Genomic DNA, 51789 nt, shown 5'->3' on the forward strand with positions numbered 1-51789 from the left:
ACAAACTCACAAACCCCAACAAGTGAAACAAATACACGAAACTACAACAAAACAAACAACATTCAAGACAAACCCATGCTCTTCTTCATCTTCTCTAACCAAAATCATATTTTCACACTCTGATTTCAAAACCCTAACTTTTGAACCAAGTGAAATAAAAAGTTTACCTGAGAATGAATAGAGAAGCAACAGCAATGGAGAGAGAGAGAGAAACGAGCAGCAGCAACAACGAGAAAGAACAGTGATGTTGAAGAGGAACGAGCAGCAGCAGCAATGGTGGGGGTGGTCGCCGGTTTTTCTGCCTGAGGAACCGTCCTTTTTTTAAAAAAAAAAATGTAGAAGTAGTTGGGGTCGTGGGGGGGAGGGGGGAGTGGGTTGGAAGAAGTTTTTGTATAATGTGTGTGGGGTTTTGTGTATTTTGTAAAAGATTATAAGTTTTAAAAATTATAATTTAGTCCCAACTTAAGTTAATCACATTTTTAAGACAAGTTTGACCTTTGGCTGGTCAAACTTGTCACCATTTCTAATTAGGAGACTTTTTTGTCACCATAAGTTTATTCTTCCCCTATTTTGTCTGCTCTTTCTAGTACTTTTAGTATTTAGTCAACGCTATTAAATAAAATAACCTGCAATTACAGTTCTGCTTGGGTACTTGGGTATGAGATACGTCAAATATAGTTAATCATCTAATGTAATTTAATTTATAATAAAATAACTGGTTAGTTGTCTTTTATTATAAATCATTAATCAATATTGTTAATAAATTACTTGCAACAAGTGACATGCTTGGGTACGAGATACGCCAAATATGGTACATTAGTAGTGTAATTTAATTTATTACATTCGGTTAGTTATCATTAAGTTAATCAACAATATTGAGTCAAATATAGTTAATCATCAGGGTAATATAATTAATTATAACCGATTAATCATCAATTACTATAAATTATATCACTCAATGCTATTAAATAAAATTGTCTATAGTTATCTTTTAAATAACTTGCTTATGTACCAGATACATCAAATCCAATTGTAGTAGGAAAGTCACGCGAAAATTTTAAAATAATTCAATCACAGTTTGAGAAGACATTAAATTAATTCCTAATAATGTTTATTTTGGTGTACAATTGTACACAAAGAAAGAATCATAACCAACCTTATTTATGTAATTCTATACACACAAAAAATGGGAAACCAAGCTTTACAAGGAAAATAATTTATAGTATCATAAAACTTTCCAAATGTAATACTAAACACATCCCTATAAAATCCTACACACTTTTGCTCAACATTACAAAATTTCATCAGACATTTTGTTATATTACTGTTATACTATGAAGAAGATTTTCTTGTATAACTTCATCCCATCAAAAGCAGAAGAAGAGGTATGCAAGAACAGTAACACCCCATGGTTAGTGACTCGTCGCTTAATAGAAGTACGGGACACCTACTCTGCCCCAGTCATAGACCCACAGAACCCATGGCAGATCAAGAAGACGCTCACACATTACGAGGCCATCGTCGGGAAGCTAGTGCTTCCGTTCAGTGAGGTTTTCGAGCATGTTTTTCGATACTGGACGCTGGATACGGCCAAATTTGTAACGTCAGGGCACAAGAAGAATGTTGATTTATGGGATGTTACTGAAGAGAATAACCCCAAGAACTATCATAACGAAGGGACTTATATTGTGATGCTTCCTAATGAGGACTATGCACTCGTGTGTGTAGATTTGTTTAAGGAACGTGGATTGGGTGTTGATGACGAGATTGGACTATACTGGGACCCTAGGTCTTCGAATTTTAAATTCAAGTTAATTCACAAGGGTCATGTTTGATGAAATCTTGTGATGATTTTTGTAAGACATTGAAAGATTTTATATTTATATTTAAAAATGAAGACTTGAAATTTCTTCTTTTAAAAAAGAAATCTTCAAAATAGTTAAAACTTTATTCAGCAAGGGAAAACGGGTCAAGTTTGCCTCTGTGAACAACTTGGCCCTCCGTTTAACTTTGGGGTTATTTGGTATGAAAACAAGTTATGAAGGGATTAGTTATGTTAGGATTAGTTATCATGGTATTATTGCTTAATAATTATTTAGTTTGCTGCATTAAAAATAACATGCATTGCATAATTTCTACTAAAAAAATGTTTTGATTACAAAATACCCTTTACCTTATTTAGTAGAAAAAAGGTTCGAGGGACCTCACGATTATTTTTGTCATTTTGATTGTTTTATCTTGGGATAACTAATCCTGGGATTGTTCTCCACCCTCTGCCAGGGATAACTTATCCAAATACTATTTTTAATCATCGGATAACTTATTATAGGATTAATAACCAAACAAAGGATATGATGGTACTAAAATTTTGTCCCTGGACTATTTTTCCTTATCCGCCATTCCAAACGACCCCTTAATCTAATGTTACCCAGCTATTAGGAAAAAGTCTGCCCTTAACCCCAAATGGAGCTCATACACTAAAAGTAATTTTAAACCATAATCAAAAGTTAAAGAGTTAAAGAGGTAAATGTGAACTATTAACCGTTTTTATCAAAAACTTGAACACGTGAAGTTAATAGGTACATGTGAATTGTTAACCGTTTTTACCAAAGAACTTGAACACGTGAAGTCCATTTATTTCACGCTGGATCTTAGTTAGCGGAAAATGCAAATACGAGACGGTCTATTAACGACATGGGCATGAATAGACCAAAGGGGTAACGGAAGACAAAATTGCACCATTATGAATACTACCAGGATAAGTTTGGACTGTTTGCCTTCACACAATTATTTTTGTTAAGAACCCGAAAACTGCAAGCTCCAAATTTCAATATTCAAAACAAAGGGAATAATATAGAGAACCAGCAACATTTTTAACTGGTGAGCTGAAATTTCTATGGATGTCCTCATATCCCCCCTGTTCTCTTTATTTTATTTCCTTGTCATTGTCCTCCCCGTCCTTGTTCCCTCATAAGCACATGGTATTTGGGGTGCAGCTCTGATATCTTTAAAATTAAATAAAGGGTGAAAAGCACTAATCAGACAACAGTATGTTCTGTTCTGTTCTGTTCTTAGCTTAAACCAAAAGACAATTATAATATAGAAAATTATAAGGGAAAACTGTCCAACATGCCAACCATGATACTCCCAACCTTGCCTTGTCTCTGTGATATATACCATTACTTGTCTTTAAAGAAAAGCGCAGCAACCTTTCTTCAGAGAAGGGTTATTACTTTCAAATTCTCCAGTTATATTTATTGTTTTTGGACTACGAGAAGTATTCCCTAAAAAATTGCTTTTTTTTTTTTTTTGGCTGACCGAGAAATTTGTCCTGGGCAACCCTTAGGACCAACCACAGCCTTCGAAACTCGGGGATAATGGCCTTCTCCCTCTACCCTTCTTCAGTTAAATGCCAGGCTTCGTTCGCATGGCACAAGGCTCGAACCTATAACTTAAGTCACAAGCAGGGATGGAGCTAAAAGCGAACTTACGAGTTCGGTCGAACCCACTAGCTTTAGTTCAAATACTGCATTTGTATTAAGAAATTCACTAAGTAAATAAAAAAATCAAATTCAAATCCGAGTTACTAACGTCTGACGTCGCTATCCTAGAATTTAGATCCTGGCTCCGCCTCTGGTAACAAGTCCCTCAACCTCTGGCACTTGAACTAAGCCCTGGGCAGTATTTCCTAAAGATACTTAAGTCATGAATCCTTATGACATTAAAAGTAATTAACCGTTAACTTTAGGCTTTGAAGCATGGTAATGCAGCAAGTACAGTATGTCTTTAAATCAGAAAATAAATGATCTGAAACAAAAGCATATTCGATTCCATGAAAATGCAAATAACTCCGATGTTAAGCGCATCTCAAGCACAGTTCTAGGCAATTAATATGTAGTTAGTGCGAGCAAGCAAGTCAAAAAGATACGGTTAGTAAACAAGTCAAAATAGTTGTTCAGCAATTACGGAGCCCTGGAATTCTTGCTCTGATTGTACTATGCACTATGTAACTAGTCCAAATATCATAACATTTGTCTACTCAGAACGCTCATGGAAATTAGACTTAGTCGGCTTCAAAAGCTATTTTTTTATTTGAGGCTAGCTACTGAATTGGCAATTCTATGCCAGTGGTTATTCATCTCAATCAACCAGTATCAATCACTGTACAGGGTATACAAATTAGCCAGGTCTTGAGCTGAGTCACTTACGTGCAACTCCTTCAGGAAGGCGCAGTGTATACCAGAAACGTAGTGTCAATCTGTATTCATATTTGAATAGTTTGATGCATGTCACTAAATTTCAGCTTCCGACACTTTTCGGACTATTCCCGTGAGTTAAACCAGAAGCCTGCTCCACATTACTACAAAATAACAAGCAAATGAAAACTTAGCCAACTAGTATCATCTATAAGTATACAATGGAAAGTACCATTATCAGATGATTATAGATTTATAGGGTAGTACATACTCAGAAGATCCAGACCCCGCAACAATGGCAGTACTGGTGGATAAACTAGAGTTGTCCTGTACAATTATGAACCTATTCTCCCTTACCAGGCCGGGTTGGACTGAATCATAAAAGCTCATAGTTGAACTTCTATAAGACATCCCTGCATACAATATTGCAAACACCAAATCATCAGAAATTTTGCACCTTGAAAGAAAATCTTGGTTCACCAGTACGAAGAAACGGGGGAAGGAACTAAGGGGTCGTTTGGTAGGGGCCATTAGGTAGAATAATGTTGGTACTGAATTTTAGTACAATGTTTGGTTGCAAATTTAAGTCTAGCACCGCTAATACCAGTATTTCTTATACACCCTATTCAGTACTATTTGGGCGAAAGCCTGATAGAGCAACGCCGCGTGGAAGTAGGAGGACGGGATCCGAACTAACAAATCAAGATCTTTACCTTGAAACAATAGCACAAAAAAGAAGAAAACCGTAAATAGCAAGGCAAGGGAACTGCCATTCAACGCTGATGATGTTGACGATGCCTTGGCTGCTTTCATTTTCTTCAAAGCCTTCATTCGCTCAATCCGTGCTCGTTTGATCATAGCGAGTTCCGCAATCTCTTTGATCAATTTCTGGTCAGCAGCATCCAATGAAAATCCTCTAGGAGGTCTAGGAGGTTTGGGAGCCTTCTGAGCACTCGTGGATTTACGTTTTTCTTTGCTTGTTTTCTTCTCTACTAAACTTCCCTTGTCTATAAATACTCTAACACTCCCCCGAGCAAGCTCATCCCCGTCCTTCATATTGCTGTTCATATTCAATCCATTTTCAGCTTTAGAAAGTTCTTCGCCATCACCATTACTGAGACTAGTGGAAAATACATCCCCTACTTTGGCATCCAAAGGAGAATTAGTGCTTCCTGCTTCTCCGCTCGCACTCCTACAGCTCTCAACATCAACCACAAAATTACTATGATCCATCAAAACTTCAGTCAACAAATCTCAATCTCAATCTCGTTACACTTAAACTAAACCAAACTCATAAATTGTGGGATGCAGCCAGCAAATGTCCGCTTTCTGCTTCAAAATATCATCTGAAGGGAAAAACATTTTTTTACAAACGGTTTTAAATTCCGAAGGTTAGTAACAAATGCTACACATATACGATTTTATCAATTTCCTATGAGCTTCCATTACTAAACTGGGGGAAGTGACTATCAATTCTCTAACACTATTCTTTTTTATTGAAGTGCAATCTACTCAATCTAGGTACTAGATGTGTAGCTTTAGTTCAAACTCTGTATTTATATAATGAAATTCACCAAATACGTGCAAAAATTAAGTTTCCGAATCCAGTTACTAACACATGATGTCGCTATTCTAGAATTTAAAACTAACAAAGTTCAAATCCCGGCTCCTGATTCGGGTACTAGTACTTCAGAATTCAATACAATTAACAACTCATAATACTCATAGATTCACTACTATAGGTAAAGAAGTAGTGAATTGCTAAAGAAACAGGTAAAGACTTAAATTTTAGACACAAATGAGTCCTAGTAACTCAATGAAACCAACAAAAGTAGCTCAATATAAACAAATCATGAACATAAAAGAAACTCCAACAGTAAAAGAATGAACAAAACAATCTTATATATCAAATCAAAATCATCATCATTCTTCAACTATATGTTAAGACTTTACAAACTCTTAATTGGGTTAGCTTAAATTACATGTATCTGAAATGAGAAGCACAAATTCAAAATTCAAGAATGCCACTGTATTAGAATCAATAAATAAACAAGTAGTGCTAAATTTCAGATAAGTGAATAAATCAAGAAAAAGAAGAATTTCCCATGTGGAAAAACTGACTGAATATATGTGTTAAAAGAGAGTACCTTAAAGAGAGAGTACTGAAAAAAAAAGAAACAAGACCAAGATAGAACAAAGGGAAGGGGCACATGGAAGTATATATACTTTACTAAGTGGAGGAGCCTATGTTTGAGTACTGAATAATATGAGATCTAAAATAGTACTAGTATAAGTTTCATTACAGTGGGTGCCTGTACTTTTTTAATACTTTAATGAATGATAGCTGACATTTCCAGAACTTGTTTTTGGATTGAATTATGACAGAGAGAGAGAAATAGAAGGCGACAGATAAGGCAAGTGCACGAGGGGCTATATTTTTGGGGAATAGTGTTAATCTGTGGGAATTAACCTAGAAACTACTAATCATCGTACCATAATATTTTAAGTCAAGTTATTACTATTTGAATTTGAAATTCAACAGCAATAGATGAGGAAAAGAAGAAGAATAAGGTGCAGGAACAAAGGGTGTGTTTGGTATGGCAGAAAATATTTTCCTTACCTATTTATTATGTTTTATAAAATAAATAATCTTTTGTTTACTTATTGTATTTGATGGGTAAATAAATAATATTATTTCAAAAATATTTTATATTGTGTATTTTAAAAATACTATGAGGATGAGGTTGTGGTCGGGGATGGAAATTAGGGGCATTGAAGTGGAGAGGAAACATCTGAGTGTCATTTATGAAATTTGTTTTCCTGCTCCTTCGAAGAAAGTTACCATTTTTAATTTTTCTAAGAAATTATTTTCTTAAAAACACTATTTTAACCAAGGTTTTTCACTCTTGTATTTTTCAGAATCTTGGTTAAAACTTATTCATCAAAGCTTCTTTCGTTTTTGTATTTTTCAAACCTGTTTTGACAATGCTTTTCTTGAGCTAAGAGGCTATCAAAGAACCGTCTTTCTACCTCACACAAGGTAGGGATAACGTTTGCTTTCACGCTACCCTCCCTAGATCCCATATGAAATCACACCGGATATATTGTTATTATTGCTCCTATTTTAACCAACCAACATATAAAATATTAAAAAATATTTTGGAAAATCTCAAAATTATTTTCCTCCTTACCTAACAACCCAAAAAATATAAGATTGGGTCCATATAGACGTTTGGCATTGAATACTAATGTCCACCGACGCTCACTCCTTAACACAGTCCAGATGACTTCCACTTTCATCACATTGGGCCCAATCCTGATTCTTGGGGCCCTTCTTTGATCTTTTCCCCCCCTTTTTTTTTTTTTAATTTGGAAAGGGGCCAAAAATATTCCTTAATTATGAAAATATAATAAATTTACTATTTATTTGAATTTAGTTCAAATATATATGTCTTTATTGTTAGTAAATTCACATAAAATTGTCTTTAATTATGAAAAATAATAAATTTGCCATCCGTTTGAATAGCTCTCACCCTTATTGTTAATGGAATAACTTAAATTCGCCCGTAGATATTGACGGAATTTACTCATCTAAAACATAATTTAAGAGTTCCTTATCTTGCAAGTCAATAATCTTAACCACAAAATAAAATTTACACCAAATAAACTACACATATCAAAATGGTTAAAAGAGCCGAATTACATCTAATTGCCTATTATATTTCTATTTTTTTCCATTAAAAAAATCTATACTCTTTTGAAGTTTAACAGCAATTAGACAGAATCTACGATTCAGAAACCAAACATTTCTCAAGAGAAACAAAATAATTTTTCATTTATTTAAAGACAGTACTCAGATATTCATTATGAAATGGAGAGAGTAAACATATTCAGATTTTCAGTATTTAAATATGTTTTAAATTATATTCCGCGTAGTTCAGTCAGTCAGTTGGTTCGTTCGGTCCAGTTTCACGCACTGGGTGCCGGTTCACCCAGGCCCTGATTCTGGACGTGATAATAAATTTACAAAATGAAAGAATCCTCGACCTTGATTATAATGTAGGGAAAACTATATGACATAACAAACATATAGTGGTTATTGGCATTTAGTAGCTATAGTTTAACTTAATTACTTCTCATAGCAAACATTTGTATATTAATGGCATTTAGTAACTATATTTATATATATACACACACAAAATAGAATACTCATCACATTAGTTACTTCCAACCCAAACCAACCCTTCCATCTCTCTCTCCCCTCTTCCCCATTGTTCCGCCACCGGCCACCACTGCCGGAGCTTCGGCGAAATGGATTTGGGCTTTAATCACAGAGCTAATGAGAATATTAACGCCGCCATGGATGCGCAGCCTAACCACCACCGCCTCCTTCACGTCTTCCACCGTATCCACCGCCGCCACCTTCACGTCTTCCACCACCGTAGCCTCCACCGCCACCGCCTTAGCCGACTGATCTAAGCATTGTTGGAAGCAAAAAGAAAAAAAAACTCAAATTTACGCTGGAAAAAGCTCAGATCTACGCCGGAAAAAAGCTTAGTCCGGATGTTTCGCTGTATTTTTGTTGTATTTACCTTGTATACAACGTTTTTTTCACTTGTTTTTGTTGTAGACGTACCAGAATTCTTCAGATCTGATCGGAAATTTTTCCAGATCTGTGTATACATACAATGATACACTGGTATACAATATTTTTTGCGTTTTTCAAAGATCTTTTGTTGTATACAAATTAATACAGTGAATTTTGAAGTGTATACAAATGAATACAGTCAATTTTATTTTCTTGTATTCAATATTTGAGTGTATTCATTAATTTTTTGGTGTACCTATGTTATATACAATGTTAATTTTTTGGTGTATCTATGTTGTAAGCCTTGTATTTGTTGTATACAATACCGAAAAATATGATTTTGTTAATTTTTTGTGTATATATGTTTTTATGTATTCATTTGTTACTCGTTGTATTTATGAATAAAACAAGTCAATTTATGAATACATATAGTCATTTTTCATGAATACAGTGAAAAAACAGAAAAAGATTATTGTATACAAATCAGAATTTGTATACTCGCGCATGGATCCTGGTTGTTGCTATAAAATGTAATTAGTGAAACATATGCTACGTGGCTTGAGTTAAGCCCAAATCTTTGTCATTTATGTAGTTTGCCCTATAATGTAACCAGTGTCATTTGGCTTGTGCTAAGCCCGGGCCCAAACCGGCATAAAAACTATTTGTAGATAAGTTTTTTAAAAAATTCTGCTCTTACTCCTTTCGTTACGTCCGATCACTTAAAATGGAGAATTGACGTGGGAATACCCATTCGTCTCACATGAATATGGTAAAAAATATATCTTAAAATATTGGTCAAAGCTTATGTAGTTTGACTCTTAAGAAGTGAAACATGCCAAGCATTTTGAGATGGAGGGAGTAAATGCTTAAACCTCTTATATTGAATTTTCATCTTATCCTAATGAGGTGGTCAAGTTAATAAAACATTGAATTTTTCCGTTATGACTTATGCGCTTCCGACTAAAAGAGTTTTTCTATACTTTCTTCCCAAAATACTTGTCACGTACTCTTTTTGAGAGTCAAATTATATGAACTTTGACCAATATTATAGAATATATTCTTCACCATATTAATGTGAAGAGAACTGCAACTTACGTAATTAAATTTTACTTTCAAATATTAAATTAATCTAGTCTAATTTAGCTCCAACAATTAGTTAAATTAAAATGCGAGAAAATAAAACGTGATAACTATTTTGAAACAAAGAGAGTAAAAAGCTTCTGCATGACCCTTATAAGTTTTAAGATTTTCTTGTTTTGTTGACAAAAGGTTAAAAAGAAAAGGCCAAACTCATTGGGAGACATCTGTGGTTAGCAGTATCTTTCACTTAGACACCTCAACTAAACTTTGTTTTATTTGGACACCTGGGGTAAGATCATGCTGTGCCATTTAGGCACAAAAAGCTCAGTCCCAAAACAAACTATGTGCGTGAAGTTCAAACTCCTTACGTGGCAATGTGGATCCAATGAAAAAGAGCCACATCAATGATTTATTAAAAAAAAAAAAAAAGGAAAAGTAAATTAGATATTTTAATGTTTCCAAAATCGGACCACCACCTCTCACGATGCCGGCGTCTCTCCGATCACCACCATCCCTAGAATCTGTGCACACACTACTCTCTATTTTTCCCATTAATTCATAGCTTCCATTATCGCCTCAAGGTATAGTCTTCTTCGTTTATTTATAAAATGGCAAGGCTCCAATTTCAGTTGGGAATTCTTATCATTCTGCAATTTTAATTGAGAAAATTGGCAGTGAAGTTTTTTGACGAACCTCAGCCAAAAATCGGTCAATTCGAACCCTATGTGCCTCCAACAGTCTTGGTTAATCATTTTTTGTAATTTCATTAATTGTTCAAGCTATCAATTGAATTCTTGCCGGAAAAAATGGAAATCTACCACCCCTCTCTTTCTTTTGCTCTCTTGTTGCCTCTTTTTGCCGGAATAGTTTAGATATAAAAGTAAAATAATAAAATCTAGAATAGATAATATCAAATTTAAAATCCAACTAGCAAAAAAAAAAAAAAATCATTTGGGGATAGGGACTGTCGATGGGAGTTGTAATGCTAGGAGAAAAAGGGGGAAGGGAGAGTTTGGGTGGAGGATTTAGAAGATGGGTTTTGTATTTTCTTATTTTTATTTTTAAAAAATTTCCTCATAATTCCTTTAATTATTAAAAGGGAAACAGAAAAAGTCATGTTTTTAAGCATTCACGCGCTAAACTTCAAGTGAAACTCACGCTATAAGCCAAGTCAGCGAAAAGTGTCTAAATGTCATAGTAGGGACTTACCTCAAGTGTCTAAATGAAATAAAGCTTAGTTGAGGTGTTGAAGTGAAAGGAATGGACGACCACAGGTGTTTGTCGATGGGTTTGGCCAAAAGAAAAAGCAACACACGTTGATTTATCCATGTGGTAAACCAATGACTAACGCATCAGTACATGAATGACGCAAGAGGGATTGGAGACTAAATCTGGGCCTTGAAAAATATCTCAAAAGTAGCCATTATATTTACCAAACTACATGGTGGCCACTGTAGTAAAATAAAACTAAGAGCCCGTTTGGATTGACTTATAGCTTAAAAAATTTTGAAATAAAAAGTGAAAAAAATAAGTTGGGGTAGTCAACTTATTTTTTTTGGCTTATAGGCGTTTCTGTTTTCACTTTAAGTCGCTTTATAAACTAAGTTAAATGGGTCCAATTATTTTTTTGAGGGAACTTATTTTAAGCACAAAATGACTTTTAAATGTTTAGTGTAAAACACTCAAAAAAAGTAAAACAACTTATTTTTATGTCCAACTTATGCCCAATCCAAACGGGCTCTAACTCAAGGGTAATATATAAAAGAGGGACAACTCAAAATGTAAAAGTTGGACAACACATGTCACTATAAAGGGATTTTAGAAAATACCAAATTTAGCCCCGTGAGGACGACAAAAGCACAACATCCTCTCTTATGTATAATTATAATCTTATAAACACTAAAATTGGGAAACCAATCTTTACTAGGATGTAATCTATAGTAGCATATAACTTTCCGAATTTAATACCCAACTTCCCTATAAATTTCCATCCATTTTTGCTCAACATTGTTAAAATTCATCAAATACATTTTTCTATCATTATTGTTATGCTATGAAGAAGACTTTCATGTACAATTTCATCCCATCAAAAGCAGAAGAAGAAGCATGCAAAGACAGTAACACCCCATGGCTAGTGACTTGGCGCGTAGTAGAAATATGAGACATATACTCCACCCCCGTCATAGACCTGCAAAATTCGTGGCATATCAAGAAAGTCATCACATATTAAGAGGCGGTCGTCACGAAGTTGGTGCTGCTGTTCGCAGATATTGTCTAGCACGTTTTTCGATACTTAATATTGGACACGACCATTTTGTAATGTTAGGGCACAGGAAGCATGTTGATTTATGGGATGTTACTGAAGAGAACAACCCTAAGAATTATCCTTGAGAAGAAACTTATATTGAGATGTTGCGCCTAATGAGAACTATGCACTCGCGTGCTTCGATTTATTTCAGGATTGTGGATTGGACGTCGATGATGAGATCGGGTTGTATTAGGGATCCTAGATCTTCGAATTTTAAATTCAAGTTAATTAAAAAGGGTCATGTTTGATGAAATCTTGTGATGATTTTTATAAGGAGGTTGAAAGATTGTTATACTTATATTTAAAAGAATATTTCTATTAAGCAATGATATTAAATTTAATGGTTTTTTTTTTATTGTTGTGAATATTATGTTACTTCACCCGTTTTATTTTATGTGTATTAGTTTAACTGAGCACGAAGTTTAGAAATGTAAAAAAGATCTTTTAGATCATGAGGTAAGAATGTATGTAATGTACCCAAATATTCTTGACTCTCGTGATCTTAAACATTCCATATAAGTAATTGGAGTTTAAAAGTTATTAATTATAAAAAAAAAAAATATTCGTTTTGAAACAGTGTAGAAATGAAAGTTTGCAGGGATTGTTTAAACAACAACTCGTGATGTATATGCGTTAGTTTTCAAATTGTACGAATGAAAGATTGTTATACTTTTTAAATAGTGGTGATTGGCCACTGCTACAAAGCAATAATATTATATTTACAGTTTTTTTTTTTTTTTTCCTGTTGCAGTGAAATATCATGTGTGCGTCACTAACAGGTTATCTAATGATCATTTTTTTGTGCGGATTGTCCTTCAAAGGCACTGGTCTTTAATTTTTGCCCTCAAATTACTGGTCTTTAATTTTGTCCTTCTCCTAATATCATGAAGTTTGGGGTTCAAACCCTGATTCAGTTAAAATAAAAAAGAAAATTTGCAAGGCAGAGTTTCATAGCAAAATTAGGCCTATTCGGGCAAAAGTTAGGCCTTAAGGCAAAATTTTGCAAAATTCTAACTGAGTTAAAAAAAAAAAAAAAATTGACTGAATACAAACCTCGGGTCATCCCTGAAAGCAAAACTCTGCCTTAAGTAGAGTTTGCAGTAGGTATACCATCACCATACCTTGTTGTGTAAAAATTTCACCAGCATATTTTGCTTCAAAATTGGTCACAAACAACTTCAAGTGACTCCAAATTTTATTTACAACCTTATAATACCAATCAGAACAATTCCAATGTTCAGATCCAATCTAAACCTTCAAAAAATCAGTAAGCACAGGTAACTTGAGCATGAGAACATAATATTGAAAGTTGAAACCATCTATGAGAGGTCAAGATAGAATTTTGAGTTTATGGATTCTGAATTTTAGATAAAACAACTTACTAAGTTCTTGATACATTCTATATTTATATATATTAAGTGAATTTTTAAACACAAATATAAAGTTTAAGCAAAAATTATTGGGTTCTGTCGAAGTTGTAGCTCCGCTCCTGCCATCTATTATTTTGTTGATTAATGATGGTCTTTAACTTTTACTCCGTGAGAGACGCTAATGAATGTGCTCATAACTTCATCATATATTCTAGCAGGAGTTTAAACCAAAATTTTTAGGAAACAGAACTCTGTAGGATCATTAATCTTCCTTCAACTTAAAAGTGCACATATTAATAACTGTAGAAAAGAAACATCAACTGTTCTGGAGAGAACTTTCAGAAAATCAACTGTTGTTTTAGCACATATTAGTGAACGATAAAATGTAGAGTTCAAAAGCAGTGCCTGATCCGTTCTACCAGATTGTGTGCCAATCTGCCTTTCACATTTCACAAGTAAGTTGTGCAATTTCTTTCTGTAGGATAAAAACAAAAAAATTTGTCACTTTTCAGCTGAAAGGGGATAATAAAAGGAGGGCGGTGGGGCGGGGGGGGGGGGGGGGGGGGGGGTTTTGAAGAAATTGCGGGGGCTGGTATTTAATTTTTACCCTTCAAAATCGAACTTATGTCTAACGGGCATAAGTTCTTTAAGGTCGCGAAGCATAACTTGTGGATATTATGATACGAAGATAACTTATTCTACGTCAAAAAATTGATTTTTCTTGAGGGACAAAAATTAAAGACAAGCACAAAATAGGGACAAAAGTACAAACGAACCGGGAATTTTCTCAATGCGTTCCTTCGACTTATGGAAAGATGACAGAGAAACATGGTCTAGTCAAGTGCTCGGGTTGGATACAACATTTCAGTTCCGCAGCCTTAAAATGTAGCAGTAAACAGAGCGGAGCAGAAAATAGACTCATAAATCATTTTGTAGCAGTTTAGAAGATGATTATACATTACCTTGGAAAGGTGTTAGGAATGGGTGGCCTTCTTATATGATTTTGGGCAATCATTCCTTCGTGAGCTAGTTTTTTGATTGAGTTAAACTCAAGATCTATTTCTTTACAATGTTTACACCAAATGATTGTACACGGATAAAATTAAATCCAGGACACCATCTATTCTACCATATTTGAAATATATCAAGTTAGAGTGCACCAACACTTGTTCCTTTCAATTTGACATACTTAAGAAACCTTTGTACCCATACAACATAGCTTATCGTCATTCTACAATAAGAAAAGAATAAAAAGTTATCATTTTTCCCGTAATTCAACTTTCAAAAGGTGCGCATCCCTCGTAAGTCAAATAGTTTGGGAAAAGTACACAATTACCCCCATCAAAATAAAATATTTACCCTGATTTGGCCCCATGGAATTTAATTATAGTAGCTACCCCTCCGGATGAAAATATTTACCAGAAGAGTTTTGACTTCAAATTCCTCGGAATTGCGGCTGTGTTTCACTGGGGTCGTTTGGTAGGAGGATAAGCTATCCCATGTAGATGGGATTGGGTGGGATAAGATGGGATTACTAATCCCATCCTTTATGTGGGATAACTTATCTCACCTTTTATCCATGTAGATGGGATTGGATGGGATATCAAAGAGCTTATCCGACCAACCAAATATAGGATTAATTCCAATCTCATTGGATTAATAATCCAGCTCATCCCTTCCCTTCTACATGGGTCTGTACCCTTCTTTTTCTTTTGTCCTTTCCTATTCTCCTTTTATATCTTTTTGCTCTTAATTGGCTCCTTTTTTTTTTTTTTTTTTTTTTGTCTTTTCTCTTCTTGTTTTCTTTTAAAATATTAAAAAATACAAAAAAATATTAACTAATTATTTTAGATTAATAAAAATATAGAAAATTAACTGAGTAGCGTTGAAATGAATCGGTCATCTATGATACCCTACCAGTGTATCATATATATCATGTTGGTATGGTACCATAGAAGACTGAGTTTTCTTTTGGAACGAATGAACAAGTCTTCAAGAAAACTCTGTCGGTATATGATATATACCATGTGAGTACCACAAAGGACTGAAGAGTTTTTTTTTTCCCGAAGAAATTAACCAGTCCTCTATGATACCTTGGCAGTATATGAATATACCGTGTGGGTATCATAGAGGACCGAGGAGTGTTTTTTTTTCTGAAGACATGAACCAGTCATCTATAATACCCTGGTAGTATATGAATATACAATGTGGGTATCATAGAGGACCAAGGAGTGTTTTGTCGAAGAAATGAACCAGTCCTCTATAATATCCTGACAGTATATGAATATACCGTGTGGGTATCATAAAGGACCGATGAGTGTTTTTTTCCGAAGAAATGAACCAGTCCTCTATGATACCTGGCAGTATATGAATATACCGTGTGGGGATCATAGAGGACCGAGGAGTTTTTTTTCGAAATGAACCAGTCTTCTATGATACCCTGATAGTAAATGAATATACTGTGCAAGTATCATAGAAGATCAAGGAATATTTTTTCGAAGAAATGAACCAGTCCGCTATGATACCTTGGCAATATATGAATATACTGTGTTGGTATCATAGAGGACCGATGAGTGTTTTTTTAAAAGAAATGAACCAGTCCTCTATGATACCCTGCAGTATATGAATATACTATATGGGTATCAAAATGAACCAGTCCTCTATGATACCCTGGCAGTATATGAATATACTATGTGGGTATCATAGAGGATCGAGGAGTGTTTTTTTCCGAAGAAATGAACCAGTCCTCGATGATACCCTGGCAGTATATGAATATAACGTGTGGATATCATAGAGGACCGAGGAGTGTTTTTCCGAAGAAATGAATCAGTCCTCTATGATACCTTGGCAGTATATGAATATACCGTGTGGGTATCATAGAGGACCAAAGAGTGTTTTTTCGAAGAAATGAACCAATCCTCTATGATACCATGACAGTATATGAATAAATCGTATGGGTATCATAGAGGACCGAGGAGTGTTTTCTTTTTAAAGAAATTAACAGTCCTCAATGATACCCTGGCAGTATTGAATATATCGTGTAGGTATCCTAGAGGAGGGCGATGAATGTTTTTTTTTTTTAAAAAGAAATGAACCAGTCCTCTATGATACCCTGACAGTATATGAATATATCGTGTAGACATCATAGAGGATTGAGCAGTGCTGGAATAAATCTACTATCTACGATACCCTGTTAGTATATGATATACCATGTTGGTATCGTAAAGAACTCAATGTTTTCTTGAAGGAATGGATTGTCAGTCTTGTATGATACCATGTCAGTATATGATATACCATGTAGGTATTCACTGAAGACTGAGTAGTATTTTTTGAAGGAATGATCCAACGTTCTATGATATCTTATATGTATATAATATATACTATGTGGGTATATAAAGGACTAAGTGTTTTTCTTGAAAGAATGAACTGGTAGTCCCTTATGATACCAAGTTAGTATATGGTAAATACCACGTGGGTATCATAGTATACAGCAATAGTATAATTCAACTGCTACTGATTTGATATACTATATGTTAAAATATGTTGTTTTTTTTAGATATAGAAAAAAATAAAAATATAGTATATCAGATATCCTTCTTATTGATATAAAAAATAAAAAATAAAAATAAAGGAGCCAAAGGTAGAATTAGATTATGATTAAAAAAAAAGAAAAAAATAATTAAAAAAATAAAGAAACTAAAGAAAAAAATAATTAAAAAAAAGATTTAAAAAAAGAGAAAAAGTAAATAAAAAGCACCATAAATTAAAAAAAAAAATCAATAAAACTAACAAAAAAGGTGAATGATATTAGATTGTGAAGATGAAAAAAAAAAAAAAAGACATAGATGAAATTAAAAAGGAATAAGAAATTAAAAAATAGAGAAAAAAATAAAACGAGAATTAAATATGGAATCAAATTATGGTGAAAAAGAAAATAAAAATAGTATGATTTCAGAAAGAAATAAATGAACTAAAAAGGGGAAAAAGAAAAAAAACGAAAAAAAAAGAAGAGAAAAGAAGATACGAAGTAGATAAATAAGGAGAAAAAAAAAAAAAGAGACAATTACCTACAAAAGCTACAATAGGCAGGAAGGGTAAATAGTTTTGGGGGTATGAAAATAAGGGAAGCATGGAAGGGTAATTATTTTGTGTGTAGTGGGCAATGATGTTCTTTTCTCAATAGTTTTTAATTTAACTACCAAGTCACCCAAATAGGTTAACTTTCCATCATTTTGAGCATACTCTTTTCTTCATTTCAATTTTATTTTATACCTCACGCACATGATTTAGCATATATATATATATATATATATATATATATATATATATATATATATATATATATGTGAATTTTAATTTATTTTTACTAATTGTCACGACTCAGAAATGCATGTGTGATGTAAGTGTTGTTAGACTTTAATTGATTATAATGTCTGACCCAATTATGTAAAGCCCATAACTAATATTTAATGAAGAATAATTCTGGTTCATTAGATCGGTTACTTGATGGATGCACCGGATTAAGTCACAGCTTTCATAAATTGGTCCTCCCTCTACCCATTAGGATTACCACATATTCTCTACACCATTTTCATCGTTGACGGCTTTGGTAACATAAGGCTAGAGTAAGGAGGTAGTAACCGATTTCATCTTACGCTTCCGCTCCTCTGTACGATAATGTCGTCCGCATCATTTTCCATATTGTCACTCTTTAAGATTATTGTGTTCAAGATCCTAACGTGCATTAAGTTTAAGTTTACACATGTGACACATGAAATGCACGTGTGATGCACGAGATGCACGTGCGACACACACAAAAGCTAGTTAATTAAATTACTCTCGAATAGTAATTAAGAAATTGTTTAATTATTTAATTTATGCTAATTACATAATTGCCTATGATATTAAAAATACTCAAGCGAAATAATTAATATTTATAAGATTATACTTATACATGTAACCATTACATATAAAATCGGGGCGTTATCTTTACTCTCAGTTGTTGTTTAGACAGTTGAGGTATGTCGGGGCCTTTTCCCGATAATCAATTAGTTTTCCTATTCACGTCAAAGGCTTCATAGACTAGAGTAGCAGTGCATGTCAAATATTGTTTTTGCCATGGCGGCTACAGATTGTGTTCCGAAACGTTTTTCTGAAATTCTATTTAAAGACAATACTCAGATATTTCAGTATGATTATTCATTACAGACTTATTCAGCTTTTCAGTATTTAAACATGTTTTAAATAAAATTATATTCTATGCAGTCAGTTTTCACGTCATGTTCAATCAGTCAGTTGGATCACTCGGTCCAATTTTAGGCACCGGGTGCCGGTTCACCTAGATCAGACTCGGGACGTGACAATAAATTTACACAATGAAAGAATAATAGCTGACCTTAATTATTATGTAATCTTACACACACTAAAACTGGGAGTCCAATCTTTACTAGGAAATAATATATAGTCGCATATAACTTTACGAATTTAATACCAAACATCCCTATAAATTCCTATCCTCTTTTGCTCAATATTTTTCAAATTCATCTAATGCATTTCTATCATTATTGTTGTACTATGAAGAAGAAGCATGCAAAGACAGTAACACCCCATGGCTAGTGACCCGTCGCTTAGCAGAAATACAAGATATGTACTCCGCCTCGGTCATAGACCCGCGGAACCGTGGCAAATCAAGAAGGTCGTCGTGTATTACGTGGCGGTCGTCTGAAAGCTGATGATGTCATTCACCGAGATTTTCGAGCACGTTTTTTGCTACGGGACGTTGGGAGCGGCTAGATTTGTAACGTTAAAGCACAAGAACCATGTTGATTTATGGGATGTTACTGAAGAGAACATCCCCAAGAATTATCATGATGAAGGGACTTATATCGAGATGCTGCCTAATCAGAACTATGCACTTTTTGTGTGGATTTGATTAAGGATCGTGGATTTGGCATTGATAATGAGATGGGGCTGTATTGGGATACTAGGTCTTCGAATTTTAAATTCAAGTTAATTGAATAGGGTAATGTTTGATGATATCATGTTATGATTTTTGTGAGGAGATTGATAGATTTTTTTTGAGAAACCACTAAGCGTAGCCTTAGTGGAGGATATTTTATTAATATAATGAAAAATTACAAATAAAACAAAGAAATGAAAGTAAACCAACAAAAAGTACATCAACCATCTTCAGCTAAAATTAGGAAAGTTATCACAGTCCCGTCGTCTTCTTCATTAGAAAAGTCGCCGGAGCATTTACCAAAGAAAGACAAGCTGGTTTCTCTGCTCCGGATTGATAGATTGTTATACATTATAAGAAGAGTGCTATTAAGCATTAATGTTAAATTTATTGTTTTTTTTTCTATTGTTCTAGGAATATTACGTTACTCCGCCAGTTTAATTTTATGTAACTTAGTTTGACTGGGCAATAAATTCAAAGAAAGTAATGAACATTTTTGAATCATGTCGTAAAGATGTGTGTAACGTATCCAAATGTTCGTGAATTTTATATTCTTAAACGTATCACATAAATTATTAGAGTTAAAAAATTATTGTGTTAGATATAAAAAATAATATTCGTTTCGAAACAGTGTAAAAATGAAAGTGCGCAAGGTTTGCTTGATGAAATCTCGTGATGGATGGTAAGAGACATTGAATGATTGTTATACTTTTATTTAAAATAATAGTGGTGATTGTCCTGTGCCATCATTTTGAAGATACTCCACTTCATTTTAATTTTAGTTTATACCTCACGCATGGAATTTAGAAATATATGTGATTTTAAAAGCTTTTATTAATTGTCACGACTCATGGAATGCACGTGTGACTCGTGAAAAGCACCTGTGGCGCATGAAATGCACGTGCAACACACACAAAATCTAGTTAATTAAATAATTCTCGAACAGTAATTATTATTATACTATGAAAAATACTTTTTTGTACCATTTTATCCCACAATTTAAAAGACATTAAATTAATTCCTAGTAATGTTTATGTTGGTGTAAAATAGTACACAAAGAAAGAATCATAACCGACCTTAATTATGTAAACCTACACACACTAAAATGAGAATCCCAGTTTTAATAGGAAATCATCTATAGGATTATATAACTTTCCACATTTAATACCAAAACATCCCTATAAATTGCTACCCACTTTTGCTCAACATTGTATAATTCATGAAAGGCATTTTTCAATTACTATTATTACTGTTGTACTGTGAAGAAGACTTTCTTCTTCATTCCATAAAAGTTGAACAAGAAGCATGCGAAGACAGTAACACCCAAAGGACTAGTGACTCGTCGATTAGTAGAAATACGAGACATATACTCCGCTCCAATCATAGATGCGGAGAATCGTGGAGGATCAAAACGACAGTCACGCATTACGAGGTTGTCTGCGGTTCACCGAGGTTTTCAAACACTTTTTTCGGTACTGGATGTTGGGCACGGCTAAGTTTGTTACGTTAGAGCATCAGTAGTGAAGCAGACGTTTGTTACTGATGAGAACGACCCTAAGAATTAAATACTAATGTTAACTAATGCAAGATCATTATTATACAAATCAAAATAACTTAACTAGCTATACTACACTAAAAGACATTTTTTTCATTTTCCTTCTCTTGAAAAATGAAAACAAAAATTGTATCCTAAAAGTCAGACTCTATTTTTGTGATCTCAAGTTTTTGCACAATCTTAGCACGAGATACGTCAATTATACTACATCATTAGTGGAGTTAATTTATTATAATCGGTTAGTTATTATTTATTATAAATTATATTACGTAATACAATTAACTATAAATACCTACAATTACATTTTAATTGACCTGCTTGTGCATGAGATGCGGCAAGTATAATACAACAACAACAACAACAACCCAGTGAAATGCCACAACGTGGGGTCTGGGGAGGGTAGAGTGTACGCAGACCTTACTCCTACCAATGTAGGACAGCTGTTTCTGAAAGACCCTCGGCTCAATAGAAAGCATAAACAGAGGTCAGATAGGCTAATAAATTCAAAGCGATATGGAAATGCAAATAACGAAAGTGACTAAGCCATGATGAAGCAGTTTGCAAAGGGACAGTAGCTATCTTAGATAAAATAAGATAATCAAAGTAAAGGAAATAACAGATAGTAGCAGAAATCAAAGCACAAGATAATATAGCGCGATAATGCGACTACTAATATGAAAGGATAAACGAGACTATCTACTAGCCTTCTACCCTAATCTGAGTCCTCCATACCCTCCTATCTAAGGTCATGTCCTCGGTAAGCTGTAACTGCGCCATGTCATGTCTAATCACCTCTCCCCAATACTTCTTCGGCCTACCCCTACCTCTTCTACAACCATCCATGTCCAACCTCTCACACTTCCGCACTGAGGCATCTGTGTCTCTCCTCTTCACATGCCCAAACCATCTCAGCCTAGCTTCCGCATCTTGTCTTCCACCGAGGCCACTCCTACCTTGTCCCGAATAGCCTCATTCCTAATCCTGTCACTCCTAGTGTGCCCACACATCCATCTCAACATTCTCATCTCGGCAAATTTCATCTTTTGAACGTGAGAGATCTTAACTGGCCAATACTCCGCTCCACACAACATAGTCGGTCTAACCACTACTTTGTAGAACTTGCCTTTAAGTTGTGATGGCACCTTTTTATCACATAGCACTCCGGAAGCGAGCCTCCATTTCATCCACCCTGCCCCAATACGATGTGTGACATCATCGTCAATCTCCCCATTGCCTTGTATAATAGACCCAAGATGCTTGAAACTACTTTTCTTCTGGATGGACTGGGTACCAAGTCTCACTTCCACTCCGGCCTCATGAGGTGCTTCATCGAACTTGCACTCCAAGTACTCGTTCTGTCCTACTGCGGCTGAACCCTTTAGACTCCAGAGTTTGTCTCCAACCCTCCAGCTTAGTGTTAACTCCGCTACGAGTCTCGACGATCTGGCCTATGTCATCAGCAAAAAGCATACACTATGGCACCTTTCCTTGAATTTGCCGCGTCAATCCATCTATCACCAAGGCAAATAAAAACGGACTAAGAGTTGATCCTTGATGCAACCCCATCACAATTGGGAAGTGATTTGAGTCTTCCCCTTCTGTCCTTACCCTGGTTTTGGCTCCCTCATACATGTCCTTGATCACCCTAATGTACGCCACAGGTACACCGTTAGCCTCCAAACATCTCCATAGGAACTCCCTTAGAACTTTATCGTAAGCTTTTTCTAGATCGATGAATACCATGTGTAAGTCCCTTTTCCTCTCCCTATACTGCTTCACCAGCCTCCTTACAAGATGGATGGCTTCTGTAGTTGAGTGTCCCAACATGAATCTGAACTGGTTATCTGAAATAGACACGCCTCTCCTCACCCTCATCTCCACCACCCTTTCCCACACTTTCATAGTATGGCTTAGCAGCTTGATACCTCTATAGTTGTTGCTGTCTTAAAGATGACATTAAACAACCTAGTTAGCCACTCCAAACCTGCCGAGCTCACACTTTTTTAAAATTCCCCAGGAATCTCATCAGGTCCGGTCGCTCTTCCCTTGTGCATCCTACAAAAAACACCCTTAACCTCCTCAACCTTAATACTCCTGCAATACCCAAAATCGCGACGCCTCCCTGTATGTTCTAGATCTCCCAACACAATGTCTATGTCCCCTTCTTCGTTCAAGAGTTTGTGGAAGTATGACTGTCATCTCCGTCTAATGAGAACCTCCTCTACCAATACTTTGCCATGCTCCTCCTTGATGCACTTCACTTGATCCACATCACGTGCCCTCCTCTCCCTCGCCTTGGCTAGCCTGAACAATTTTTTATCCCCACATTTTTCCTCTAGTTCAGCATAAAGGCATTCAAAAGCTACCCTTTTTGCTGTCGAAACCGCTAACTTTGCCTCTTTTCTCGCCATCTTATAAATTTCCCTATTCGTCCACTTCTTCACCTCATCCTTGCTTTTTATCAACCTCACATACGCCACCTTATTTGCTTCTACCTTCCCTTGAACTTCTCCATTCCACCACCAGTCCCCTCGATGCCCACCACGACTACCTGTCGAGACCCCCAAAGACCTCCCTAGCTACTACCCTAATGCAACTAACCGTCCTATCCCATATACTGGTCGCATCCCCACTACTCTCCCAGGCCCCCATAGCCTTTAATTTCTCTCCCAACTCCAGGGCACTAGTCATGGTCAAACTCCCCCATCTGATCCTAGGCCGGTCATCCACGATCCTCTTCTTCTTCTCCATCTTAATCTCTAAATCCATCACGAAGAGCTTATATCAGGTTGTAAGGTTGTCGCTCGGAATGACCTTATAGTCTTTGCACAGACCTTTATCATCCTTCCTAAGGAGTAAAAAGTCTATCTGAGCCTTAGCCACCGAACTATGGAAGATGACCAAGGCTGCTCCTTCTTTGGGAAACTCAATTGGCTATCACCAACCCAGAAGATCTTGCGAAATCCAAAAGTGAGACTCCTCCTCCATTCCTATCCCTGAAGCTAAAACCTCCATGCACATCATCATACCCCCCCCCCCCCTCGGAAATAGGCCCGATGTGCCCATTGAAATCACCTCCCACGAATAGCTTCTCAGTAGGCGTTATGCCTCCCACTAACTCATCCAAATCCTCCCAAAAGCGCCTCTTATCCTCCTCGCCTAAGCCCCTTTGCGCCGCATACGTACTAATAATATTCAAAGTGAGCCCTTCAACGACCACCTTAATCAACATCATCCTATTAGTGACCCTCCTAACCTCTACCACCTGATCCATTAACTCACTATCTACTAAAATGCCTACCGCATTCCTATACTTCGAGCTACCATAGAACCAAAGCTTATACGCCAAATGTAATACATCATCTGTAATTTAATTTATCATATTTGTTAGTAACCATTTATTGTAAATTGTATTAATCACTACTATTGAATAAAATTAAAAAATGGGAATCCCTGTTTTACTATGAAAATCATCTATAGATTTATATAACTTTCCACATTTAATACCAAGACATCCCTATAAATTGCTACCACTTTTGTTCAAAATTGTAAAATTTGCCAAAAACATTTTTCTGTTATTATTATTTTTATTGTTGTACTATGAAGAAGACTTTTTTGTACAATTTCATTCCAACAAAAGCTGAACAAGAAGCATGCGAAGATAGTTACACCCTATGACTAGTGACTCATCGCTTAGTAGAAATACGCGACATATACTCCGCTCCTATAATAGATCTGGAGAACCGTGGCAGATTAAGACGACACCCACGCATTACGAGGTTATCGGTAGGAAGTTGGTGAGGCCGTTCGCCAAGGTTTTCGAACACGTTTTTCGGTACTGGACATTGGGCACGGCTAAATTTGTTACGTTAGAGCACCAGTAGTGAAGCAGACGTTCACTTCTGGGATGTTACTGATGAGAACGACCCTAGAATTAAATACTAATGTTAACTAATGCAAGATCATTAATATTATACAAATAAAAAAAAAAAACTTAACTAGCTATACTACATTAAAAGACCTTTTATTTTTATTTTTTTTATTTTCCTTCTCTTGAAAAATGAAAAAAAAAAAAAATTGTATCCTACAAGTTAGACTCTGTTTTTGTGATTTCAAGTTTTTCCATAGCCCTAGCACGAGATACGTCAAGTATACTACATCATTAGTGTAATTAATTTATTATAATCGGTTAGTTATTATTTATTATAAATTATATTACGTAATACGATTAACTATAAATACCTGCAGTTACATTTTAAGTGACCTGCTTGTGCATGAGATACGCCAAATATAATACCTCATCTATAATTTAATTTATCATATCAGTTAGTTATCATTTATTGTAAATTGTATTCATCACTACTATTTAATAAAATTAAAAATGGGAATCCCTCTTTTACTAGGAAAATCATCTATAGATTTATATAACTTTCCACATTTAATACCAAGACATCCCTATAAATTGTTACCCACTTTTGTTCAAAATTGTAAAATTCGTCAAAGACATTTTTCTATTATTATTATTATTATTATTATTATTATTATTATTATTATTATTATTATTATTATTATTATTGTTGTTGTTGTTGTTGTTGTACTATGAAGAAGACTTTCTTGTACAATTTCATTCCATCAAACGCTGAAGAAGAAGCATGCAAAGACAATAACACCCCCTGACTAGTGACTTGTCGCTTAGTAGAAATATGGAACATATACTCCGCTCCTATCATAGATCCAGAGAACCGTGGCCGATTAAGACGACAGTCAAGCATTACGAGGTTGTCCGTAGGAAGCTGGTGATGCCGTTCGCCGAGTTTTTTGAACACTTTTTTCTGTACTGGCTGTTGGGCACGGCTAAATTTTTTACGTTCGAGCACAAGGAGTGAAGCTGACGTTGACTTATGGGATGTTACTAAAGAGAAGGACCCTAAGAATTAAATTAAATTAAATACAAATGTAAACTAATGCAAGATCATTATTAAACAAATCAATATAACTTAACTAGCTATACTAAATTAGAAGACAATTTTTGTATTTTGCCTTCTCTTGAAAAATGAAAACAAAAATTGTATCCTGCAAGTTAAACTCTATTTTTGTGATTTCAACTTATTGCACAGCCCTAGCACAAGATACGTCAAATATACTACATCATTAGTGTAATTTAATTTATTGTAATCGATTATGTTACGTAATATCATTAGGTATAAATACCTGCAATTACATTTTAAGTGACCCGCTTGTTCATGAGATACGCCAATTATAGTACATCATCTGTTATTTAATTTATTATATCAGTTAGTTATCATTTATTGTAGATTGTATTATTCACCTAAATTTAATAAAATTAAAAATGGGAATCCCTGTTTTACTAGGAAAATCATCTATAGATTTATATAACTTTCCACATTCAATACCAAGACATCCCTATAAATTGCTACCCCTTTTTGCTCAACATTGTAAAATTCGTCAAAGACATTTTTCTATTATTATTATTATTGTTGTACTATGAAGAAGACTTTCTTGTGCAATTGCAATCCATCAAAAGCTGAACAAGAAGCATGCGAAGACAGTAACAACCCATGGCTAGTGACTCGTCGCTCAATAGAAATACGTGACATATACTTTGTTCCTATCATAGATACAGAGAACCGTGGCATATAAAGATGACAATCACGCATTACGAGGTTATTGTCAGGAAGCTGTTGTTATTGTTCGCCTAGGCTTTCGAACACATTTTTTGGTACTGGACGTTGGCCACGACTAAATTGGTTACGTTAGAGCACAAGCAGTGAAACTAACGTTGACTTATGGGATGTTACTGAAGAGAAGGACCCTAAGAATTAAATTAAATACAAATGTAAACTAATGCAAGATCATTATTAAACAAATCAATATAACTTAACTAGCTATACTAAATTAGAAGACAATTTTTGTATTTTGTCTTCTCTTGAAAAATGAAAACAAAAATTGTATCCTACAAGTTAAACTCTATTTTTGTGATTTCAACTTATTGCACAGCCCTAGCACGAGATTCGTCAAATATACTACATCATTAGTGTAATTTAATTTATTGTAATCGATTAGTTATTATTTATTATCGATTATGTTACGTAATACCGTTAAGTATAAATACCTGCAATTACATTTTAAGTGACCCGCTTGTTCATGAGATACGCCAATTATAGTACATCATCTGTTATTTAATTTATTATATCAGTTAGTTATCATTTATTGTAGATTGAATTATTCACCTCAATTTAATAAAATTAAAAATGGGAATCCCTGTTTTACTAGGAAAATCATCTATAGATTTATATAACTTTCCACATTCAATACCAAGACATCCCTATAAATTGCTACCCTCTTTTGCTCAACATTGTAAAATTCGTCAAAGACATTTTTCTATTATTATTATTGGTGTACTATGAAGAAGACTTTCTTGTATAATTGCAATCCATCAAAAGCTGAACAAGAAGCATGCGAAGATAGTAACACCCCATGGCTAGTGACTCGTCGCTCAATAGAAATACGTGACATATACTTTGTTCCTATCATAGATTCGGAGAACCGTGGCATATCAAGATGATAATCACGCATTATGAGGTTGTCGTCAGGAAGCTGTTGTTGCCGTTCGCAGAGCTTTTCGAACACGTTTTTCAGTACTGGACGTTGGGCACGACTAAATTTGTTACGTTAGAGCACAAGCAGTGAAACTGACAATGACTTATGGGATGTTACTGAAGAGAAGGACCCAAAGAATTAAATTAAATACGAATGTAAACTAATGCCAGATTATCATTATAAAAATCAAAATAACTTAACTGGCTGTTGACACCCAATTTTGTCCCTCCTTTATTCTAATTTATTTCCTCGGGTTTCTAAATTTATTGACGAGCTAAGTATTTTTATTTTCACTACTACTTCTACTACTATTAATGTCATTACTTTCATTTTCACTATCCCACTATCAGCATCAATAGTATTTACTTTATCACAATTTTTTAATGGTTCGTCATCGCTTTATCACTTCAGGATTTGTACTGGTTAAATCAATTATAAATCAATACTTTAGTAAATCCTTTACTCTCTAATTACTAATCGCCTCATATAATATATGTTGTACTAATTATTAAATTAGAAGCCCAAAAGTGATTAAAATAAAGGGGGAAAGGATCCAAATTTTCGGCCACAAATACAGGCCCAATTCGTGACCAGCCCACAATATCTGTAGCCCACGTTTTTAAAACCAACAGGCCAGGCCATCACCCGAATATACCCGACCCGGCCCACTTCTTTCCTCCTTAGTCATTAGGTTTTGTTTATTTTCTTTTCATTCTCGTCTCCTTCATGCCGCCCCTTCCCCTCTCTCCCTACGCTCTCCCTCTCTCCTCCATTTTCGGCTAACATACAAACCCCTTTCACCCTCACAGCTGTGCCTACCCATTTCCACACAAAAATCGTCCAAACGTCTGAACTCTGTCGATTGACAGAGGAAAGATCCCTCTTCTAGCTTCAAACATAGGTCAATCGTCACAAATCACAAATGGTCGAACCATTTCCAGAAATACCGAATCAAAACACATGGTTCAAGCCGCAACGTTCAGATTTTTGAAACAAATTTGACTTTCAAAATCCCGCCCAATTTTGAACGAAAAACCCTAGCCTTCGCCTATAAATACGCTGCTAAAGATTCAGCCAAAGGGGGGAGAGCCATCACCTACCCGAAATACACTATCATTTTCCAAAAAAAAACTTGCTTTCTTTGATTCTGGTGAACTTTAGCCGTTATAAGACTCATTTGGTTCGGGGTCAGAATTGGTTCGCAACGAGAGAGTTAGATTCGAGGCCTCGACGCCCAGTTCATTGCACACAAACAAGGTAACTTCGATACATTCACACTTTCAACCTTCAGTTTCTGTTTTAGTTAGAACTTTAGCTCTTTCTGTTTATTTTATCGTTATGCGGTTTCTTTGTCGTCGTGTTATCTGTCCGATGTTTGGGAGCTGTTAGGATAGGTTTATAACTGCTAGAATGAATTTGGAGACGTATACTGTAGCTGGATTGTTTAGAATGAATTTCCAGGACTTAGAACTTAGTTAAAGTCGAGTATACATAGAATATACAATAGGTTATCGAAATAAGAAGAAGATATACATTCGGTATACATCTGATATGCACGGCGTGGTATATACATCTTAAGTATATTATGTATATGATTGAAGCAGATCAGCATCGAATCATTTCCATAACTGTCTTTCAGCTGTAAGTTTAATTTTCTGTTTGGGTTAACGCTAATACGAAGACAGTGGCAGTGAGCCTCGATTATTTGCTCTTCCATGATTTAGAGTTCACTACTGCATATGCTTGTACCAAACAGGCCCTAAGATAGCATTAAATCATTGATATGTAATTCAATCCCTTTTGTTGTGTTTAAATGCCCATCGAAGTAACAGTTTGGTATAGTGGTCTGTAATATGGTAAACAAAATACCAACAAATGTGCTTGCTTCCACATGTTGAGGATTGTTTTGTATGTAGCATACCACTTGGATAAGCTGATTTGTTTGAAGTTTAATTGAAAGACTGCCTTTCAAATATGCTTTTTCCTTTAGAACATTTTAAATTGCCTCTCTTGGGACTGAAAGGATACCTTGGGATTGAAATCTGAACCTTATACGCCGTATCATTAACATGCTATTAAGAAAATTTACGATATTGTGCAGTGGTTGACCCCTCTTTTAATCAGTGGCTGTTTATCTTATCATGTGACATTCACCTATTCTCCCTCCTCTTTTCTAAGTCCCCGTGCTGATATAGCTTGTAATATTTTCGTTTCCCTGCTATGGTTTTTCGCACTTAGTTTTGCTTATATGTCACATTTTTTGTTAGTGTCGTACTTAGGTTGCTGTTTGTATTTGGTGTTGAATATTTTTTTCCCCTTTTATCCATTTTTTAGATTCTATCCTAGGTAATTTATTTTGTTTGTTGATTTTTTTGGTTATCTTTCCTTAAACTCAAATCATGATTAGATAGGTTCTTTTACGTGGTTGTTTCTTTTGCTTCTGGTATTAATTAGCAATCTGATATTAAGTTTTAAAAATCAGAGTTGTAACGATAGTCTTGTTAAACTTGAACTGTTTGTTTGGTAGTCTCAGGCCTTCTTTATTATACTTTCCTTCACCTCCTGCCTAATCGGAATTCCCCCGCGAAATACACTAGGATCTGTTTGATGTTGTAATAAAATTCGTTGGCAGTTTAACTGGTTAACTCCGCACATCTGTTGATAGTTCAACTAATTAAATCTGCTGTTTGCACAAAGGAATATATTCAGATATACATAGTATATACGCCATTGATCTGTCCCTTCTTCGAATTTATCTGCCTAGCCCTCTGTTCGCTGCTGGAATTTCCCCTCCCTGTCTCTATTTCATTTTTAAATATACATGGTCTATACGCAACCTACCGATCTACCTTGAGTTTACATTTGTGCGTTTAACTTTATCCCTTGATTATATACTAATGCTTTTCCTTTTCATTTTCGTGCATGACCATCCCGCATACGAATCCAAGCGACTCGCACTTGGCGTTGGGCTAAAAGCCCAACGTGACCTCCTCCGTGTCAACCTCTCCCTGTCCGCAGCAAAGAGAAAGGGAAAAACAAAATCTGGGCTAAGCCCAATAAGACAACAGCCGCAACAGTTGATACTGGGCGAAGCCCGACAAAAACGGCAAGACGTCTCCAAAAACGGCTGTGGGCCAAGGCCCAGCGCGGCTGACACAGTCTGATTCCTAAATGGGCTGAGCCCATTTGATCCATTTGCTCTCTATTTTATTTTTTGCTGTGCATTTAATTTGTGCTGTATGACTAACGTTTTGTTTGTTAATTTAGATGAACCTTAGCGACGTTAGTGGGTTTTAATAACGGGTAGTTAATGTAAGGAAAATTAATAATTAATTCTATAGAGTTCATCCTTCTTCCCTTTACATTAAGTTATTTACAATACTCATAATATTTTATTTATTTTTATAACAATGGATTTTCAAAGTAGTATGATTACGTATTTTGAACCAAAGAACCCTACTTGTGATACTATCTTAAAAACTTTCAAGGCGTCACTAACATATAAATACTAATCCAAGTATACTTTATAAATATTACTTTAAGATTTATTCAATTATGCACACTTTTAGTCTAATATAATCAGATGAAGTCAATACAAGAGATTTATGTCCTTTATATCATATTTATAATAAAACCAGATTTTAGTTGGCATTGTCATAGTAATACAATTTTATCTAAATTTTTAAACTTATTACCTACGTGAAAAATATTACATCTCCCAAATTCACCTTCAATAATACTTGAAGTCTTTTTCATACAAATTATTATACTGTGCAAGTCTTATTTTTAATATTACTACATCATTATATTTTACTTTAAAGCTTTAGCAATATTTATAAGTTATTTTTCAAACACTTAGAATATTATATTTATCCTTAGCCTAATTAATTTTAAGTCCGGTCGGATTAACCATTATTAATGGAACTTAGAGGATGCCTAATACCTTCCCTCTAGGTTAGTTGAACCCTTACCTAGATCTTTTGGTTTCGTAGACTTTAAAAATAAAATTAACTTTAGATAATTACTTTAATTAACTTTAGGTACCCTAATTCACCGTAAATAATTAGGTGGCGACTCCTAACTTTAAATTAACCCCGGAATTACCCGGATGTTGTAAACTATTTTGACTTAGGTTGAAATAGGGTATGACACTGGCTATACTAAATTAAAAGACATTTTTTGTATTTTCCTCTTGAAAAATGAAAACAAAATTTGTATCCTACAAGTTGACTCTATTTTTGTGATTTCAAGTTTTTGCACACCGCTTGCATAAGATGCGTCAATATACTACATCATTAGTATAATTTAATTTATTATAATCGATTAGTTATTATTTATTATAGATTATGTTACGTTATACGATTATGTATAAATACTTGCAATTACATTTTAGGTGACCTGCTTGTGCTCGAGATACGCTAAATATAGTACATCATCTATAATTTAATTTATCATATCAGTTAGTTATCATTTACTGTAAAAATGATTAATCAATACTATTTAATAAAATTAAAAATGGGAATCCCTATTTTACTAGGAAAATCATCTATAGATTTATATAATTTTCCACATTTAATTCCAAGACATCCCGATAAATTGCTAGCCACTTTTGCTCAACATTGTAAAATTCGTCAAAGACATTTTTCTATTATTATTATTATTATTATTATTATTATTATTATTCTTGTTGTTGTTGTTGTATTATGAAGAAGACTTTCTTGTACAATTTCATTCCAACAAAAGCTGAACAAGAAGCATGCGAAGACAGTAACACCCCATGAAGAAGCATGCGAAGACAGTAACACCCCATGACTAGTGAATCGTCACTTAGTAGAAATACAAGACATATACTCCTCTCCTAACATATATTCGGAGAACCATGGCAGATTAAGACGACAGTCATGCATTACGAGGTTGTTGGTAGGAAGTTGGTGATGCCGTTCGCCTAGGTTTTCAAACACGTTTTTCGGTACAGGACGTTGGGCACGGCTAAATTTGTTATGTTAGAGCACAAGTAGTGAAGCAGACGTTCACTTATGGGATGTTACTGATAAGAACGACCCTAAAAATTAAATACTAATGTTAACTAATGCAAGATCACTAGCTATACTACATTAAAAGACATTTTTTTTTCCTTCTCTTGAAAAATGAAAACAAAAATTGTATCCCACAAGTTAGACTTTATTTTTGTGAGTTCAAGTGTTTGCACAACCCTAGCACGAGATACGTCAAATATACGACATCATTAGTGTAATTAATTTATTATAATTTATCAGTTATTATAGATTATATTACGTAATACGATTATGTATAAATACCTGCAATTACATTTTGGGTGACCTGTTTGTGCACCACATAGGCAAAATATAATACATCATCTATTAGTTAATTTATTATATCAGTTAGTTATCATTTATTGTAGATCGTATTATTCACCTCAATTTAATAAAATTAAAAATGGGAATCCCTGTTTTACTAGGAATATCATCTATAGGTTAATATAACTTTCCACATTTAGTACCAAGACATCCCTATAAATTGCTACCCACTTTTGTTCAACATTGTAAAATTCTTCAAAGACATTTTTCTATTATTATTATTTTTGTACTATGAAGAAGACTTTCTTGTACAATTTCATTCCATCAAAAGCTGAAGAAGAAGCATGCGAAGACAATAACACCCAATGACTATGACTCGTCGCTTAGTGGAAAAACGGGACATATACTCCACTTCTTTCATAGATCCGGAGAATCGTAGCAGATTAGACGACAGGCACGCATTACGAGGTTGTCGGTAGGAAGCTGGTGATGCCATTCGCCGAGGTTTTCGAACATGTTTTTCGGTATCGGACGTTGGGCAGGGCTAAATTTGTTACGTTTGAGCACAAGTAGTGAAGCAGACATTGACTTATGGGATGTTACTGATGAGAACAACCCTAAGAATTAAATACTAACGTTAACTAATGCAAGATCATTATTATACAAATCAAAATAACTTAACTAGCTATACAACATCAAAAGGCAATTTTTGTATTTTGCCTTCTCTTGAAAAATGAAAACAAAAATTGTATCCTACAAGTTAGACTCTATTTTTGTGATTTCAAGTTCTTGCACAGCCCTAGCACGAGATACGTCAAATATACTACATCATTAGTGTAATTTAATTTATTATAATCGATTAGTTATTATTTATTATACATTATGTTACACAATACCGTTAAGTATAAATACCTGCAATCACATTTTAAGTGACACCTTGTGCACGAGCTACGATAAAATATAGTACATCATTTGTAATTTAATTTATGATAACCCGTTAGTTATCATTTATTGTAGATTGCATTAATCACAATTATTTAATAAAATTAAAAGTGGGAATCCCTTTTTTACTAGGAAAATCATCTATAGATTTATATAACTTTTCACATTTAATACCATGACATCCATACAAATGGCCACCAGTTTTGCTCAACATTGTAAGATTCACCATTGACATATTGTTGTAGTTGTACTATGAAGAAGACTTTTTTTGTACAATTTCATCCCATCAAAAGCTGAACATGAAGCATGTGAAGACAGTAACACCTCATGAATAGTGACTCTTCGCTTAGTAGAAATACGAGACATATAATTCGCTCCTATCATCGATCCGGAGAACCGTGTCAGATCAAGTTGACCGTCACGCATTACGACATTGTCGTCAAGAAGCTGGTGATGCCGTTCGCCGAGGTTTTTGAACACGTTTTTGGGTACTGGACGTTGGGCACGGCTAAATTTGTTACATTAGAGCACAAGCAGTGAAGCAGACGTTTGACTTATGGGTTGTTAATGAAGAGAACGACCCTAAGAATCAAATACGAAGGTACACTAATGCAAGATCATTGTTATACAAATCAAAATAAGTTAACTAGCTATACTACATTAAAAAACATTTTATGTATTTTCCTTCTCTTGACAAATGAAAACAAAATTTTTATCCTACAAGTTGACTCAATTTGTGTGATTTCAAGTTTTTGCACATCCCTTGCACGAGATATGTCAAATATACTAATCATGAGTGTAATTTAATTTATTATAATTGATTACTTATTATTTATTATAGATTATGTTACGTAATACCATTAAGTATAAATACTTGCAATTACATTTTAAGTGACCCGCTTGTGCACGAGATACGCCAATTATAGTACATCATCTATTATTTAATTTATTATATCAGTTAGTTATCATTTATTTTAGATTGTATTAATCATTACTATTTAATAAAATTAAATATGGGAATCCCTGCTTTAATAGCAAAATTATCCATAGATTTATATAACTTTCCACATTTAATACCAAGACATTCCTAGAAAATGCTACTCACTTTTGCTCAACATTGTAAAATTCATCAAAGACATTATTCTATTATTATTATTATTAATAATAATAATTTTATTATTATTAATAATAATAATAATAATAATTTTGTACTGTGAAGAAGACTATTACTATTATTATTATTATTATTATTATTATTATTATTATTATTATTAATTTTGTACTTTGAAGAAGACTTTCTTGTACAATTTCATTCCATCAAAAGCTGAAGAAGAAGCATGCGAAGAGGAAGGTGAAGAAGAAGAATTTGATAGTGATGTTAGGGAGGATAGGAATCTAAGGAAAGATAGGGGTGGCGTAACACCCCATGACTAGTGACTCATCGCTTAGTAGAAATACGGACATATACTCTGCTCCTATCATAGATCCAGAGATGACGGTCAAACATTATGAGGTTGTCGGCAGGAAGTTGGTGATGCCATTCATCGAGGTTTTCGAACACGTTTTTCGGTACAACGCGTTGGGCACAGCTAAATTTCTTACATTAGAGCACAAGCAGTGAAGCAGGCGTTGACTTATGAGATGTTACTGAAGAGAACGACCCTAATAATTAAATACTAATGTAAACTAATGCAAGATCATTATTATACAAATCAAAATAACTTAACTAGCTATACTACATTAAAAGACATTTTTTGTATTTTCCTTCTCTTGAAAAATGAAAACAAAATTTGTATCCTACAAGTTGACTCTATTTTGTGATTTCAAGCTTTTGCACACCCCTAGCACGAGATACGTCAAATATACTACATCATTCGTGTAATTTAATTTATTATAATCGATTAGTAATTATTGATTATAGATTATGTTACGTAATACCATTATGCATAAATGCCTGCAATTACATTTTAAGTGACCTACTTGTGCACGAGATACGCTAAATATAGTACATCATCTGTAATTTAACTTATTATATCAATTAGTTATCATTTATTGTAGATTGTATTAATCACTACTATCTAATAAAATTAAAAATGGGAATCAATGTTTTACTAGGAAAATCTTCTATAGATTTATATAACTTTCCACATTTAATACCAAGACATCCCTATAACTACCCACTTTTGCTCAACATTGTAAAATTCATCAAAGACATTTTTCTATTGAAGAAGACTTTTTTGTACAATTTCATTCCATCAAAAGTTGAAGAAGAAGCATGCGAAGACAGTAACACCCCATGGCTAGTGACTCGTCACTTAGTAGAAATACGGGACATATACTCCACTCCTATCATAGATCCGAAGAATCGTGGCAGACCAAGAGGACAGTCACGTACGAGGATGTCGTCGCAAGCTGGTCGGCATCGTTTTCGAACAAGTTTTTCGGTACTGGACGTTTCGCACGTCTAAATTGTTACATTAGAGCACAAGCAGTGAAGCAGACGTTGACTTATGGGATGTTACTGAAGAGAAAGACCCTAAAAATTAATTACTAATGTAAACTAATGCAAGATCATTATTATACAAATCAAAATAACTTAACTGGCTATACTAAATTAAAAGACATTTTTTGTATTTTCCTCCTCTTGAAAAATGAAAACAAAATTTGTATCCTACAAGTTGACTCTATTTTTGTGATTTCAAGCTTTTGCACACCCCTAGCACGAGATACGTCAAATATACTACATCATTAGTGTAATTTAATTTATTGTAATCGATTAGTTATTATTTATTATCGATTATGTTACGTAATACCATTAAGTATAAATACCTGCAATTACATTTTAAGTTGCCCGCTTGTGCACAAGATACGCCAATTATAGTACATCATCTGTTATTTAATTTATTATATCAGCTAGTTATCATTTATTGTAGATTGTATTAATCACTACTATTTAATAAAATTAAAAATGGGAATCCCTGTTTACTAGGAAAATCATCTATTGATATATATAACTTTCCACATTTAATACCGAGACATCCCTATAACTACCCACTTTTGCTCAACATTGTAAAATTCATCAAAGATATTTTTCTATTATTATCATTGTTGTACCATGAAGAAGGCTTTCTTGTACAATTTCATTCCATCAAAAGCTGAAGAAGAAGCATGTAAAGACAGTAACACCCCATGGCTAGTGACTCAGAACCTAGTAGAAATACGGGACCAACACTCTGCCCCAGTCATAGACCTCCAGAATCCGTGGCAGACCAAGAAGTTTTTCACGTATCACGAGGCATTTATAGGGAAGCTAGTGCTGCCGTTCGAGGACATTTTCGAGCATGTTTTTCGATATTGGACGTTGGACACGGCCAAATAGGGCACAGGAAGCATGTTGACTTATGGGATGTTACTGAAGAGAACAACCCTAAAAATTATCATTGTGAAGGGACTTACATTGAGATGCTGCCTAATGATCAGGACTATGCATTCATGTGTGTAGATTTGTTTAAGGATCGTGAATTGTGGGTTGAAGATGAGATTGGACTATATTGGGATCCTAGGTCTTCGAATTTTAAATTCAAGTTAATTAAAAAGTGTCATGTTTGATGAAATCTTGTGATGATTTTTGTAAGGAAAGATTGTTATATTTGAATTTTTATTAGTGCTATTAAGCAATAATATTAAATTTACTGTTTTTTTCGTCTTCTATTGTTGTGGAATATAATGTTACTCTCCATTCATTGTCTTATGTGTTTTCGTTTAAAGTTTTGAAAAATGTAAAGAACTTCTGAATCTTCTGGTATTAAATATGTTATATGAATTGTTGAAGTTAAAAAGTTACTAAATACAAAAAGCAACATTCAATTGATAGGGGATTTTAGTAGTTCAGTTAGTTGACTATAACTTTTACCTCGTTGGTGAGGGTTTGGTTCCCCACCTTATAATTCTCCCCCCATTTCCCCTACCCCCAATTTTTGAAGAAGAAAAAAACATTCGTTTGAAACATCAGTGAAAATGAAATTTTGCAAGGGAGAAGGGTCGGGTTTGAAGAAATCTTATGATGGTTTTGCGTTAAGTTTCAAATTTAAATAACAGCTTGACAGGCACCATTCGACGTTATTTGGGGACCTGCAAATCTCTCATTTACCTTAATATTGAACAAAACAAGCTCACTGATAGTGTTCCAAGAGAACTTGAACGCGTTACAAGCCTTCGTTATCTGGACCCGAAAGGGAATGAGTTTGAAGGATCTTTTCCAAGAGTCACTGAAAACTTTCAAGATTTGGACATCTCGAGCACTGCTCTTACTGGTAAAATCCCTAAGACAATTGACCATTTAAGTGGACTCCCGTTGCTGAATCTCTCACATAACAATCTCTCTGGACTGATCCCAAAGACTATCGACGAGATGATTTCACTCGAGTCGTTGGATGTCACTTACAATCATTTCATAGGTGAAATTCCAGTGACATTGACATTGTTTGATTTTCTACAGCATATCAACTTGTCTTATATCAATTTGAGTGGAAAAATTCCAAGAAATCCACGTTTTGACAGTTTGTATCAAGATGGAACAATATACATTGGGAACAAATACTTATGTGGTGCTCCTGATGGGATCAATCGGAATAAACATGGACCCTCTATTACTGAAACAATAAAGCAAAGATATTATCAAGAAAATGAGCTTTTTGTTTTAGTTATATTACCTTGGGAAGGTTAACACTAAAGGCAGCCATTATAACAATAGTAGAAAAGCAAACAAGTGCTGCAGAACTGGATAGGTCGGAACCTACACGGACATAATTAAATCCACGACACCATCAATTCATCCTGATTTGATAGTGTGAATTGCAGAATCTTGTGAATCATCGAGTCTTTCGATGCGAGTTGTGCCCAAAGCATTAGGCTGAGGACACATCTGCCTGGACGTCAAGCTAAAAAGAGAAGAAGAAATCCTGATGTGAAATATATCAAAGAGCTGACTGGTACTCAGACAGAGATTTAAGATAGTAACGCGTATATATACCTATTGGAACTGTACCATCAACCGCAACATGACATTCGACTGGTGCACCAACATCCCTTTCAATTTGACATACTCATAGAAACCTTTGTAGCTGTACAACATAGCTTATCATCTCTTATAATCAGAAATACAAAAAAAGTTCATTTTTCCTGTAATTCAAATTTCAAACTGCCTGTATCCCTAGAGTTTACTGTTTATTTAATGTATGACAAAAACAGCAAAACTTAGTGTCCATCAATATGCTTTGAGCTCCTGGACCAAAAAGGGGAAAAAAAGGTCTTACACACAAACGACATAATGACCCCATTTGTAGTTTTTCATATCAATGTCGTGCAAAAATTTGAGGACAATAATTAAGAATGCTGGGAAAAAAGCAACAAATGCTCAAAATCTGTTAGACTTCGTATCTTTTTCCTTTCCTTCATTTTTCTGTCATTCGTAATGTTATGAATGGGCCCGAACCAGTATTAACCAATTGGCAAAAGCACCAACACCATATTAAGTGGTTATGTTTGGGATCCGGGTGATAAATAGTGTTGTGTGGAGCAATTGGGGTGATGCCAATATTGTTGAGGAGAGTCTGTTTCCTCTCATCCCCATTCTTAGCGTTTGTATCTTCACATCCCCTTCTACTCTATGTTACAATTCCCGTATTAGCTTTTGTATTGCCTTAGTTGATCTTAAAGCTTTCCATTGTAATAGTTAGTTTGAGTTTTCAATCAAAGGATTTAGTTGTTGAGCATTTAAGTGTTCACAACACGTAATGAATCGAGAACACCCCCCTCCCGCCCCCCCCCCCCCCCCCCCCCAAAAAAAAAAAAAAACCACGACCACCACCCACCCAAGTATAAGTTGGGGTCGGCTGTATAATTGTCCATGTTGTTCTATTTAAGCTTATCTCGGACAAATACAGGGGCAAACCTAGTGCATTGATTAGCAATGGATTTGTCCGGACCTAATAACTTTGACTTGGACCTTGCATACATGTTAAAAAGATTCACTAAATTAGTATAAAAAATAGATTTTGAACACGGTAAATTGAATGGGTTATGGTAAAATTCCAAACTTGAAACCATAAAGTTTAATCTTTCATTCACCTATGTGTTATATAATTTAACATTAAAAATAAACTTACAACAAAAAAATAACCAACTACCAAAAGTTACATGCAATTGAACTACATTTAAATGCTTCTATTACCAGCAGCAAACCAGGGGCGCAGCTAGAGGGGCAGACAGGATTCATCTGAACTTTCTTTGTCTAAAAATCATACTCTATATGTAAGGTTTAATTTTATTCATTCATATAGTATATGATGAACTCTTTGGAGAAAATATTGCTTCCGCCACTGATAATTAAAATATGATTGTAAAAAATGCACAAAGAGTACTTGTTAGACTATCAAAGAGTACTACTTGTCACTACTCACATTGGCAATTTGGCAATTCGAAGAAGCTTCTCAGACTCATTACTATCGTGCTTCCGTATCGCCATAGGCAAAACAGAGTACTTGTCCTAGTCAATGTGTCTCCAATAAAAATTCACTCTCCCTAGATAGTTAACACGAAAGATCTAAAAACTTTAAGCTGGCACTGGAATATTCCATCCATTTCATTTTATGAATGTGCTTGCGTGAGGGCAATTTGCACGATTCCCTTAGGGGTGTTCTTTTAATTTTTGTCCCTCAAATTGTTGGTCTTTAATTTTTGTCTCTCGCTTAAAATATCTCGAGATTCTGAATTCGAATTCTAGCTCAATCAAAAAAAAATTGCATAGCAGAATTTCATAGCAAAATTAGGTCTATTCGGGCAAAAGTTAGGCCTTACCTTAAGGCCTAACTTTTTGTAGAATTCCAAAAGAGTGAAAAAAAAAAATCTGCCTTGCAAAATTTCTGAAGGCAAACTTTTGCATTTTCGCGAAACCTTGCCTTGCAACATTTTTTTTTTCTGAGTAGAGTTCGAACCTAGAACCTCGGGATATTTTTGATCACTTTTTTAAGCAAAGACAAAAATTAAAGGCCAACAATTTGAGGGGCAAAAACTAAAGACTAGCGCCTTTGAAGGACAATCCGTGAAAAAAAAAATGTTTGTGTAAGCCTGAAATTTAAGTATGTTGACATAATGTCACATTAAAAGAGGTCAAGTAAATTGAGATAGAAGTAGTATATTAGAGAAAAGGCTTAAGACATCGATAACTTCGTAAACTTGTCATTAAATTTCATTTAGACACTCTAATTACGGTTTATATCAATTGAGCACCTGATAGGATTTCTGTTAGACACTTTTGGTTTTAGTTTAGAAAAACTTTTTCCATGTGTTCTCAAGTGTCTATTAGGTAGTTAAGTACTTAACCATATAAAATATGTTATCTCCTTTAATTATGCAAATCAGCTGCGTTTGGAACGGGCCTAGATTTGAGGCTAATGCGTATAACTAAAACAAATGATATATCTTAAATGATTAATTTATATATGTAACGATAAATATGATCCCTTATGTGTCCATTAAGTATGCGTCAAGTAATTTTTGTTCTTTACTTTTTGCCAACAGTAACACTTTTGATTTCCATCAAATATTTAATGAACTCTATCTAATAGATATTATGGAAATTGTGAAATAAAAGGACATCGCGAGAAATCACATTTGGAGATACAATTTTTTATTTTCCCCCAATTTTTGGTCTTTTCTGAGGCCTGTGCAACCTTTTTAGGTGCCTTTTGCTATTTTTGTTGTCTAGTACTCCCTCCGTCCCAAAACAGTTGTCACGTTTCTCAATGATGGTGCGAAAAATATTTATTACTAAGAGATAATTTTAGAGACCCTAAGTTTGATTTCATCACACTAACCTCTACGGTAATCAGTAGTATTACGATTACTTTCTCTTATTTTAATTTCTTTATAATAATTGTTGTAAACTATTTATTATTAATACAAAATAATTACAATTTGACCATTTGTCCTTTCTAGTATGATTAATATTACTCTTTATATAAAAAAGAATATCTATTTGGAAAACATCTTATAGTACACTAGTTTTCTTTATGAAAAAATGAAAGGCAATCCGATAATAAAAGAGAAAGTGTTTGCTTTAACCAATCCAGTCAAAAGTCATGACAATGGAAGTCACACGCAAATACCACTAATCCCACAAGCACAACATATAGTCGTAATGCTAACTTGACAAAACAAAACACTTCCTTGTGTTCTCCACTTTCTTCTTTCGATCCTAAAATAAAGCCAATTCTTATGATCTCATCCATCTACTCATTTACTATTATTACGATAAGTACTGTGAGAGAAAGAGAAAAAACAAACTTTGAACCAGTCCACTAAACACAACTGCCTCCAAATCAAACCCAGAAAATTCATGAACTTATAGAAATATAGTAGCGTCTGCGCAGATTATATATTTTACTTCAGATTACTGTAGAAACTGATAAACTTCAAGTCCTGAATTCGTCATTATGGCTCTGTGTGTGACTGATACGGTGCGGGCTTTAGCATGTAGAGACGGAAAAGCAGCAACAAATCTCAAACTTATTTCTATGTTCGTGATTTTCTTCACTAGTGTTATAGGCATAACGGTTCCGGTTTTTTTAGCCCGTTTATTTCACGGTAAACCGGTTCATGATAAAGCGATCCTAATAATCAAGTGCTTCGCCGCCGGTGTAATCCTTTCCACGTCACTTGTTCACGTTCTTCCTGATGCCTTCGATGCTCTCTCCGATTGTCAGGTTTCTTTCTTCTTTTTTTAAATTTATTTTTGGCGAATTTATGCCACTAGACTAAGTGTCTAGTGTGAAATAACACGACATGTATATCTAGGGAATAGTTTCTTTAAAGCGAATTCTCCCTAGATACATCTATTCAATTTAATTCTTAATTTATGGCCTTATATTAAAAATAAAAATCGTCAATTGTCAGGTTTCTTCGAGACATCCATGGAAGGATTTTCCGTTTTCCGGTCTGGTAACGTTGATCGGGGTATTAACAGCGTTATTAGTTGATTTGACGGCGACTTCTCATGTGGAAAGTCATCAGAATAATCAGGATAACGATTATGCAATAGTTGGGACGAGTGAAGAATTAGGAACTGTTGTGAGTAATAAGAAAATTGAGGAGCAGGTTAGAGAGGCAGAGGAATTGGTGAAATTGAAACAAAGATTGGTATCACAAGTGTTGGAAATTGGGATAATTTTTCATTCAGTTATAATTGGGGTGACTTTGGGTATGTCTCAAAATCAGTGTACTATTAGACCACTTGTGGCTGCACTGTCTTTTCATCAGATATTTGAAGGAATGGGTCTTGGAGGTTGCATTGCCCAGGTAATTAAACTGTTTTTTTCACAAATCAAAGTATAAATGGCTGAATCTAATGGGACGTATGCACATCTTTTAGTGAGTTTTAGTTCTAGATACGCATTGATTTTCTTTACACAATCACGTCTTTAAAAGGTCACCGCATATCATTTCTACAGTAAGTATTGATTGGCAAGTTGAAAAATTGGTAAGAAAATTGTTACAGGAAGTGAAATCATACTAAGGGTTAGTATTTTTGGTCCCTCAATTGCTGGTTAGATTTAATTACGGTTCTTATGATATCTAGCTAAGCACAGTTGAAATGTGTACTTTAATCCCTTTGCTTGTGAATATTCACAATTTACCATAATTATCAACTATTCATTTACTTAATTATCCGTGTGTTATGCTAAGATTGTACTATTACTACATTTTTTATTGTAATATAGTTTAAAAACAGTCCAAAATTTAAGATACTTCCTACATAAAATGACTTAGAACACTTATTTTAATTGATTGAAGGTTAAATGTATTTTATCGGATATCATAAGGATCAAAATCAATTTTATCAATAACTGAGGGATGAAATGCTATAATCCCTTACACTAATAATATAAAAATTATTTATGTTGTCAGCATATATAATTTAAATAATTTAAGTATCCAAAGCTTCACCTATGTCCTACGGGTTGTCGAAAGGGAATTTTAGGTTTGGTCCTATTTTTGTTCAATAGAAACTGCATATGGGGAAAAGTGTTTGGCAGGTTAAATAAGTACAAGGCATGAGAAATCAAAATCAAATTTAACTTAAATGTTAGTAGTAGAATATTGATCAATGTTTAATATCACAGGCAGGATTTAGCTTTGGAACAACAGCCTATATGAGCTTCATGTTCTCAGTGACAACACCAATGGGTATACTATTGGGTATGATTATTTTCTCAATGACAGGGTACGATGATTCAAGCCCAAATGCATTAATCCTTGAAGGTTTATTGGGATCATTATCTTCTGGTATACTCATATACATGGCTCTAGTTGATCTTATTGCTCTTGATTTCTTTCACAACAAATTGATGAGTGGCCAACCATTCTTGAAAAAAGTATCTTTTGTAGCTCTTGTTCTTGGTTCTACATCTATGTCAATCCTTGCTCTTTGGGCTTGAAAAATAGTCAATAAACTTGTGTATCCTTTGTTAATTTGGAATTACTAGAAACTTAGTTTTTGTCATTAATTTTGGCCTTGTGTTTTTCAGACAAACATAGATACCTCGGCGAGGAAAATGAAATAATAGGAAGTGTCAAAATTATCTAAACAAAAAAGTGTCATGATCACATTAAGCAATACTAGAGGTATCAAATGTGCAGGTTGAGCTGAATTTGAGCGGGTCAAAATAGACTGAATTTAATAAAGGGAATCTTAGGTAAATGTACCGTCGGCAAACTTAATTACCGACAGTAGCCCCAATATATAAAATCTATACACTGATATATATTGTATATGTACTGTCTATGTATATTATATGTATAGCATACATGTATTTAAGTATAAGTATAGAAAACCTATATTTACTGGCTATAGTATGATCACCCAAAGGTATTGGGCTGTAATTTTCCCATTAATAAATGGCAGTCAGTGACGTCCCACCCAAAAGTTACTTGAGCTGAAATGGGCTAACAAATGTGTCATAACCCGACCTCCAATTCTTACTAAGTTTTAGTTTTTATATTTATCAAACAAAAAAATTTCTTTTTAAAATATTTTGACAAGATTTCTAATTGGGTCAATTTGGATTATACATTAGTCTGGGTGGGTCAAAATATACTGAACTCACGTGAACCCATAAATTACACAGTAGATTCGCTATGAGAAGAACCATATATGTATGCAACTCAAAAAAGAGCTCATAAATGAATAAAATGAGATTAATGTGATGAAAACCAAAACGAGCGAGGAAGCCAAAAGACTATACAAAAACCAAAATCTTCGAAACTATTTAAATACAAAGAATCTACAACATGAAAGAAAAATACCATTTATAAAAAGAACTTGCTGTCCCAGGATTATAATCCTGTGACTAATTTATCTCATCTCTTGGGACTAATTTATCCCATCTAGGAGATAGGATAAAATAATCCCAAGATTAATGGGATATATCATCTTTAAGTTTGGGATGCACTTTATACTTTATTTGGTACAAGGTATAAATTTATTCTAGGATATATTTATATCTTCTACCAAACATGATACAAAATTAATCCCACAGTTAGTACTGGGATATCCCAGCTAATACCGTGTACCAAACGACCCCTAAGTTCCCCCAAAATAACTTAATATCTAATTAAAAGGAAAGTCTATTTTCCTACTCTTCAATAGGATCTCTTCTCATTTGTGACGACTCCATATTTTGAAGAAGTCCATCATCATTAACCAACGTGGAAGAAGAAGAAGAAGAATTCCATAACCTTCTTTCTTGGAGTGAATTGTTAGTTGAAAATATGGAGGAATCCCCATAATAAGTACTTCCTCCGCTATTACCACCACCAATGGTGCTACCGTAGGTAGCGGTTCGTGGCAAAACACCGACGTACCCACGAGGCATCACGGGGCACGGATGTGTGTGAGTACCTTCGTAAGTTGTAACAACTATTGAAGGATCTTGAATTGATCTTTCCACTCTCTTCTTCACACCACATGATGTAGTTGTGCAACGATGGTAGCTCCTGCATGCACAAGAGATTAATGAATTTCACACTTGCATTTTAGTAGTAACAAAACATAGACTAGATACTTGAAGAAAAAAAGTACTCCCTCAATCCCAATTTAAGTGTCTTACTTTCCTTTTTGGTCTATTAAAAAAAGAGTGTCTCTTTCTATATGTAGTAAGTTTTTCAATTCCAAGGCAAGTTTAGGACCACAAAATTTAAAAAACTACACACATTTTTAATTTAAGACCACAAAATTTAAAAATCTCCTTTTGTAGATTCCATGTCCAGCCAATTTAAGACACTTGAGGGGGAGTAATATTTCGGAAGCAAGAAAGAAAAATTTCCCATTAATCTGACACATAACAGAGTTTTAAAAAGATAGAAATTTTGCACATATCAAAACTTTCCATAAAATGTGTGATTTTAAATAAGTCATGGCATTATTTATCATGATTATGGATAATACTGAAGAGTGTTTGAATATAAATAATGTGCAATTCTTTCCAAATAAGATTAGAAATGAAAGAGTATCATATCAAATGAAAGAAACACAGTAGCAAGTTTTTAATAATAGTTCTAAGTTATATACATTGTCAGTGTAAGAAAATTTAATTTGTTCCTGGTCTGGCGTTTGCCAAAGATAATTCTTGGCTAGACGGCCGACACATATTGGCTAGTGCCGCCCGCCGACAACAGAAGCTACTTGATTCTCTACCAGGACTGTAAAAGCTCTAATATCATGTTAAATTAGGCCTTGGGCGTAACTCACACCCCAAAAGCTAGCTCAAATGGGGGATAATTGCCCGAGCCTTATAAGGAGGTCAAGGTTCTCATTCGTCACCGATAAATTCTCTTCACAACACCACCCACCCCCCTCCCCCCCCCCCCGGGTTCTCACCGATATATTCTCTTCCTCTTAGCATGATTATTTTTCATGCATACATCATTGGTCTAGCGTTTGCCAGCATAATTCTTGGCTAGACGGCCAACACATATTGGCTAGTGCCGCCCGCCGGCAACAGAAGCTATTTGATTCTCTACCAGGACTGTAAAAGCTCTAATATCATGTTAAATTAGGCCTTGGGCGTAACTCACACCCCAAAAGCTAGCTCAAAGGGAGGATAATTGCCCGAGCCTTATAAAGAGGTCAGGGTTCTCATCCGTCACCGATAAATTCTCTTCACAACACCCCCCCCCCCCCCGTGTTCTCACCGATATATTCTCTTTCCTTAGCATGATTATTTTTGATGCATACATCATTGGTCTAGCGTTTGCCAAAGATAATTCTTGGCTAGACGGCCGACACATATTGGCTAGTGCCGCCCACCTGCAACAGAAGCTATTTGATTCTCTACCAAGACTGTAAAAGCTCTGATATCATGTTAAATTAGGCCATGGGCCGAACTCACACCCCAAAAGCTAGCTCAAAGGGAGGATAATTGCCCGAGCCTTATAAGGAGGTCAGGGTTCTCATCTGTCACTGACATATTCTTCACAACCCCCCCCCCCCCCCCCCAATACCCAGATCTGGACATTTTTTTTATCTGGGGTCACTGTCCGATCTAGAGCGTGCACATTCATGGACCAGAGGCATTTTCACCCCCAACAATCCGGAACCGGTCAATTGGTCTTGGCCATTCTACCAACCCCACCCCACCCCCCTTTTCGAGGGGGCCCACATTGGATGTGGCCTAGGCTTGCCTCTGATACCATGTCAAATTAGGCTTGGGCCTAACTCACACCCCAAAAGCTAGCTCAAAGGGAAGAGGATTGCCCAAGTCTTGTAAGGAGCCCAGAGTTCTTGTTTGTCCTCGATGTGATATATTCTCTTCACCGGTTTACATTTATCTATTTTTGTCGCATCTGACATGTCTCATTCTTAAGATTACAAATCTCATAGTTTAAGGATGTTTACACGAAAATGTTCTTTGGGTAACCTGATGCAGAAAAAACTTCTTTACATAACCAATACATATGTATAGCTAAAATTCAATCGATAACATATACTGATAATGTATATGACTTAAATTCTTTTTCGATCAATAAATTGACTTGCTTAGAGCCTAAGACATGCATAAGCAAATACTGAAACATTTCCCCCGTTTGTATGTTTACATGTAAGTGTGAATGTACCTTGGAAAGGGACTTTTTTTAACTGCTTTCTGGCCGTATTTCCTCCATCTAAAACCATCATCCAAATGATCAATTTCACTCTTCGTCATGAATGCAAATCTTGGCTGTCTTTCCTTCTTTTGGTTCTTCTTAATAGGTTTTAACCTAAACAAACAAAAACCCATATCACTTTTTGCCCAAAGGGACATCAAATGAACTAGTATATATAAATTGATAAATGAAAAACTCAGAAAGCAACTTAAATAATTAGATGGTGCATATAACAGAACCCAGTTAAACCAGGCTTCAATCCAATAGGATTTGTTAGTTTAAACTGCTGAAGATATAGGTTAAAAAAAAAAAAAAGAGAGACGTCCTTCCAGATACTCCATAATGTAGAAGATGTCCGCTCTTGACATTTTAAACTTTTAGATGAGCTGGTTGCATATAGTAGTTTAACATTTTCTCAAAAAGTACTTTCACGAGATTGACCCATAAAAAGTGAGAAGTATTAAGTAAATCGAAGTGTAAAAGAATCTGCGCACGTGAAGGGGGAGCTAGGTCACAACAACTACAACATACCCAATGTAATCCTCACAAGTGGGGTGGAGTGTACGCAGACCTTACCCCAAGTAAATAAAAGTAAGCTCTCAATAACATCTCAACCTTTTACATGAGGTTCAACAAAATTAAAGCTTGCTAGTCCATTGAGTTTTCTACCTTCCTACATTTCCATCTATGTAAATTTGTTTGACTTGACACTAAATTCAAGAAAGAAATAATATTTTGAAAAAATCGTGCTCTTAAACATATCATAACTTAACAAAAAACACTTCTCATTAAGCAGTTTTGAGTAAAATTGTTTCCAGGTTTCAAAAAAAAGTCATTCTTTTTAATCACATGGACTAAAAAATAAATAGAGTCACACCTAACTATGCAGTGAGATATAAAAGAAGATATTTTTTTGTCCATAAAGAAGCAAAATTTAAGCTTACTGTTTCTTGTACTTGTCTTCATCATGCTGTTTGTTTACTGTGTTAATCTGCTGATTATCATCAGTAGCTTCAGTTGATGATGAAGAAATTGATGATAAATTAGGGGTCACAGGAATATTAATCAACTCATTTGATGATTCTTGAAATGTGGAAGTAATGATTGGAGATATTGGATTAACAATAGGTTGTGGTTCATGAGGTGGCATCAATAGCAAATCAAAAATGGAACTAGTTGTTGTACTAGTATAATCACAATCTTGATGAACATCAAACATAGTTTCTAATAACAACCCTAATGAATAATCTTTTTCAAGACTATCAAAGATGTTTGGATTATTGAGAAATGTAGAATTTCCAATTGAAGAGTACTCTGTTTCTAGATTAATTTCCTGCTCCATGAACTTGATGATAAGTACTAGAATTGTTGTTTAGATTTTTAGAGAGAATAATGAGAGGAGTTTTAGGATTTTTGAAGTGTGAAGAGTACTCTTTGTGTTTATATTATGGAAAAAATAAAACAGGATGCTCTAAGGTAGCTAGTGTAAAAACAGGTTTTTCCACCTAGGAGTTTGAGGTTGACTGGAAAATGCCGGTGGACGACTATGTTCAAGCGGCAAATAAATGTAAAATTAGACACATGGAAGTTCACAAGATTTTCTTTTGGCTTAATACATCAATAACTCCTTAAACTTGCCAGTAAATTTCATTTAGACATTCAAACTAAGATTTGTTTCAATTGAACACCCGAACATATAATAAAAAAATTCGATTAGACACTTTCGGTTCAAAATTTAAAAAACTTTTGTGCATGATCTCAAGCGTGTATAAGTATACACATCAGCTTCAATTGAAAAAACCTGAGGTTTTACGGTTTATTTGAGGCAAATGCATATAATTAAAATATAAGTGTTTAACTTATCTACGTAATAGGTGTTTGAAAATTCACGCAAAAAATTCAAAATTTGAAAGGGAAATGTCTAATATGAACACTTTATTATGTCGTCAGGTGCTCAATTAGAACAAATCTTAATTCGAAATTCGAAATGGAATTTGTTAGCAAATTTAAGAGGTTGTCGATGTATTATTAATTAAACCTTTTCATTTTTAATAATAATGTGGGGGGATCGTGTATATGTCAATCATATGTTGTCTTTAGGTGATTAACCATCATCTGATTTTAATAGGGCACCTTAACTAAAGCATAAAAGTAACCTTTTGAAATGATTTAATATTAACTCACGAAATTTTTGAAGTAATCCCTTCATTGTTGGCAAGCACTTTCTTACGCGTTGTTGTTGACCGGTTACCGGAGCCTGTGTGAACAAGGCTTAATTAATTGCTTACATGTTCAAGGTAACAGGGGCTCATGCACATGTGTGCTCTCTACTTTTCCACTTTTTAGTTGAAATTAAATTAAATTCTTTCTTGGGCAACAAGAATTAGGGCTGTTCACAGTTTTGGTTAAAACCAAAACCAAACCGAAAATTTAACCAAACCGAATAAAAAAACCGACATTTGGTTTGGTTTGGTTTGGTTTGGTTTTAAATTTGAAAAAATCGATAATATTTGGCCATATTTATAAGAAAAATAACCGAATAAATAACCGAACCAAACCGATAATTATATACATAAAATTTATAATTATTTATATGTATAATATTAACTTTTCATAAATAATTAAAGATATTTTATACCTTTTAATTATTAACTTAATTTTGGTCTACTTATTTTTAAGGCCCATGTCTTAAAAGAATACATTTTTTTGCGCGAGTCCCTCTTTTTAGTTTTTTAAATTTCTTTCCCTCATATTTGTGATCTTTAAATTATGCCTCATATTTTCTTTTTAATTTTTGCCCTTCACATTGTAACTTTGAGTTTTAATAATAATGAGGTGAGTTAACCCCGCTCAAGCATAAATAAAAAAAAATATTTGATCAACGCGTGTATCCGGGACCCGGCATACTTTTGTTAAGGAATTACATTTTATGTCTCAGATACTTATGCCTTATGGGCAGATTAGCATAAAAAAGATGTCGGGTCCGACATAACTTTGATAATTCCTTCACAAAGTTGGTATACTTTTAATAGGCAAACTTTATGCCTATCTAACTTTGTATAAAGCATAAAAGAATTATCCAAAGTTATGCATTTGTATGCCGAATCGCAGATAACTTTGGTAGTATCCTTCACAAAGTTATGCTGGGGGGCATACTTTTAATGGGCAACTTTTATATAATGAATGAATTATCAAATTATGTTGACCTAGATACTTATGCCAAGTTCCCATAAGGTTAAGTATGCTCGTCCCGATAACTTTGGTAATTCCTTCACGTTGTATGCAGAAAAATTTAAACTTGCCTTGCGAATTTTTTTTAAAATTTTGTCTTCAACCTCGGAAACTCAAATTTTAAAGACCACCCCAAACGAAGGGCAATTCTGCGAATTGCCCAAAAGAATATGTTCAAGTCCAACAATCCAAGCGCAACTCTAATAAGTCGTAAGCATAAGGGTAAAAAGTAAAAACCCTACTATCTCTTTTCATTTTACATTGTCATCAGCATGTCTTTCCCTCAATATGAAAGTTCGCAAGGAAAAAGAGCTTCATAAGAAATTTGAAGAATGTAAAGAGAGAGAGAATATTTGAATTGTCACGGCTAGTCATAAATTGAAAAATCGAACCAAAACCGAACCAAACCGACAATAACC

The 51789-nt window shown here is 34.5% G+C and overlaps 5 protein-coding genes across 7 annotated transcripts; 1 reads left to right on the plus strand and 4 right to left on the minus strand.

Moving 5' to 3' along the window:
* Positions 1-3823: 3823 nt before the first annotated feature.
* Positions 3824-6613, minus strand: LOC132068301 (uncharacterized). Of its 3 annotated transcripts, none has more exons than XM_059461856.1 (4): positions 6344-6613; positions 4910-5388; positions 4468-4609; positions 3824-4360 (listed from the first exon to the last, which is right to left on the minus strand). In XM_059461856.1, the coding sequence occupies exons 1-4, from the start codon at positions 6406-6408 to the stop codon at positions 4300-4302; spliced, it is 747 nt and encodes a 248-aa protein (XP_059317839.1). In that variant the 5' UTR covers positions 6409-6613; the 3' UTR covers positions 3824-4299. The 3 variants fall into 3 exon arrangements, with proteins under 3 accessions (XP_059317839.1, XP_059317840.1, XP_059317841.1); XM_059461857.1 differs by having other exon boundaries at positions 4910-5542; positions 6344-6606; XM_059461858.1 differs by lacking the exon at positions 6344-6613 and having other exon boundaries at positions 4910-6314.
* A 1804-nt stretch (positions 6614-8417) lies between these two features.
* LOC132066311 (uncharacterized) lies at positions 8418-22931 on the minus strand. Its single transcript, XM_059459641.1, has 3 exons — positions 22665-22931; positions 22291-22504; positions 8418-8671 (listed from the first exon to the last, which is right to left on the minus strand). Exons 1-3 carry the CDS (start codon positions 22929-22931, stop codon positions 8418-8420), a joined length of 735 nt encoding a protein of 244 aa, XP_059315624.1.
* Positions 22932-23251: 320 nt separating this feature from the next.
* Positions 23252-24330, minus strand: LOC132066312 (uncharacterized). The gene is made up of 3 exons (XM_059459643.1): positions 24132-24330; positions 23675-23815; positions 23252-23607 (listed from the first exon to the last, which is right to left on the minus strand). Exons 1-3 carry the CDS (start codon positions 24328-24330, stop codon positions 23252-23254), a joined length of 696 nt encoding a protein of 231 aa, XP_059315626.1.
* A 17804-nt stretch (positions 24331-42134) lies between these two features.
* Positions 42135-44509, plus strand: LOC132068302 (zinc transporter 6, chloroplastic). Its single transcript, XM_059461859.1, has 3 exons — positions 42135-42702; positions 42893-43294; positions 44119-44509. Exons 1-3 carry the CDS (start codon positions 42433-42435, stop codon positions 44431-44433), a joined length of 987 nt encoding a protein of 328 aa, XP_059317842.1. The 5' UTR covers positions 42135-42432; the 3' UTR covers positions 44434-44509.
* A 1076-nt stretch (positions 44510-45585) lies between these two features.
* Positions 45586-49574, minus strand: LOC132066893 (probable WRKY transcription factor 48). The gene is made up of 3 exons (XM_059460087.1): positions 49084-49574; positions 48110-48253; positions 45586-45991 (listed from the first exon to the last, which is right to left on the minus strand). Exons 1-3 carry the CDS (start codon positions 49479-49481, stop codon positions 45631-45633), a joined length of 903 nt encoding a protein of 300 aa, XP_059316070.1. The 5' UTR covers positions 49482-49574; the 3' UTR covers positions 45586-45630.
* Positions 49575-51789: the final 2215 nt, after the last annotated feature.

Source organism: Lycium ferocissimum, chromosome 8, assembly GCF_029784015.1.
Source record: "Lycium ferocissimum isolate CSIRO_LF1 chromosome 8, AGI_CSIRO_Lferr_CH_V1, whole genome shotgun sequence".
Taxonomy (NCBI): Eukaryota; Viridiplantae; Streptophyta; class Magnoliopsida; order Solanales; family Solanaceae; genus Lycium; species Lycium ferocissimum.

What these genes read in the sequence shown, in the direction of transcription:
- LOC132066893 (XM_059460087.1), bottom strand. Translation starts at nt 49,481, where the DNA reads ATGGAGCAGGAAATTAATCTAGAAACAGAGTACTCTTCAATTGGAAAT. An exon ending in GAAGACAAGTACAAGAAACA is followed by an intron (nt 48,254 to 49,083) that starts GTAAGCTTAAAT and finishes TTGTTTGTTTAG; the next exon opens with GTTAAAACCTATTAAGAAGA. An exon ending in AAAAAAAGTCCCTTTCCAAG is followed by an intron (nt 45,992 to 48,109) that starts GTACATTCACAC and finishes TTGTGCATGCAG; the next exon opens with GAGCTACCATCGTTGCACAA.
- LOC132068301 (XM_059461856.1), bottom strand. Translation starts at nt 6,408, where the DNA reads ATGTGCCCCTTCCCTTTGTTCTATCTTGGTCTTGTTTCTTTTTTTTTC. An exon ending in TTTTGTGCTATTGTTTCAAG is followed by an intron (nt 4,610 to 4,909) that starts GTAAAGATCTTG and finishes TATTGTATGCAG; the next exon opens with GGATGTCTTATAGAAGTTCA. An exon ending in GCGGGGTCTGGATCTTCTGA is followed by an intron (nt 4,361 to 4,467) that starts GTATGTACTACC and finishes GTTATTTTGTAG; the next exon opens with TAATGTGGAGCAGGCTTCTG.
- LOC132068302 (XM_059461859.1), top strand. Translation starts at nt 42,433, where the DNA reads ATGGCTCTGTGTGTGACTGATACGGTGCGGGCTTTAGCATGTAGAGAC. An exon ending in ATGCTCTCTCCGATTGTCAG is followed by an intron (nt 42,703 to 42,892) that starts GTTTCTTTCTTC and finishes GTCAATTGTCAG; the next exon opens with GTTTCTTCGAGACATCCATG. An exon ending in TTGGAGGTTGCATTGCCCAG is followed by an intron (nt 43,295 to 44,118) that starts GTAATTAAACTG and finishes TTAATATCACAG; the next exon opens with GCAGGATTTAGCTTTGGAAC.
- LOC132066311 (XM_059459641.1), bottom strand. Translation starts at nt 22,931, where the DNA reads ATGAGGGTGAGGAGAGGCGTGTCTATTTCAGATAACCAGTTCAGATTC. An exon ending in ATGAGGGAGCCAAAACCAGG is followed by an intron (nt 22,505 to 22,664) that starts GTAAGGACAGAA and finishes CTGATGACATAG; the next exon opens with GCCAGATCGTCGAGACTCGT. An exon ending in TCTTGGGTCTATTATACAAG is followed by an intron (nt 8,672 to 22,290) that starts GCAATGGGGAGA and finishes AACAATGCTTAG; the next exon opens with ATCAGTCGGCTAAGGCGGTG.
- LOC132066312 (XM_059459643.1), bottom strand. Translation starts at nt 24,330, where the DNA reads ATGGATCAGGTGGTAGAGGTTAGGAGGGTCACTAATAGGATGATGTTG. An exon ending in TGAGAAGCTATTCGTGGGAG is followed by an intron (nt 23,816 to 24,131) that starts GTGATTTCAATG and finishes TGATGGATTTAG; the next exon opens with AGATTAAGATGGAGAAGAAG. An exon ending in GAGTAGTGGGGATGCGACCA is followed by an intron (nt 23,608 to 23,674) that starts GTATATGGGATA and finishes GGGTCTCGACAG; the next exon opens with GTAGTCGTGGTGGGCATCGA.